Raw genomic sequence first — 72,089 nt, 5'->3', positions numbered from 1 at the left:
AAACGTTCTGGACATAATAATAATAATGATGGTATTTTTTAAGCACTACTATGTGCCAAGCACTGTTCTAAGTGCTGGGGCATGGGGGGGGGGGAATACAAGGTAATCAGGTTGTCCCACCCAATTTACAGATGAGGGAAGTAAGGCACAGAGAAAGAAGTAAGGCACAGAGAAGTTAAGTGACTTACCCAAAGTCACACAGCTAAGTGGTGGAGCCGGGATTAGAACACTTGCCCTCTGACTCCCAAGCCCATGTTCTTTCCATTGAGCTACACTGCTTCTCATGCCACTCTGCTCCTCAAAAAACTCCAGTGATTGCCCATCCACTTCTGAATCAAACAAAAACTCCTCACCATTGGCTTTAAAGCACTCCACCCCCTTGCCCCCTCATACCTCACCTCACTTCTCTCCTCTACAACCCAGTCTACACACTTCGATCCTGTAGTGCTAACCTCATCATCCCTCGATCTCACCTATCTCCCCACCTATCCCACAACCTGCCTCTGGTCTGGAGCACCCTCTCTCCTCAAATCTGAAAGACAATAACTCTCTACCCCTCCAAAGCCTTAATGAAGATACATCTCCTCCAAGAGGTCTTCCCATACTAAACCCCACCTTTTCTCATCTCAAACTCCTTTTTGCATAGCCTTGGCTTGCTCCCTTTGCTCTTCCCCACTCCCGCCCCCACAGCACTTATGTACATATCTGTAATTTTCTTTATTATTATTACTGCTAATCATATTTATTGAGCACTTGCTGTGTGCAAAGCACTGTATTGGGAGAGTACAATATAACATCAAACACACTCCATGCTCACAATGAACTGTCTCCCCACCTCTAGTCTGTAAGCTCATTTTGGGCAGGGGATGTGTCTGTTTATTGTATTGTAATCTACTAAGCACCTAGTACAGTGCTCTGCACTCAGTAAGCACTCAATAAACATGATTGAATGAATGAATAAATGAATAACAGTCATATACTAGCCATTCCATTACCTTTCATCCCTCCCTTTGTCAGCAACTGGTTGTCATGACATGGGTCCTTGGCTTTGTGGAGTCCCTTGTCCATTTGATACCTACCCTGCCATTGTCCCTCTATGGACATTATGTTGTGGATGACTTCTTGTTGAAAAACCTGCCTTGGTTCAAATCACCTCTTTCATCACAAACTTCATTAGGATTGAACTCTTCATGACCTCCTTCCTCTATGGTGTGCTACCCATGCTCCTCAGCCTGATTTCCTGTGGTTGTATTAGCCAGGAGGTGTTTAGGTTTCATTCAGCCAAGGGGAGATGTAAGGCCTTCGGTACCTCTGGGTCCCATTTTGTAGTAGTGGTTCTATTCTATGGCTCCATCACTGTATTCTACATCCAGTCATGAAACCATTATTTCCCCAGGTTGAACAAGTTCCTCACCGTCTTCTATGTTCATTCATTCAATAGTATTTATTGAGCACTTACTATGTGCAGAGCACTGTACTAAGCTCTTGGAATGCACAATTCGGCAACAGTTAGAGACAATCCCTGCCCAATGACAGGCTCACAGTCTAAATGGGGGAGACAGACAGCAAAGCAAAACAGAACAAAGCAAAAACAAGACATCATGAAGAGAAATACAATCAAGGAGACATATTCCTTATTAACAGAATAAATAGGGTAATAATATATACAAATGAGCACAGTGCTGAGGGGAGGGGAAGGGGGAAGAGCAGGCAGTGAGGGGAGGGGAGGAGAGAGGGAGCAAAGGGAAAGGGGGAGCTCAGTCAGGGAAGACCTCCTGGAGGAGGTGAGCTCTCAGTAGGGCTCTGAAGAGGGGAAGAGAGTTAGTTTGGCAGATGTGAGGAGGGAGGGCTTTCCAGGATAGCAGTAGGACGTGGACCAGGGGTCGACTGCGGGGGACAGTGAGGAGGTGAGTGGCAGAGGAGCAGAGTGTATGGGGTGGGCAGTAGAAAGAGAGAAGTGAGATGAGGTAGGAGGGGCAAGGTGATGGAGAGCTTTGAAGCCAAGAGTTTTTGTTTCGTGCGAAGTTTGATAGGCAACCAATACTGTGGTTACCCCCAACTCCAGCCCCTTAATCTGCACCCTGAGTAACAAGGATGTGAAAGAAGCCCTGAGCAGGCTCCTGTGAGGAAGATGGGAAACTGATATGATCCTCTGGGCAACTTTCTTGTCTATCATTAGTATTTATTGAGCACCCAATGACTGTACAGCAGTTTACAGTAAGCTTAGGAAAGTAGAACAGCAGCAAACACACATTCCCTGTCCTCATGGAGTTTAGAATCTCACTGGGGAAACAGAGAGCAATTATTGAAAGTTCATGGGAACAAGAGGAAAAAGGATTAAATAAGGAGCAGGTTCATTCTGTCAGGTGAGAATATCAGAATAAATCAGAATATAATAATGTTGGTATTTAAGAGCTTACTATGTGCAGAGCACTGTTCTAAGCGCTGGGGTAGATACAGGGTAATCAGGTTGTCCCAAGTGAGACCCACAGTCTTAATCCTCATTTTACAGATGAGGGAACTGAGGCACAGAGAGGTTAAGTGACTTGCCCAAGGTCACACAGCTGACAAGTGGCAGAGGCGGGAATATGCAATTGTAAGGGCAAGTGAATAGTCACAGATAGTAAGTGCTGAGGATGGAAGACACTAGGACATAAGGAGCTACTGCTAGAAAGTTCCATAATCCTTTGTGATGCCTTAGAACCCAGTAGATTTTAGATCTTTGACAAACTTGTTTTGCCCAAGTTCCTACACTTATCACAGAAAACAAATAAATCAACCAATCAATCGATTGTATTTACTGAGTGTTTACTGCCAAGCGCTTGGGAAAATACACTGTACCAGAGTTGGTAAACATGTTCCCTGCATACAGTGAGGGAGATACAGACTTAAATATAAATTAATAAATCTCATATGGGTACATAAGTTTTGTGGGACTAAGGGAGGGGTGAATAAAAGGTGCAAATTCAAGTGCAAAGGTAACACAGAAGGGAGTGGGAGAAGAGGAAATGAGGGCTTAGTCAGGGAAGGCCTCTAAGAGATGTGCTTTTAATAAGACTATGATGGCAAGAAGCATAATAGTATGTCAGACATGAAGTGGGTGGGCGTTCCAAGCAAGAGGCAGGATTAACTATATGAACAAAGTAATAATTTATACTATTTATACTTATGTACACAAGTGCTGTGGGGCACGGAAGGGAATAGAGCAGAAAGAGGGAGTCTGAGTGATGGGGAGGGGAGGAGGAGCAGAGGAAAAGGGGGGCTCAGTCTGGGAAGGCCTCCTGGAGGAGGCAAGCTTTCAGTAGGGCTTTGAAGGGGGGAGGTGTGCTAGTTTGGCAGATTTGAGGAGGGAGGGCATTACAGGCCAGAGGTAGGATGTGGGCCAGGGGTCGATTGCGGGACAGGCGAGAACAAGGCACAGTGAGGAGGTTAGCACCAGAGGAGTGGAGTGCTTTGTTTGGTCTGTAGAAGGAAAGAAGGGAGGTGAGGTAGGAAGGGGCAAGGTGATGGAGAGCTTTGAAGCTAATTGTAAGGAGTTTTTGCCTGACATGGAGGTTGATAGGCAACCGCTGGAGATTTTTGAGGAGGGGGTTGACATGGCCAGAATGTTTCTGTAGAAACGCTTTTGTACAGATATGTACATAAGTGCTGCGGAGCTGAGAGAAGGGTGATAAAATCCAAATGCCAGGATGACACAGAAGCGAGTGGGACAAGAGGAAATGGGGCTTAGTCAGGGAAGGTTTGGAGGTGATGTGCCCTCAATAAGACTTTGAAGGGGGGGACAGTGTTTGCCTTTTGGATATGAAGAGGGAGGTCATTTCAGGCCAGAGGCAGGAAATGGGTGAGAAGTTAGCAGCGGTTTCTAAGGAGTGGGGAAACATGGACTGAATATTTCTGTAGTAAAATGATCAGGACAGCAAAGTGAAGTGTGGACTGGAGTGGGGAGAGACAAGAGGCAGGCAGGTTAGTAAGGAGGCTGATACAGTAATCAAGATGGGACTGGATAAATGCTTAGATTAGCATGGTTAAAAGTTTGAATGGAGAGGAAAGGGTGGATTTTAGCGATGCTGTGGGGGCTGAACTGACATTATTATTTAGTGACAGATCGAATATGTGGATAGAATGAGGGAGATCAGTCGAGGATAATGCCAAGGTTGTGGACTTATGATACAGGAAGGATGTGGTATTGTCTACAGTGGTGAGAAAGTCGGGGGAGGATAAAGTTTGGGTGAGAAGATAAGGAGTTCTGTTCTGGACATGTTAAATTTGAGGTGGCTGTGGAACATTCAAGTAAAGATGTCCTGAAGGCAGGAGAAAATGAGAGATTGCAAAGAAGGAGAAAGATTGAGGCTGGATATGTAGATTTGGGAATCATCCTCACAGAGATGGTAGTTGAAGCAATGGTAGTGAATGAGTTCTCCAAGGGAGTGGGTGTGGATGGAAAATTGAAGGAGACAATCAGGTTCTTGGTCTTGTTAGATGTGGTCTTGGGATATGTGAGTCTGGCAATTGGGCTAAATATTGCAAGATACTGGGGGGATTGCTCCTATCATCCCATAAAGTTGGCACCTCTGGTACACAGGGTGAATAGCCCTGATTTAAGTACTAGGGGTCCAACTACAAGAATGATCACTAAATCCTGTCTGTATCACCTTCACAACATCACTAAAATCCACTCTTTCCTCTCCGTCCAAACTACTTCTATGTTAATACTCATCCTATCTCACCTGGATTATTACATCAGCCTCCTTGCTGACCACGCAGCCTCCTGTCTCTCCCCACTCCAGTCCAGTCCACTCCAGTTCAGGTCACTTTGCTTCCTGGATCATTTTTCTACAAAAACATTCAGGACATGTTTCCCCACTCCTCAGAAAACTCTAGCAGTTGCCCTTCCACCTCTGCATTTAAAAAAAAAATCCTCACCACTAGCTTTAAAACATTCAATCATCTAGCCCCCTCATACCTCACCTAGCTCCTCTCCTTCTACAACCCTGCCTGCACACTTCATTCCTCTAATCCTAACCTTCTCACTGTGCCTTGATCTTGTCTATCTGGTTGCTGACCCCTCTCCCATAACCTGACTCTGGCCTGGATTGCCCTCCTTCCTCAAATCTGACAGACAATTACACTCCCCATCTTTAAAGCCTTAATGAAGGCACATCTCCTCTAAGAGGCCTTCCATAATTAAGCCTCCCTTTCTTCTTCTCCCACTTCCTTCTGCATCATCCTGACTTGCTCCCTTGAGTCTTCCCCCCCACACACTCCTACAGCACTTAAGTACATATCTGTAATTTTATTTATTTATATTAGTGTCTGCCTTCCCCCAACCTCGATTGTAAGCTCCATGTGGGAAGGGAATGTGTCTGTTTATTGTTGATTATATTCTCCCAAGTACTTAGTACAACGTTGGGCACACAGTAGGTGCTCAATAAATATGATTAAATGAATGAATGATACATTCTCTTTGGAGATTTGAAGACTGATTCAGTCACATGTACACCATTGGCTCTCTAGACACAATCTAGCTCCCTCCATTCTCTGCTCTTCTCTAACTGAATTTCCAGAATCTTCTTTTTGGAAGGAATTCAAGAATAGGTTAGAGCCTGATGGGACTGAGACACTTTAGGGGCAATCTTGCCTGAGGCTCAGACAAGAGTAAGATGGGATAATAATACTACTGAGTTGAGAATTGTCAGAGTTGGCTTAATCCCTAGTTAATCAAATACCAGGAAAGAGACTTGAAGTCCCCTCATAGCAATCTCCAATCAACAGACCAGTCAATCCTGAGAGAATGAATTTTTCAGAGTTTGATCTCAAAATCTGCGCTCTGCCTCTGCCCCCAAACAACCCTGGCCTGCAAATTTCTCCCTCCATCACTCAGTACACACCACAGAGTTGAAGAGTCAGTGACACATCTGATAGATGCTGATCTGGACACTAGAGGCTTTCTGGAGTTTTGTAAGTTGCCTACAAAAGCATTGAGTTGGGTACTCAATTTTGGATGGATGTTCTGCTCTAAATGTCCTGAGCAGGATAGGGATAAGATAAATCAACCAAAACACTGAGGGTGACTCTCTCTTGCTTGGTCTCTCCGGACCACCAGGGCCAGAGAAAGTTTTAATCATAATAATTATGGTACTTGTTAAGCCCTTACTATGTGCCAAGCACTGTTTCAAGTACTGGAGTAGATACAAGCAAACTGGGTTGGACACAGTCTCTGTCTTACATGGGGCTCATACATTTGATCCCTATTTTACAGATGAGGTAACTGAGGCCCAGAGAAGTTGAGTGACCTGCCCAAGATCACATAGCAGACATGAGGTGGAGCCAAATTAGAACCCAGTTTCTTCTGATCCCCAGTCCCAGACTGTATCCACTAAGCCTTATTATCTGTCTTTTGGCTTTATTGGGCAGCATGGCCATCATCATGGTGTCCTACTGTAACTACAGACTTGTAATGCTCCATCCGTTTGAAACTAGATTGATTTCAAAGTGAGCTGCATTAGCAGTTTGGGGAGGATATCCACTACATAACTATTTGCTTTACAAATAACAATGATCATCATCATCACCATCATAGCTGTTATTTATTTAGTAATAATTATGGTACTTGTTATATGCTTACTATATGCACTATGTGCACTTACAGTGTTCTAAGCACTGGGGTGGATACAAGCAAACTGGGGTGGACACAGTTCCTTGTCCCAAAGTTGGGGTTACAGTCTCAATCCCCATTTTACAAATGAGGTAACTGAGTCACAGAGAAATGAAATGACTTGCCCAAGGTCTCATAACAGACAAGCGACAGAGCCAGGATTAGAACCCTTGATTTTCTGATTCCCAGGCCCATGGTCTACCCACTATACCATGCTGCTTCTCAAAAAACGTTCAGTCTATGTTCACCCACTCCTCATAATAATTATGGTATTTGTTATGTGCTTACTATGTTCCAGGTACCATACTAAATGCTGGGGTGGATACAAGCAAATTGGGTTGGACATAGTCCCTGTTCCATATGGGGCTCCAAATCTTAATCCCCATTTTGCAGATGAGATAAGTGAGGCACAGAGTATTTAAATGACTTGCCCAAGGTCACACAGCAGACAAGTGGCAGGGCTAGGATTAGAACGCAGGTTCTCCTGACTCCCAAGTCCATGATTCCCAAGTCCATTAGGCCACACACGTGCCAAATCCCCATGCTAGTTTAGATACAAAATATTAATAGGAGTTGCAGCTTCTAACTCCCACACTGGGCTTACAGAAGGGAAAACATAGAGCTTCTCATTTTACCATTAAAGAAACTGAGGCCATTTTGCTGATTCACATTCCTGTGCTCTTTCTACTAGGCCTCATTGCTATTGCTAGATTTCTTTAACTTCCTGCCATTTCTCCCTTAATTTCCCTGGTTTTGTTTTTTTTTTTTTTACTCAGACTCTAATTGCTTTGAAATACCAGGTGCACAAGACAGGATTTCTGTTTACTTTTTGTGCTTTATGGATAGAGTAAATACTTTGGTAATATGAGGCAGAAGTCTGCTATGGAGGGACTAAAATAGGATCCTATCATCTGTACATTTCTTTATTAATTGACTTAACTGGTTAACTGAATCAATTCTTTGATTCCTTTTCTATGTGTAGTTCTGATGAATATGTCAAAAATACTTGAATTTTAGAAGACACTAGATAGATATCATAACATCATTATCATCCACCTCACTCCTCTACTGGAGTGAATTATTCTCAGGGACAAACCTTTCAGAGCACAAGAAGTTGAAAAAGAGGGATAATATCAATGGTTTTAGCAGAAATTTGGGTAAACCCATGGATGTGTAGCCACAATGGGTGACAAATTAAGAAACAAACGTGATAGGTGGTGGGATGCCAAAGCAGAAGAGAACCAGGTCTATGCAGACTGCTACAAAATCAAAAACTTCTGCACTTTCCTAGACATGTTATATGAGCCTGTACATGTCATCATCCTATCCCTGAAGAGTGAAGATGACTCCAGTTTTCATCATATGCAAGAAGGAAATTCATTCAATAGTGTTTATTGAGTGCTTACTAAGTGCTTGGAATGTACAATTCGGCAACAGATAGAGACAATCCCTGTCCATTGACGGGCTTACAGTCTAACCGGGGGAAACAGACGGATAAAAACAATAGCAATAAAAAAAAATCAAGGGGATGTACATCTCATTAATAAAATAAATAGGGTAATAAAAATATATACAAATGAGCAAATGAGCACAGTGCTGAGGGGAGGGGAAGGGAGAGGGGAAGGAGCAGAGGAAAAGGGGGGAAAGGGGACTTAGATGAGGGGAGGTGAAGGGGGAGCAGCAAGGCAGCAGAGGGAGCAGAAGGAAAAGGGGAAGCTCAGTCTGGGAAGGCCTCTTGGAGGACGTGAGCTCTCAGAAGGGTTTTGAAGAGGGGAAGAGAGTTAGCTTGGTGGAGGTGAGGAGGGAGGGCATTCCAGGACAACGGGAGGGCGTGGGCCAGGGGTTGACGGCGAGATAGGCGCCAGGGGTTGACAGCGAGATAGGCGAGAACGGGGGACAGAGAGGAAGTGGGCAGCAGAGGAGCGGAGCATACGGGGTGGGCAGTAGAAAGAGAGAAGGGAGGAGAGGTAGGAGGGGGCAAGGTGATGGAGAGACTTGAAGCCCAGAGTGAGAAGTTTTTGTTTCGTGCGGAGGTTGATAGGCAACCACTGGAGGTTTTTAAGAAGGGGAGTGACATGCCCAGAGCGTTTCTGCAGGATGATGAGCCAAGCAGCGGAATGAAGCGGACTGGAGCAGGGAGAGACAGGAGGAAGGGAGATCAGAGAGAAGGCTGACACAATAATCCAGCCAGGATATTATGACAGCCTGTACCAGTAAGATAGCCTTTTGGATGGAGAGGAAAGGGCAGATCTTGGCAATACTTTAAAGATGAGACCGGCAGGCATTGGGGATGGATTGGATGTGTGGGGTGAATGAGAGAGCTGAGTCAAGAATGTCACCAAGGTTGCGGGCTTGAGAGATGGGAAGGATGGTCGTACCATCCACAGTGAGAGGGAAGTCAGGAAGAGGACAGGGCGTGGGAGGTAAGATAAGGAGCTCAGTTTTGGACATGTTGAGTTTTAGGTGGCGGGCAGAGACCAGGTAGAGACATCCTGGAGGCAGGAGGAGATACGAGCTTGAAGGGAGGGGGAGAGGGCAGGGGCAGAGATGTAGATTTATGTATCATCTGCATAGAGATGATAGTTGAAGCTGTGAGAGCGAATGAGTTCACCAAGGGATTGAGTGTACATGGAGAACAGAAGAAGGCCAAGAACTGACCCTTGAGGAACTCCTAAAGTTAGAGGATGGGAGGGGGAGGGGGAGCCTGCAAGGAGACCGAGAATGAGCAGCCAGAAAGATAAGAGGAGAACCAGGAGAGGACGGAGTCCGTGAAGCCAAGGTGAGATAAGGTGTGGAGGAGAAAGGGATGGTCTACAGTGTCAAAGGCAGCCAAGAGGTCAAGGAAGATTAGGATAGAGTAGGAGCCATTGGATTTGGCAAGAAGGAGGTCATGGGTGACCTTTGAGAGAGCAGTCTCGGTAGAGTGGAGGGGACAGAAGCCAGATTCTAGGGGGTCCAGTAGAGAATGGGAGTTAAGGTATTCTAGGCAGCAAGTGTAGACGACTCGTTCTAGGAGCTTGGAAAGGAAGGGTAGTAGGGAGATAGGGCGATAACTGGAAGGGGAAGTGGGGTCGAGAGAGGGTTTTTTTAGGATGGGGGAGACATGGGCGTGTTTGAAGGCAGAGGGGAAGAAGCCATTGGAGAGTGAGCAGTTAAAGATAGACGTTAAGGAGGGGAGGAGGGAAGGGGCGATGATTTTTATAAGGTGAGCGGGAATGGGGCCCGGAGCACAGGTGGAGGGGGTGGCACTTGCAAGGAGGGAGGAGATCTCCTCTGAGGATACTGCAGGGACAGATGGGAAAGTAGGGGAGAGGGTTGCAGGAGGAGGCAGAAGGAGGAGGGGTGACTTTGCAGAGCTCAGACCTGATTGTGTTAATTTTTGTGATGAAGTAGGTGGCCATAACTTGGGGGTGAGGGATGGGGGAGAGGGAGGAACAGGGGGCCTTAGGAGAGAATTAAATTCTTATGTGATGAACAGACAAGGTGCTGCCAAACTTATAAAGCCTCTCGATATATGAATGCTTGGAACCTGTACTCACTGTCAGAGAAGTCACCGCAGTAGTCAGAGCTATGAAAAATGGAAAAGCACTTGGACCTAGTGGCTTATCTGTTGAGATCTTCAAACATGAAGGAGACAACACTTGCATAAACTTTTCCTCATATGGACAATTCAGAAGATACCACAGGATCTCAAAGACACCATTATTTTCATCCTAATTTTCAAGATGAATGGAGAAAGATCACATCGTGACTATTATTGAAGTGCTAGCAAGATACTAGCCAGAGTCCTCCTGGATCAGCTACAAAGAATATTGTTGATTGGATGCTCCTCGGGACACCATGTGGCTTTAGATCATATATTGCTACAGTGGACATGATCTTTGCTACATATTACATAAAGGCAAGGAGCAGTGGACAGCACTATCACCTCTAGACAACTTTCATAGACCTTACCAAGGCTTTTGATATGATCTGTGTATCTGAACTCTGGAGACTTAATAAATTTGGCTTGCCTTAAAAGTTCACCAAGATTCTGTGGCTGCTTAACGATAGCATGACTGGCCAGATCAGAGACGAGGATGCCATTTGAGCCATTCCCCAATGTCAGTTGAGTTGTCATAAATTTCATGTCACAATTTTAAGAAGGGGAGTGACATGCCCAGAGCGTTTCTGCAGGATGATGAGCCAAGCAGCGGAATGAAGCGGACTGGAGCAGGGAGAGACAGGAGGAAGGGAGATCAGAGAGAAGGCTGACACAATAATCCAGCCAGGATATTATGACAGCCTGTACCAGTAAGATAGCCGTTTGGATGGAGAGGAAAGGGCAGATCTTGGCAATACTTTAAAGATGAGACCGGCAGGATGTTTGACTAAGCTAGATGTGGATGTCAGTGCCTGTGGAAGAAGATGACTATGCTATGGCTAAAAAGGGACAAAAGACTGAAAAGAAACTCAATGATGTATCCTGTCAACATATCTGTACATGCTGACTGCAGATGTGGCTACACACTCAGAAAAGGAGTTTTGACCAAAAAGTGGTCTTCATAACATTCCCTAATATTTGCAGACTAGCTTATGCACCCAAAAAGTACGTTTGGCAACTGAACCTGTTGGTTACACTTGCTTAATATTTGGTGCACCTAGGCAGAGTTGGCAACATCTGAAGCTTAACAGAAACAGTGTCAGTCAGTGTCTGAGAAAGATAAAATAAGTAGAGATAAAACTACTATTTGACACTTGGGTATCCAAAACACTCATTAACTAGTACAGCATATATAGAGTGCAGATGAAATGAGACTTTTGGAATGACTCTGTCACCTGAAGTCCCATACCTGTAGTTTTCCCAACTTCAGATCAACACCTTTCCCTTTGCCTGGTCAGATAAGAGTCTGGTGAGGAGGAATGCATACTTATGAGTGTGTAAGGGAAATAAAAATAATAATAATTATGGTATTTGTTAAGCACGGTTCTAAGCATTGGGTAGATACAAGTTAATCAGGTCAGACACAATCCCTGACCCACATGGGGCTCAAAGTTTAAGAGGGAAAACAAGTTTTGAATCCCTATTTTACAGGTGAGGAAACTGAGGCACAAAGAAATTAAGTGACTTTCCCAAGGTCACACAGAAGACAAGTGAACAAGCTGGGATTAGAACCTAGGACTTCTGATTCCCAGGCCTGAGCTTGTTTCACTAGGCCATGCTGCTTCTGAAATGGAGCCTCGCTGAACTTTGGACTGAGTGGGTGTCTAAAGAAGAGGTTCGGTCTTCACAATTATCCTACTGGGGTGAGAAGTGGTCTAGGCATGATCACTGATGTGAACATTTTCAAGAGTTTAGGAATCCAGGGATTCTTCATGAACTAGAGATTGGGGCACCAATGACCACAGCAGACACTGTGCCAGACCAGAGATGGACCAGACTGTACAAGAAAAAGCCTGACCCAGGGATGGCAGATCTGATGAATCTAGAACACAGAGAGGACCATGTCACTTGGATAGTAACTACAGGTAGATGAAGATAACTGTTAAGTGTTTACTATGTGCCAGGCACCGTAATAAGTACTGGGGTGGGTACAAGCAAATTGGGTTGGACATAGTCCCAGTCCCAAAAGTGGGCTCACAGTCTCAACCCCCATTTACAGATGAGGTCACTGAGGTACAGAGAAGTTAAGTGACTAAGATAAGAGATAGTGGACATTGCACTGCAGAGATTTGGGGGTGATCGAGTGTCTTGGAAACTGTGAGCCCATTGTGGGCAGGGATTGTCTCTATTGCTACATTGCAATTTCCAAGTGCTTAGTACAGTGCTTTGCACACATTAAGCGCTCAATAAATACAATTGAATGAATGAATAAATATAAATGAATAAATGTATTCATTTTTAGCATTATGTTCTGTTTCGGGAAATGTTGGAAACGTGTCCTAATTGGGGACATCTGTTTGGTTAAGGTTTGTTTGTTTAGGAATGGCACCTCCGCATGTCCTCCTTGAGGTGGACACTGCAGACAGTATGTGTCTAGTGACAAGCTGTTCTCCACTTAAGAAAAAGGATAGGTAGGGATGACAGTCACTCCAGCTAATCTCACGTTGAGGATGGGGAAAAAGAAGCCAGGAGATTCCTTCCTAAATGCCCCTCCTTAAGGAAGTTTAATTAATGTCTTGTATGGCCTCAATTTGTAAGCAATCAGAAGGAAGAATTGGGAGGGAAGTAAGAGGGTCAGGTTGTTAGTGAATAAGACATTTGGCCATTTTGAAGTGAGAGGTTGGAGCCATGTTCCTGGGAGAGCAGGACACAGAGAAGACATCAAAGTGTGGCCCTGGAAGGAATCAGGGCACAGGAGGGGAATGGAGATGATGCTTGGTGGTCATTGAATACCCTGAAGTTTTGGGGTCCAGAGATAGGACTTCCATGGAGCAAGACTCCTGCCCCTGATAGGGAGAAAGGACCCGAAGTATGTGAGTTCCAGGACACAAAATTAGGAAGTACAGAGGATCCTAGGGGAGAGGGAGGAAGGGATATATTATTATTATTATTATTATTATGTGGGATATAATTAGTTCTTGAAATTCTTAAACCTAGAGTACAGTGTCTGACACATAGTAAGCACTTAAATACCATAATTATTATCTAGAGAAAGATGGACTGAACCAGAATTATGTTCGATTGTTACCTGATTATGAATATTTACAAAAAGACTACTAAGCATCATTGAGATCTCTGATCTTGGTGTCTGCCTGTTCTGTGGACTGGAGGAGCCCTGCGTCTGCGGTGTGGGCTGGAGAAGTTCTGGGTCTTGTGGACCTAGAAAGTCCCAGAAATGAGCACTTTTCCATGAGCTTCCTGTAACCAGCCCTTGGAGGAGGATGGTACGCCAGGCTCCAAATGATCCTCCTTGCCCTTGGACAGTATACTGGGTTTAAGAGGGAGGAGGTGATAGTAGTAGGGGTGCAGGAAACTGAAGAGGAGAGAGCTGGTAGTTTCACCCATGGAAGCAAATGAATTCTCCAAGAGAGGGAGTTTAGATAGAGAAGAGGACATAGAACTGAGCCTCAAGGGACCCCCACAGTTAGGGGGTGTGTGACAGAAGAGGAGCCAGCAAAAGTAACTAAATAGGAGAGGCCAGAGAGACAAGAGGAGAACCAGAAGAGGACAGTTTCAGGGAATCAATCAATAAATAGTATTTATCGAGTGCTTACTCTGCAGACACTAATGCTAGGAAAAGTCCAGGAAAAATGTGGAAGAGGCAGACCAGCAGCTAGAAGGATAGAGACCATAACAACAATAATGGAAGACCCATTAGAAAGGTTGCAGATTATGGTAGAGGAGAGGACTACGAATATGATTCGCTATTAATCGGAAATGACTCGACAACACAATAAAAATGATAATAATAATAGTAACTCTGCAGAAAGAGCACTGTACTAAGAGCTTGGGAGAGTACAATACAGTAGAATTAATAGTCACATTCCCTGCTCATAACGAATATATAGTCTAGAGGGATAGATGGAAATTAACAGGAATGAGTAATTTATAAAATATAATTTTAAAATATGAGCATAAGTGTTAAGGGATTGGGGGTGGGGTGAATATCAAATATCAAATGGGAAGCAGCATGGCATAGTGAAGAGAGCACAAGACTGGGAATCAGAAGGTCATGGGTTACAATCCAGGCTCTGCCACTTTTCTGCTCTGTGACCTTGGGCAAGTACTTCACTTCTCTGTGCCTCAGTTATCTCATCTGTAAAATGAGGGTCTAGACTGTGAACACCACATGGGACAGGGACTGTGTCCAACTCGATTTTATTGCATTCACCCCAGCGCTTGGTACAGTGCCTGGCACATAGTAAATGCTTAACAAATGCCATCATTACTATTATTATTATGTCCAAAGGTCACAGATCCAAGTGCATAGATGACACAGAAGGGAGAGAGAGTCTGGGGAAAGATGGCTTTATCAGGGAAGCTCTCCTAGAAGAAATGTGACCTTTACAATACTTTTAAGGTGGAGAAAGTGGTGGTCTGGTGTATATGGAGGGGGAGGGAGTTTCAGGCTGGGGGAGAACATGGGAAAGGGGTCGGCTGTAAGAGTGAGTAGGAGTGAGTAAACTGGTACTAGAGAAGTGAAGTGTACAGGTTGGGCTGTAGTAGGAGATTAGTGAGGTGAGGTGGAGTGGAGTAAGCTGATTGAATGCTTTAAAAGCCTATGTTAAGGGTTTCTGTTTGATGGGGTAGTGGATTGGCAGCCAATGGAGGTTCTTAAGGAGTAGGGTGACATGGACTGAACATTTTTGTTGATAAATAATCCATGCAGCAGAGTGAAGTAGAGAAGTGGAGAAGCAGCGTGGCTCAGTGGAAAGAGTACGGGCTTTGGAGTCAGGGTTCATGAGTTCAAATCCCAGCTCTGCCACTTGTCGGCTGTGTGACTGTGGGCAAGTCACTTCACTTCTCTGTGCCTCAGTTCCCTCATCTGTAAAATGGGGATTAAGACTGTGAGCCCCACGTGGGACAACCTGATTCCCCTGTGTCTACCCCAGCGCTTAGAACAGTGCTCGGCACATAGTAAGCGCTTAACAAATACCAACATTAAGTATGTATTGGAGTGGGGAGAGACAGGAGGTCAGAAAGTCAGTGAGAAAGCAGATGCAGTAGTCAAGGCAGGAAAAGACAAGTGTTTGGATCATCAATGTAGCAGTTTGGATGGAGAGGAAAGGGCAGATTCTACCACTGTTGTGAAGGTAGAAAAGATAGGATTTGGTGTCAGATTGAATATGTGGGTGGAATGAGACAGATGAGTTGAGGACTATGCCAAGGACTATGGCTTGTGAGACAGGAAGGATAGTGCTGTTGACTATAGTGATGAGACAGACATAGGGAGGACAAGGTTTGCGTGGGAAAATAAGGAGTTCAGTTTTGGCTATGTTGAATTTGAGGTGTTGGCAGACGAACCAAGTAGCTATGTCTAGAAGGCAGGAAGAAATGAGTGATGGCAGGGAAGGAGAGAGGTCAGGGTTGGAGATCTAGATTTGGGAATCATCTGGATCGAGATGGTAATTGAAGCCATGGGAGTGAAAGAGTTCTCCAAAGGAGTGGGTGTAGAGGGAGAAAAGAAGGGTACTTAGAATTGGGCCTTGAAGGACTCCTACTGTCAGAGGGTGGGAGGCAGAGGAGGAGCCAGCAAAAGAAACTGAGAAGGAGCAGTCAGAGAGATAGGAGGAGAACCAAAAGAGGTCAGTATTGGTGAATCCAAGGTTGGATAAAATTTCAAGGAGAAAGGGGTGGTCTACATTGTCAAATGAGACTGAGAGGTCTAGAAGGATTAGGATGGAGTAGAGGCCATCAGGTTTGGTGAGCAGAAGGTCATTGGTTACCTTAGAGAGGGCTGTTTCTGTGCAGTGAAGGGGGCTGAAACCAGAACGGAGGAGATCTAGGAGAGAAGTGGAGACACCAGATATAAAAAACTCTCTCAGGAGAGAAATGATAAGACATTGATAAGGTGATAACTGGAGGGAGCTGTGGGTTCAAGGAAGGCTTTTTTAGGATGGGGAGACATGCTTGAAAGCAGTGGGGAAGAAGCCACTGGAGAGTCAACAGTTGAAGATGGCAATCAAGGAGAGGAGAAAGGAGCGGGTGAGTGTTTCAAAGAAGTATGAAGGTATGAGGCCAGAAAAAACAGGTGAAAGAGGCAGATTTAGAGAGAAGGCGAGAGATTTCATCTTGAGTTACTGCAGAGAATATAGGGAGAGTATAAGAGGATGGGGGGATTGGAGATTTTAGGGAGATCGTGCCTGATGATTTCAATTTTGTTGATGAAGTATAAAACCAGACCATTAGGAGAAAGAGATGGTGAGGGCTGAAGGATAGGAGGTTTTGTGAAGGGAGTTATATGCCTGGAACAATTGACAGGGGCAGGGGCTATGGGAGTGAATTAGTAAGGAGAAGTATTGCTTTTGGGCAGTGGAGAGGACTGAATTGAAGCAGATAAGAATGAATTTAAAATAGACAAGGTCAGAGAGATGTCTGGATTTCCTTCAACAGCGCTCTGCAGCTCGAGCACAGGAGTGGAGGAAGGGTACCGTGGCGGTGATCTAGGGCTGGTGGTTAGTGGTACGAGACTGGCAGAGGGACAGGGGAGTATGAGAGTTCAGTTCAATGGGGAAGGTGCTGTTGAGTGTGTTGCTTTGTGCATCAGGAGAAGGTAGTTTAGGTATGGAGACCAAACTGGATAGGATGGCTGTAGAATTCTGGAGGGGGTCAAAAGAATGGAGGTCTCTGTGGGGGAAAAGGACAGATTTGTGGAGGGGGAGGGCATGGGTAGAAGCAGCATGGTGTAGTGGATAGAGTCCGGGCCTGGGGGTCAGAAGGTCCTGGGTTATAATCCCGATCTGCCACTTGCCTACTGTGTGGTCTTGAGCAAGTCACTTCACTTCTCTGTGCCTCAGCTACTTCCTCTGTAAAATAGGGATTGAGACTGTGAGCCCCACGTGGGACAGGGACCTTATCCAACTGTATTTGCTGGTATTCACCCCAGTGCTTTGTACAGTGCCTGGCATATAGTAAGTATTTAACAAATTCCACAAGTATTATTATTATTATTTGTAAGAGAGAAGGTGAGATGGTAGTGGTCAGATAGAAGAATTTCAGAATTGGTGAGGGTAGAGATTGTACAGTGACTTGAAATTATAAAATCAAGTCAGTGTACCCAAGTCCTTGAGTGTATGAGATGGGGTGGAGTAGGAGGAGACTGGAGTAAAAGAGAGAGAGGAGATAGACAGTGTAAGGATCATCAGGGACAACCACATGAATACTGAAGCCCCCAGAGATCAATGTAGTGTCCACTGTTCTAAGAGCTGGGGTAGATACAAGGTAGTCAGATTGGACACAGTCCCTATCCCACAAGGAGGTCCCAGTCTTAATCCTCATTTTACAGTGGCTACTGCAAGCAGATACCAAGATCCGAACTAACATCTTTTCTTGAATTCATTCATTCATTCAATCGTATTTATTGAGTGCTTACTTTGTGCAGAACACTGTATTAAGCATGTGGGAGAGTACCATACAATTAAATTACAGATATGTACAATAAAATCACATCATCCTCAGCAGCAGGAAGTGGCAAGTGGCATGTCATTCATGACCTTGGAGAGGACAGTTTCCATGGAGTGGCAGAGGGGTGGAATCCAGATTGCAGGAAACAGAGGTGAGAATGGGAGGAGATGAAGTAGAGGCTTTGGAGAGTGAGTAGTTGAAGACTATGGTCAGAGAGGGAAGAAAGGAGTTATATGTTTTAATTGGGTATGATGGGATGAGTTCAGAGGCACAGGTGGAGTCAGTAGGTTTTAAGAGGAGACAGGAGATCGCTTAAGGTACTGCTGGGAAGAATGGGAGAGTTGCAGAAGGTGCATTAAGAGGGTAGAACTGGAGAGGTGCAAGGGAAAGTTAACAAAGATCACCTCAGTGGCTTCAATTTTATCAATGAAATAGGTGGCAAGGTCACTGGGGCAAGGGATGGGGAGGCAAGGGGAACAAGAGATTTGAAGGGGGAGTTAAAAGTCTAAAACAGTTGGAGCTTACAGTGGGCATAGGCATAAATAAGGGTGGAGAAGTACTGTTGTTTGGCTGAGGACAGGGCAAAATTATCGCAGGTGAGATGAATTAGTTATTGATGAGGATGGCTTGATGTCTGGATTTCCTCCAGCAGTGCTCCACTGTTTTAGCATAGGAGCAGAGTAAAATTACTGTGGAGGTGATACAGGACTGCTGGTTGGTGGTATTGATTGAGGGATAGGAGAGTGAGGGAGTTGAGTTCAATGGACAGAGCAGAATTGAGGGTATGACTATGTGCAGCAAGAGAAGGTAAGTTGACAATGAAGATCAAATGCAGCAAGATGACTTTGGAAACCTGGAGGGTGGAAGAGGGATTGGAATTCTTGGTTGGGTAAGAGGATTGTTTTTCTGGAAGGTGTTATGTGGGAGAGAAGACAGGTGAAGAGGTTATGGGCATACACTTGGTGAAGTTAGAAGCTGTCCGGTATCTAGAGATGACAGTATTGAGAGTGCATCCAAGTTGGCGACTTAATGAGGCGGGGTGAAGCAAGAGGTTGATGGAGCTGAGGAGTGAGAAGAAGTGGACAGCGGGAAGGTCATTGTGCATACCATTGTGGACATTGAAGTCCCCCAAAATAAGTGTAGGGATGGAGAAAGAGAGAAGGAATGTGAGAAAGGGATCGAAGTTGTTTAGAAATTTGGAAATGAGGCCTGGAGGTGGGGATAGATGATGTTGACTTAGTATCTCAAATGAGTGTAAAAATAATAATAATAATAATAATGGTGGTATTTGTTAAGTGCTCACTATGTGCCAAGCTATATACTAAGCACTCACATAGGTAAACAGATAGGACAATCTCTGCCCTACATGGGGCTCACAGTCCAAGAGGGAGAACAAGAAAATGTGTGGAACATCTCAGGATCTTTGGGCTCCTTATCTTGAATGAATCTACTGAACAGACAAAAAAATGCAGAGGCACTATGTATATGATACCATTCTCATTCTCTTCCTCCACTTTAGAGTTGAAATTTTGGGTTTCAATGGGGGCTGAGGGAGCTCAAATCACCAGTACTCAATTCAGACCAAGAGAATGGAGATTTTTTGGATTGAGATGTTTTGACTGAATTTTGTAATATGACATAAAGCAAAAACTTCTCTATATCTGATTATCCCATGATTCGACATCAAATGTCAGGTCTGCACAGCTGTATCATGCAAAAGTATAGTATATTAGAACGGGTAATACTTTACAATTTTGTACCATTGATTGATGTATTCTATCTGTGTTTCATTCAAGGCCAAAAAGATGCATCTTTCAGTCCTTGGGAAAAATCAGGCTCTTCAGTGCTTTTAAAAATGGTATTTATTAGGTGCTTACTATGTGTCATGCATTTTAGTAGAGAGATGATAATTTAATCAGACATAGTCCCTGATCCACATAGCTCGCAATCTAAGATGTATGAAAAACAAATATCAAATCCCTATCTTTCAGCTGAAGAAACTGAGGTCCAGCGAGGGTAAGTGACTTACCCAAGATGTTGCAGCAGGAGAATGGTGCAGCTGAGATTAGAACACTGTTTTGTTGACTCGACTCTATTAATTCCCCCATCCCTAATTATTTTACTATCCATTCATTCAATTGTATTTATTAAGCACTTACCGTGTGCAGAGCAGTGTACTAAGTGCTTGGGAAAGTACAATACAACAATAAAGAGTGACAATTTCTGACAAAAACGAGCTCACAGTCTTGGCGGGGGCGGGGATAGTGGGAGGACAAGGGATACAGACATCAATACAGATAAAGAGACATCGATATAAATGAGTCAAATTACAGATACATACATAAGTGCTGCGAGCTCACAGTCTTGGCGGGGGTGGGGATAGTGGGGGGACAAGGGATACAGACATCAATACAAATAGACATCAATATAAATGAGTCAAATTACAGATACATACATAAGTGCTGTGGGGTGGGGGCGGGGGAGGGAAGAGAAAAGGGAGCAGGTCAGGGCGATGCAGAATGGAGTGGGAGTTGAGAAAAAGTGGGCCTTAGTCTGGGAAGGCCTCATAGCGGAGTTGTGCCTTCAGTCAGGCTTTGAAGGCGAGCAGCATAATTGGCAGATTTGAGGAGGGAGGACATTCCAGGCCAGAGGTAGGACGTGGGCTAGGTTCGGTGACAAGACAGGCCAGATGGAGGCACGTGAGAAGGTTAGCATGGAGAAGCAGCGTGGCTCAGTGGAAAGAGCACGGGCTTTGGAGTCAGGGCTCATGAGTTCGAATCCCAGCTCTGCCACTTGTCGGCTGTGTGACTGTGGGCAAGTCACTTAACTTCTCTGGGCCTCAGTTCCCTCATCTGTAAAATGGGGATTAAGACTGTGAGCCCCACGTGGGACAACCTGATTCCCCTATGTCTACCCCAGCGCTTAGAACAGTGCTCGGCACATAGTAAGCGCTTAACAAATACCAACATTATTATTATTATTATTATTATTATTATTATTATTAGAAGAAGCGTGGCTCAGTGGAAAATGCCCGGGCTTGGGAGTCAGAGGTCATGGGTTCAAATTCCAGCTCTTCCACTTGGCAGCTGTGTGACTGTGGGCAAGTCACTTAACTTCTTTGTGCCTCAGTTACCTCATCTGTAAAATGGGGATTAAAACTGTGAGCCCCACGTGGGACAACTTGATTACCCTGTATCTCCCCCAGTGCTTAGAACAGTGCTCTGCACAGAGTAAGTGCTTAACAAATACCAACATTATTATTATTATTATGAGAGGAGTGAAGTGTGCAAGCGGAGTCGTAGAAGGAGAGAAGCGAGGTGAGGTAGGAGGGGGCAAGGTGTTGGAATGCTTTAAAGCCACTATCTGTCTGCCCCTGTAGAGGATAAACCCCCTATGAACAAGGATCACATCTACCAACCTTTTTGCATTGTATTCTCGCAAGCACTTACTACACTGCTCTGCAAGCAGTAAGTACTTAAAAAATACTATTGATTGATTGATTGACTCCTAGACCCTAGCTATTTTCAGATTTCCGAGTTATCTCTGAGTTTGGATATTCATTTTTCAAAAGGTATTGATGACATTAATGGAAATTGACTTTAAAATGGGCACTTGTGTATCAGTCGGTGTGCATGTCCACATTTCTGCCTATTGTGTAGCTTCAAAATCATTTTGATTTTCACTTCTGACTCCAAACTCACTCAGCTCTGAGAATCCTCGCAAAGTGGCTTCATGTCCATTTCCTGCCAATTTCCACCCTGACCTTTCCCCCACTGGCTTCTGCAGTTCCTCATCTCACTCCACTCAAATAATCAAATTACCCACCTACAGGCCACCCACTAAAAACCCTGTTTCTCCAAAGCCCTTTACAGACAGTAGTCCTAGTTAGACCCATCAGGAATGGAAAATAGATTGAGATTCCAGGGAATAAATTCCAGATTTTAGTTCAGGATGCATAGCTAAGCCCCATAAGATGCTCTATTTTAGAGGCAAATTTGGATGAATTCATGGACATGAAGTTTATATTACAATACTGGGGGAGAGGGGCAGGCAAGGCTGTAGATAGAATTATTAGGGATATTCTGTTGCCATTTTTGGAGATGGAATACTGGACTTGCTAGACCCAGTTCTGACCCAATAAGAGCAATTTTTTTAATATTCTTAAATCCATAGATGAAAACTCCAACAGAGTGCTTCACTTCACATGAAGTCAAATCCAAATCTCCTCACAGTTGGCTTCAAGGCTCTTGACTAATTCTCCCCATCTTAATGATTTAGCTCTCTTTGCTCCACTACTCCTCATTTTACAGTTTTCCCTCATACCAAGCTCACCTTCTAACGGTATCTCACTCTCAACTCTCCATCCTCCAACTCCTCAATCCTTTTATTCCCCCAGCCTGGGTCTCCTTCTCCCCATTTTTACTGGACCACAGCTCTCCCCATTTTTTCAAAACTTCTAAAAAATACATTATCCAGGAAGCCCACCTCAGCATCCTACCCAGATCAACACAACACACACACTTAGTACTTAATAGACTTTATTCTTCTCCTCTGCACTTATGCATGTATATATATTTATCTGCATATTCAATCATTTATTCTTCTAAGTCATTGACACATTTATGCTACTAGTTGTTCACTTTTTCTTCTTCCTGCTCTTCCTGTTTTAACTGACAAAAATATGGCCTTTTACCCATGAGATTGCAGAGCCCTTGAAAGCAAAGAACATTCACTTGTATTGAATTATCCCCAGGCCCTTTACCTGCTAGGCTGTAATTTATTTTATTATCCATCTACCCCCACCTAGCTTGTAGGCTCCTTAAGGGCAGGGATCATGACACTGACTCTACTATACTCTCACAAACACTTAGTACAGTATTTTGCATGCAATAAAGGCTCATTAAATACCATTGATTACCAGAGATGGATTTTTAAGGGATGCCTGGTCAGGAAGGGCTGAGGTGGAAGAAAGGGGAGCAAGGAGCAGGAGAAGGAAATCCCACAGGATTTAAGAGAATCTCCTTGTTCAAGAATAAGGCTCAATCAATAATCCATGGTATTTATTGTGCTCTTACTTCAGGAGAACACTGTTGTAAGCACTCAAAAGAATACAATAATCAGATCTGTTCCCTGCCCTTAATGAGCTTAAAGCCTAGAGGGGGAGATAGACAATAATATGAGTAAATATTAAATTTATAATTATTTAAAGATACGTAGATAAGGAGATGATTCCTCTTCTATACCCAACCAATCTCGTAGTCACACTGGCTCATTTTCTTCAAGGAGAATAGAAATCTCAGCTCTCACTACATCAGTCTTTCCACAACAACCCATTTCTTTCTCTCCCAGAAAAGAATGCTGGCAATGAGGAACGACAGTCTCGGAGAACATTTCACCCTCATGGGCTTCTCTGATCAGCCACAGCTGGAAGTGATTCTATTTGTGGTTGTCTTGACCTCCTATCTCCTGACCCTGGTGGGCAACACCATCATCATTGTGGTGTCACGTCTGGAGCCCAGGGTCCACACCCCCCTGTACTTCTTGCTCTCTCATCTCTCCTTAGTGGACCTCTGATTCACCACCAGCATTGTCCCCCAATTATTATGGAACCTGTGGGGGCCATCTAAGGCCATCACTGTTGTGGGCTGTGCCATCCAGCTCTATGTCTCCCTTGCTCTGGGCTCAGCTGAATGCGTCCTCCTCCCTATCATGGCTTTTGACCACTACACTGCTGTCTGTCGGCCCCTCCACTACAGGTCCATCAAGCACCCACGGTTCTGCCATGCTCTGGCAGCTGTAGCATGGACCAGTGGTCTGGGCAACAGTGTGATTCAGAGTACCATTACTCTCTGGCTTCCCCACTGTGGGGACCGGTACCTTGCCCACTTTATCTATGAAGTGCCTGTTCTGATCAAGCTGGCATGTGTGGACACAAAAGCCAATGAGATCCAGCTCTTCATGGCCACTCTGGTCCTGCTCCTTCTGCCCATGAGCCTGATCATGCTATCCTATGGGTTCATTGCCCGGGCCGTGCTGAGAATCAAGTCATCCCAGGCTGGCAGAAAGCCCTGGGCACTTGCGGGTCCCACTTGCTGGTGGTGACTCTCTTCTTCGGTATGGGCTTGATCATCTACATCCAGCCCAACAGCTCTTTCTCCAAGACTTCAAGCAAATTCCTGACACTCTTTTACATGGTGGTTACCCTCACACTCAACCTAATCATCTACACCCTGAGGAACAAGGACATGCTGGGGGCAGTGAGGAGGCTGTTGTGGAAAGACTGCCGTTCAACGAAAACTTGAAATCAAGAATCAAGTACTGGTGATGTTCGGTCAGGGACTGAAATGAGCATAGGGGTCAATCCTCCCCTCCACCCTCACCCCCACCCACCAAATCTGAGTTCAACTGATGCAGAATTCAGCTGATTCAACTGGCCAAAAATCAAACTAGACTCTGAACAGTAAACTCCTTGTCAGCAGAGATCATTATATTCTCCCAAGTGCTTAGTTTAGTTCTCTGCAAACCATAAGAACTGAATAAATATTATTTATTGATTGATTGTCCCTTCAAGGGGTCATAAACTCAATGAGTTTTATTCTATCTATCCAGATTTACACTGGCAGAATCCTTCTGTAACACGGGAGTTATGTTCTTTAAGAATCTCATCTTGAGGGAAAATCTCATAATAATCACTGATTCAATGGGAATGAATGGGTTAGAGCTTCCAAGATTTGGAGATATTATTGTGATTGGAATTTTTAGATACAAGTCCCCTTATTCTTCAGACCACCAATAATAGAATGCTTTGCATTCTTGCCATTCATTGTCATTTTACTGCATTAAATACTGTAAAGTCCAAATACACAAAGTACTTCACAGTACAGTAGAGTAAGACTGAGTTGAAGGGTGGCAAGTGTAACAGCAACTTGTCTAGTGAATACAGTACAGACCTGGGAGTCAGGAAGACCTGCATTCTAATCCCAGTTCTGACACTTGTCTTCTGTGTGACCTTGGGCAAATCACTTAACTTCTCTGTGCCTCAATTACCTCATATGGGAAATGGGGATTAAGACAGTGAGGCCCATGTGGTACATGGACAATAATGATAAAAATAATGATGGCATTTGTTAAGCATTTACTATCTGCCAAGCACTGTTCTAAGTGCTGGGGTGGTTACAAGGTAATCAGGTTGTCCCACATGGGGCTCACAGTCCTCCCATTCTCTCCTGGACCCCCTCCAATCTGGCTTCCGTACCCTCCACTCTACAGAGACTGCTCTCTCTAAGGTCACCCATGACCTCCTTCTTGCCAAATCCAATGGCTCCTAATCCATTCTGATCCTCCATGACCTCTCTGCTGCCTTTGACACTGTCGACCATCCCCTCCTCCTCCATACCTTATCTCACCTTGGCTTCACGGACTCCGACCTCTGCTGGTTCTCCTCTTACCTCTCTGGCCGGTCATTCTCGGTCTCCTTCGCTGGCGCCTTCTCCCCCTCCCATCCTTTAACTGTTGGAGTTCCTCAAGGGTCAGTTCTTGGACCTCTTCTGTTCTCCATTTACACTCACTCCCTCGGTGAACTCATTCGCTCTCACGGCTTTGACTACCATCTCTACGCAGATGACACAAGCAGCGTGGCTCAGAGGAAAGAGCCTGGGCTTCGGAGTCAGAGGTCATGAGTTCGACTCCCGGCTCTGCCGCTTGTCAGCTGTGTGTGACTGTGGGCAAGTCACTTCACTTCTCTGTGCCTCAGTTACCTCATCTGTAAAATGGGGATTAACTGTGAGCCTCACGTGGGACAACCTGATTACCCTGGATCTACCCCAGTGCTTAGAACAGTGCTCTGCACACAGTAAGCGCTTAACAAATACCAACATTATTAGATCTACATCTCTGCCCCTGTCCTCTCCCCCTCCCGTCAGGCTCGCATCTCCTCCTGCCTCCAGGACGTCTCCACCTGGATGTCGGCCCGCCACCTAAAACTCAACATGAGCAAGACTGAGCTCCTCATCTTCCCTCCCAAACCCAGTCGTCTCCCAGACTTCTCTATCACCGTGGATGGCACGACCATCCTTCCCATCTCTCAGGCCCGCAATCTCGGTGTCATCCTTGACTCGTCTCTCTCGTTCACCCCACACATCCTATCCGTTACCAAGACCTGCCGGATTCACCTTTACAATATCGCCAAGATCCGCCCTTTCCTCTCCACCCAAACGGCTACCTTACTGCTACAGGCTCTCGTTATATCCCGGCTAGACTACTGTGTCAGCCTTCTCTCTGACCTCCCTTCCTCCTCTCTCGCCCCACTCCAGTCTATTCTTCACTCCGCTGCCCGGCTCATCTTCCTGCAGAAACGATCTGGGCATGTCACTCCCCTTCTTAAACAACTCCAGTGGTTGCCTATCAACTTCCGCTCCAAACAAAAACTCCTCACTCTAGGCTTCAAGGTTCTACATCACCTTGCCCCTTCCTACCTCTCCTCCCTTTTCTCTATCTACCGCCCACCCCGCACGCTCCACTCCTCTGCCGCCCACCTCCTCACCGTCCCTCGGTCTCGCCTATCCCGCCGTCGACCCCTGGGCCACGTCCTCCCGCGGTCCTGGAACGCCCTCCCTCCTCACCTCTGCCAAACTGATTCTCTTCCCCTCTTCAAAACCCTACTTAAAACTCACCTCCTCCAAGAGGCCTTCCCAGACTGAGCTCCTCTTCTTCCTCTACTCCCTCTACCACACCCCCTTCACCTCTCCGTAGCTAAACCCTCTTTTCCCCCTTTCCCTCTGCTCCTCCCCCTCTCCTTTCCCATCCCCTCAGCACTGTACTCGTCCGCTCAACTGTATATGTTTCCATTACCCTATTTATTTTGTTAATGAATTGTACATTGCCTTGATTCTATTTAGTTGCCATTGTTTTTACAAGATGTTCTTCCCCTTGACTCTATTTATTGCCATTGTTCTTATCTGTCCGTCTCCCCCAATTAGACTGTAAGCCCGTCAAACGGCAGGGACTGTCTCTATCTGTTGTCGACTTGTTCATTCCAAGCGCTTAGTACAGTGCTCTGCACATAGTAAGCGCTCAATAAATACTATTGAATAATCCCCATTTTCCAGATGAGGTAACTGAGGCACAGAGAAATTAAGTGGGTTGCCCAAAGTCACACAGCTGACAAGTGGTTGAGTCAGGATTAGAACCCGTGACCTCTGACTCCCAAGGCCATGCTTTTTTCCACTGAGTCATGCTGTCCAACATGGGAAGGAACAGGCCTTCTTAGACTAAGCTCCCCTTTTCCTCAGCTCCCCTTCTCCTCTGCGTCACCCCAACTCGCTCTCTTTGCTCCACGCCCTCTTCCTGCCCCACATTACTTGTGTATATTTGTATGCAACTATAATTCTATGTATTTATATTGATGCCTGTTTACTTATTTTGATGTCTGTCTCCCCCCTTCTGGACTATAAGCCCAGTGTGGGTAAAGATTGTCTCTCTTTATTGCTCAATTGTACTTTCCAAGCACTTGGTACCGTGCCCTGCATAAAATTAACACTCAATAAATACGATCGAATGAATGGATGAATGATTAACTTGTATCTACCCCAGTATTCAATACAGTGCCTGACACATAGTAAATGCTTAACAAATACCATTAAAAAAACAGCATCCTGCCTTGACCAACACCCTATATAAGCATACAGTCATTTCTTCCATCACCAAATTTTCTTACCCATGTTGTAAATTGTGTTATTCCAGAATAACTCAGGTTGCAAGTTCATGAAGGACAGGGTTTGTGCCTATCCAACTCTATTGTATGATACTCTCCTTAATGCTTAGTTCAGTGCTCTGCACGCAGTATGTGCTCAATAAATGCCATTGAGTGGGTGATTTGATTAGTTGACTGAAGTTGTAGACAGAGTGCTCTCTGACTCTTCCACTACCTAATATCTAAATCATGTAAAGGAAATGCATATTATAGCTAAACTGGGTGCACATATATTATCTCACCCAAGTTAAATGGACCTAAAATAAGCAATCCATTTGTCCAGTTTCACAATAATTCCAACAATCAGTGCTTTCTATTGAAGCTAAGTATGGCTCTAAATCCATTTGTTTCTGGTTTGATGTCAAAAATGTGCTGCACAGACAGTTTGGAAGTACATCTACTATGTAATTCTGTGAAAAATAATAATAATAATAACAATAACATATACTTAGCCTTTATTATGTGCCAAACACAGTGCTAAATTCTGGGTAGATACAAGATAATCAAATTGGACACAGTTTCTGCCCCACACAGAGCTCATGTCATCCCTGTTCACCCTGCCCCCTAACCCCACGTTGATCCTGCTAAACTCTCGTCTCAAATTCATTGGGAGTAGTCACTGGAAGATGAATCTCAATAGCTGATCTCTCTTCCTGCTGAGGAGGGATCGCTCACCATCGTCACTTCTGCTAAAATAAAAGCTCTGAATCCAGACTCTGTTCATGTGCAAAATATGGCTACTTAAATATTTTACAGAAATTCCAGCTAGTCTGGATTATTATATGCTATCATTCTGCAAATGGTTAAATTCATATTTTTTTTTGTGTGAAACCCCTGAAAGTGCTAGTTGTTCGGATAAGTGCCAGCAGAGAAAAGGAAAGGGTAGTAGTAATTAAATATTATTCTTAAAACGTTTCAGTCTTTTCATTTTCTGTGTCTTATTTACAGGTGACTCAATAAATGTCATCATATTTCAACAAAGCAAACTGGCTTTAACTGACCAAAGTGCCTAAAAATAGACTAAAAATTCTGATGAATTTCTAGACCAGTCATATTTACTTAGCAATTGCTAGAGACCATGTTTATTGATCATATTAAATACTTTATAATGCATTTGATCAAAATTCATCCAACACAAATACTTGTGAGTCAGGAACTATGGATGTGCCTAGATCTGAGATTACAGAAAGGAAATCCAGCATGAAGGATTTATAAATGTTTAGTGTCTTGTTCCAAGCCAGTTACACTCTCTTTTCCATGCCAGCCACGTTCCTGCTTGGGCACAGAGCAGAAGAAATGAGAAGAGGGGCATGGGTGTAGACCATTGTGAAGTACACACAAAGGTTTTATATATATGGGACTGAGTACTGCCAAAGTGACTACAGTGTCATAAGCCATGACCTGATAGAAAATTGCTTTGGTAACCTCTATGGTTCTGCCCACTTTGGCCAGCTAAACTGTGGTTTGTTTCCAACCCCATTACTACTAGAAAACCTCTCTAATAGAATTCACTCAATAGGGAAGCATCAACTGTAATGGATTATCATTTATGTAAGTAATCTTTTTTATGGCATTTGTTAAGTGCTTACTATGTGCTAGACACTGTACTAAGTGCTGGGGTATATACAAGATAATCAGGTCAGACCCAGTTCCTGTCCCACATAGGGTTCACAGACTCAATTCTCATTTTATAAATGAGGGAACTGAGGCCCAGAGAAGTGAAGTGACTAGTTCAAGGTCACATAGCACAAAAGTGGCAGAAGTGGGATCTGCCTGTGTAGCCCTCTGAGTGTAGCTAGGAAGGTGTAGTCAACTAGGATTGATATTTTAAAAAGTATTTTATATATTGACAAAACTTCAGAAAGTGTCACCTTTGGATGTGAATATGCCATTGATTGAAATCCCCAAGATGTTTAATTAATGTATTTTTATTATTGTAATAATTGTATTATTATAATTGTATTCATTATACTATTATTGTAATAATAATAATAATAATGGTATTTATTAAGCGCTTACTATGTGACAAGCACTGTTCTAAGAGCTGGGATAGATACAAGGTAATCAGGTGGTCCCATGTGGGGCTCACAGTCTGAATCCCCATTTTACAGATGAGGTTAACTGAGGCACAGAGAAGTAAAGTGACTTGCCCAAAAGGTCACACAGCAGACAAGTCAGAGAGCCAGGAATAGAACCCACATCTTCTGACTCACAAGCCCAGGCTCTTGCCACTAGGTCACACTGCTTCTCTATCAAAATTGATATACTGAATATGATATATGATATATTCAGTATCATCATCATCATCATTCAACAGCATCAATATCATGCACTGAGCACAGGTGCTGTACTAAACTCCACATTCAGAGGTTAGAGAAGCAGCATGGCTTACTGATAGAGCACTGGCCTGGGAGTCAGAATTACCTGGGTTCTAATTCCGGCTCCCCTCCTTGTCTGCTGTGTGACCTTGGGAAAGTCATTTAACTTCTCTGTGCCTCAGTTCCCTTATCCATAAAATGGGGATAAAGATTGTGAGCCCTGTGTTGGACATGGACTGTGTCCAGCCCAACTAGCTTGTATCTACCCCAGTGCCTAGCATATTATAAGCACTGTAAACACTGTAAGTACAATACCTTAAAAAAGATCAAAATACCGAACAGACCCTCTTCTTTTCCTATGGCTTATGTTTAACTAGGGAAAGACCCCACTCAAGCCAGGTAGCCCCATGCTTCTTCCTTAACCCTATCTCTACCCCAAGAAAATCACAAGAAAATAATTATATGTGAGCAACTACCCACTCTGTTCTTCTGGGGACTCAGAGGTAAGGGCAGGGCCAGGTTCAAAACTCTCTCCCGCTACCTAGAGAATCCACTTGGGGCAGCTCCTTAGTGACTCATGATAATTGTCCCAGTGCCTCCCCCTGGCCTAAAGCTTCTGCACGTAAAACATCTTACAATATCTCCCGAGTCTACCAATGTATTAACCTTCAGGGAATCCAGGCTACAGAAAGAAAAATAACATAAATGAATTGTGTTTGTTAAGCACTTACTATGTGCCGGGCAACTATACTAATCACTGGGGTAGACATAAGGTAATCGAGTTGGACACAGTACTTGTCCAACATATGGCTCACAGTCTTAATCCACATTTTACAGATAAGGAAACTGAGGCACTGAGACGTTAAGTGTCTTGCCCAAGGTCACACAGCACACAAGTAGTGGAACTGAGATTAGAATCCAGATCCTTCTGACTCCCAGACCCAGACTCTATCCACTAGATAACACTGCTTCCTTTTACTCTCCTTCCACTAACCAGGACTCTTTGTAGAAGAACCTTTGAGAACAACCAAGAGAGTCTGATGGCCCTGTCCCCCCCAGTTGCCTTTCACAGTAGGTTTCTTGGAAGAGAGGGAAAGGGTATATGGATGGATTTTTAATAATGATGATATGTGAGTCAGGCTAATCTGGTTGGACACTGTCCCTGCCCTACATGGGGCTCACAGTCTCAATCCTCATTTTATAGATGAGATATCTGAGGCCCGGGGAAGTGAAGTGATTGCCCAAGGTCACACAGCTGATAAGTGGCAGAGCTGGAATTAGAACCAAGGTCACTCTGACTCTCAGGCCCGTACTCTATTGTTACATCCCAGTAGAGTCAATTAGGGGTGGGGACGGTTCATGACTCAACTTTACCGATGGAATAAACCACTATATTCTGTATCACAGTTGGGAAACATTTACTAATATACAGGAAGAACATTAATAGTAAAGGATCCTGCTTCTGTTAAGCCCTCAACTCAGGGGCATTGAGAATTTCCAACCAGAGGATGATCAGATTCATTTGGTGTTCGGGTCCTTAATGGGCAGTCCTGGCACAGTTGTCCACCTGTCAGTCAAGAAGTCCCTCGGGCCTGGGCCGTCCCGGCCTTCCCTTCGGAGGACAGTGAGCAGCCAATTACAGGCCAAGTCCAGCATGGGCATCTCATTGGAAGGTCCCCTCTGTCCAGGCTGTCTCCATTGTCCTCTCCGATAACAGAGAGTAGCAGCAACAGGCATTTCCCTCCAGGCTTTATACTACGCTTGTTGACCATTCTTCCGTGTAAATGGCTCTTACCTACTAATTACAGTACCAGTGCCTACTTCTCTTAGAAGAAATCTTGCTCAGACACCTGCAGATGTGTCAACATTTAGGTCTTTGTGGACCCTGCGATTACAGGAAGCAATATACCGAAGGGCATTAAATTTAACATGGTGTTTAGCTAAGGTGCCAACTGCACACTTCATTTATCCAATAGGCCATTCTCCTTCCTTAGTCAGTCAGTCTTACTTATTTAGCGCTTACTGTGTGCAGAGCACTGTATTAAGTGCTTGGGAGAGTACATTATAACTATATTACGCACACATTCCCTGCCAACACTGAGTTTACTGTCTAGAGGGGGAGACAGACAATAATATAAATGAATAAAATAACAGATATGTATATAACCTCTGGGGATCTGGAAGGGGAGATGAATAAAGGGAGCAAGTCAAGGCGATGCAGAAGGAAATGGGAGAAGAGGAAAGGAGGGCTTAGTCAGGGAAGGCCTCTTGGAGGAGATGTGCCTTCAATAAGGCTTTGAAGGAGGAGAGAGTAATTGTTTGTTGGATATGAGGAGGGAGGGTGTTCCAGGCCAGAGGCAAGATGAAGGTGAGTGGTCAGCAGTGAGATAGACGAGATGGAGGTACAGTGAGAAGGATAGCACTTCAAAAGCAAAGTGTATAGGCTGGGTTAGAGTAGGAGAATAGTAAGGTGAGGTAGGAAGGGGCAGTGCAACTGACCAGTTTAAAGCAATTGGATGGGCAACCACTGGAAGTTCTTGAGGAGTGAGGAAATGTGACCTGAATAATAACAATAATAATAATAATTATGGCATTTGTTAAGCATTTACTATGTGCCAGGCACTGAACTAAGCACTGGGTTGGATACAAGCCCCTCAAGAAGCTCACAGTCTTCATCCCCTTGTACCAATGAGGGAACTGAGGCACAGAGAAGTGGTGTGACCTCCCCAAGGTCACAAAGAAAACAAGTGGTGGATTATGTTTTTGTAGAAAAATGATCCGGGCAGCAGAATGAAGTGTGAAATGGAGTGTGAGGTGGCAGGGAGGTCAGCAAGGAGGCTGATATAGTAATCAAGGCAAGATAGGATAAATGATTAGATTAATGTGGCAGCTGTTTAGATGGAGAGGAAAGAGTGGCCCTTTAGAGAACCACTGGTGCAGGGACAAAATACAGGACAGAGAATTGTTGGTATCACCCCTTCCTCTGACCCTCAAAGTAATCGGGGATTTCAGTTTTAATAAATCTTCAAGAAAAAAGAAGCCATTCCCACAGTCCTTTTACTGCTACAGTATTTCCAACTTTTATCACTTAGGAAGAGCTTCTGGAGGACTTTCCTCAATCCATCCTGATGAAATGTTTTTGTCACCCTTTCAGATAGAAAGAGGAAGTTCAGAGAGCAATTTCTGACTAAGCCTTCATGGAGATAGACCTTAATAGTGATCCTAACCCTAACCTACCCCTAACTCCAATCCTGACCATAAAGCAAAGTCCATTCCATGCCTCCCCTAATAAAAAAAGGATTCTCCTCACTTCTCATAGAGTTAGGGTTGGTTGTCACAAGATCCATTTTCTTCTGTGCTCTTGCTCTGAGGGAATCTTCCACATCAAAGGAAGAAGGATAAGCTCTAATGTATGCTTGCGCCTCTCCTCAGACTCTTAAATCCCATGATCCAATAACTCCCCATAATTCAAAGTTTAAATTCCGAATGCAAATGCAGTATGGGATTGTCCCAGCAACGTCCAGCGGTCATTATCTTGTTCAGATGGATGTGAATGGAGATTCCCCTTGCTCTTCTCTCCAAACTGTGAGTCAGAGGTTAACCTGGAGACAGTGGTGGGGGTGGGGGTTGAGGACTGTGGGGCAAGTTCTGTGGGAGAATGGGAGGACTGTACAACTGGAACCCCAGCGAACAGAAAATGGGCCTCATTATGGAAGGTAAATGCTGGATAAATTAATTTCAATGTTGGGTCCAGCTCCCTTGCAGCCTGGCCCCTATTCCCGCTAGCTCTTTGGCTGCCGATCGCCCACTCATCTACGCTGGGACCGCCTCTCCTGGGAGCTGAGCCTTGGGACTGCCCGGCTCCTTGGAGCCATCGCCACGTGGGTTCGGGATCTCTGCTCCCTTGGGGGTGAGTTTTGGACCACCGGTCCCCTTGTTTCCCACTGAATCAGCCGCCACATGGACTTGGGATCTCCTCTCCCTTGCAGCGGAGCCTTGGACAGCCCGGCCCCTATTCCCAGCAAGCCCTAGCCTGCCGACCGCCGACTCATCTGCGCCACTACCGCCTCTCCCGAGGACCCGCGTCCGACTGAACCTCTCTGCACACCCGCTCAAGAACTCTGACACTAAGGATCTCCCCTCCCGCCCCCCTGCACCCGCAGAATCCCCAGCCACCAGCTCCCATTGTGCTCCCCTGGTCGTCTCTGGGGACATTGCGCTCCCCTGCTCAGGCCCGGGGACATTGCGCTCCCCTGCTCGGCCCTGGGGACATTGCGCTCTCCTGCTCGGCCCTGGGGACATTGCGCTCCCTTGCTCGGGCTCGGGGACATTGCGCTCCCCTGCTCGGGCCAGGGGACATTGTGCTCCCTAACCGCCCTCCACCCACTCTGCCGAAGGGGCCATTTTGGGAAGCCCCCATTCCCTCTTCCCCCGTGAGGTGATTGATCTCCCCCGCCCCGGGCGATGATGTCCTTGTTTTCACTGTGTTACCTTATCTTAGCCGCCGCCTATGCCCGCAGCCCACTCCGGACATGCTCAGGGCTCCCGCCGCCGCCTCGGAGACATTTGGACATGACCCCCAGGACTCTCCTTGCTGCTGGCCTTTTGACTTTGATTTTGATCAGGTCGACACTTAGTCAAGTCGACCCCCGACCCTGGTCATCACCCGCTTATTAATACTACTTTCTTGTATCATATTGTATCATGTTACTATATTACCGATTTCGCATTTTATCGTTAATTGTTCTCAGTGCTGCCACTTCCTCTCTGGCCTCAACATGTCCTTCCAACCCCCCTTCTCCCATCTGCCCCTCCCAATCCTCTCCTTCCCCTTCCCCATTCTCGCCCAGCTCTTTCCCCCCTCTCCTCTGCCTCCTGCCCTCCTCCCCTTCCCCACCCTAGAACCCCACTTTGCCAGCTCCACCCCTCTTCCCCCTCCCCCTACGCTCCTCCCCACCAAACAACCTCCTCCCACCCTCCCCCCTTCCCTCTTCCCCACCCACGACCCATCCCTGTCCTCCTGTCCCACCACCACCGCTCCTCCCCCTCTTCCCGTCCAGGGCCCCGCCACCTTGTTCCCATCCAAACCCTCCCCTTCCCCCTCTTTCCCCCCTCTCCCCCTCTTGCACCCACAGCTACTTTCAAGTGTGGCCTCTGGAACCCCGGCTCCATTACAGGTAAACTACCTTTCACCCTTGACCTTTTTCTTTCCGGCACTCTCCTGCTCCTCGCCCTTACTTAAACCTGGCTCTCTCCTGAAGACAGGGTCTCCGCCGCTGCTCTCTCCAGCGGAGGCCTCTCCTTCTCCCACTCCCCCAGACTCACCGGAAAGGGAGGAGGTGTAGGCTTCCTCCTCTCACCCCGCTGCCGCTTCCACATTATCCCTCCTCCCCCTTCCCTCTCCTTCCCCTCCTCTGAAGCCCATATCATTCGCCTCTACCACCCCCTCCAGACACTTGTAGCTGTCATCTATCGTCTTCTTCAACCACCTAGACCCCTTTCTCACCTTCCTTCTCTCCTTCTCTCTGCCCACTCTGATCCTCGGAGACTTCAACATCCACATGGATGTACCCGGTGACTCCTCTGCTGCCCTCCTGCTATCGCTCCTTGACTCTGCCGACCTCCTGTTCCACCACACCTCGCCCACTCACCGACTCGGTCACACCCTCGATCTCGTCATCTCCCACCGCTGCACCATCTCCTCCCTCACCAACTCTGAAATCCCTCTCTCAGACCATAACCTTCTCACCTGCCTTATCTCTCACACTCTCTCCCCCTACAAATCTATACTACCCCCCCACAGAGATCTCCACTCTGTTGATCCTATCCATCTCTCCAAAAGCATCTCTCCCCACCTTGCCCCCCGTCCTCTCTTCCCACTCTCGATGATCAGGTCACTGCTCTCAACTCCATCCTCTCAACTCTCTCGCCCCCCTTTCCCTCCGCCGCTCTCGCTTCACTAACCCACAGCCCTGGGTCACCGCCTCTGTTCGCCTCCTACGTTCCTATGCTGGAGCTGCGGAGCGCTGCTGGCGAAGATCCAAGCACCAAGCCGACCTTATCCATTTCAAATTTACCCTTTCAGGCCTTAACTCTGCCCTCTCCTCAGCCAGGCAAAACTTCTTTTCTTCCCTCATTGACACCCATGCCAGTCACCCCACCAATTGTTCCGGACCTTTAATTCTCTCCTTAGGCGCCCTGTTCCTCCCCCTCCCCCATCCCTCACCCCCAGTGATCTGGCCTCCTACTTCATGACGAAAATTAACACGATCAGGTCTGAGCTCCCCAAAGTCCCCCTCCCCCTTCTGCGTCCCCCCGCCCAACCCTCTCCCCTACTTTTCCATCCTTCCCTGCAGTATCCTCAGAGGAGATCTCCCTCTTCGCAAGTGCCACCCCCTCCACCTGTGCTTCGGACCCCATTCCTGCCCACCTTATAAAAACATCACCCCTGCCCTTCTCCCCTCCTTAACTTCTATCTTTAACCGCTTACTCTCCAATGGCTTCTTCCCCTCTGCCTTTAAACATGCCCATGTCCCCCCATCCTGAAAAAACCCTCTCTTGACCCCATTTCCCTTTCCAGTTATCGCCCTATCTCCCTACTGCCCTTCCTTTCCAAGCTCCTAGGATGAGTCGTCTACACTCGCTGCCTTGAATTCCTTAACTCCCATTCTCTCCTGGACCCCCTCGAATCTGGCTTCCGTCCCCTCCACTCTACCGAGACTGCTCTCTCTAAGGTCACCCATGACCTCCTTCTTGCCAAATCAAATGGCTCATACTCTATCCTAATCCTCCTTGACCTCTCAGCTGCCTTTGATACTGTTGACCATCCCCTTCTCCTCCAAACCTTATCTCACCTTGGCTTCACGGACTCCATCCTCTCCTGGTTCTCCTCTTATCTTTCTGGCCGCTCATTCTTGGTCTCCTTGCAGGCTCCCCCTCCCCCTCCCATCCTCTAACTTTAGGAGTTCCTCAAGGGTCAGTTCTTGGCCCTCTTCTGTTCTCCATCTACACTCACTCCCTTGGTGAACTCATTCGCTCTCACGGCTTCAACTATCATCTCTATGCAGATGATACATCTCTGCCCCTGTCCTCTCCCCCTACCTTCAGGCTTGTATCTCCTCCTGCCTCCAAGACGTCTCTACCTGGATGTCTGCCCGCCACCTAAAACTCAACATGTCCAAACCTGAGCTCCTCATCTTCCCTCCCAAGCCCTGTCCTCTTCCTGACTTCCCTATCACTGTGGATGGTACCACCATCCTTCCCGTCTCTCAGGCCCACAACCTCGGTGTGATCTTTGACTTGGCTCTCTCGTTCACCCCACACATCCAATCCATCACTAAAACCTGCCGGTCTATCATCAAGATCCGCCCTTTCCTCTCCATCCAAACGGCTATTTTACTGCTACAGGCTCTCATGATATCCCGGCTGGATTATTGTGTCAACCTTCTCTCTGATCTCCCCTCCTCCTCTCTCTCCCCGCTCCAGTCTATTCTTCACTCTGATGCCCGCTCATCTTCCCACAGAAACGCTCTGGGCATGTCACTCCCCTTCTTAAAAACCTCCAGTGGTTGCCTATCAACCTCCGCACAAAACAGAAACTTCTCACTCTAGGCTTCAAGGCTCTCCATCACCTTGTCCCCTCCTACCTCTCCTCCCTTCTCGCTTTCTACTGCCCACCCCGTACGCTCAGATCCTCTGCCCACCACCTCCTCACTGTCCCCCCGTTCTTGCCTATCCCGCTGTCGACCCCTGGGCCACGTCCTCCTGTGGTCCTGGAATGCCCTCCCTCCTCACCTCCGCCAAACCAATTCTCTTCCCCTCTTCAAAACCCTACTTAAAGCTCACCTCCTCCAAGAGGCCTTCCCAGATTGAGCTCCCCCTTTCCCTCTGCTCCCTCTGCTCCCCCTCTACCCCCCCTTCACCTCTCCTCAGCTAAGCCCTCTTTTCCCCCCTTTCCCTCTCTTCCTTCCCCTCTCCCTTCTCCTCCCTTCAGCATTGTACTCGTCCGATCAGCTTTATATATTTTTATTACCCTATTTATTTTGTTAATGAGATGTACATCACCTTGATTCTATTTATTTGCTGTTGTTTTAATGAGCTGTTCATCCCCTTGATTATATTTATTGCTATTGTTTTTGTCTGTTTCCCTCAATTAGACTGTAAGTCCGTCAAAGGACAGGGACTGTCTCTGTTACCGATTTGTACATTCCAAGCGCTTAGTACAGTGCTCTGCACATAGTAAGCGCTCAATAAATACTATTGACTGACTGAATGAATGAATGAATAAATAAATCTTGTTGAATTACACTGGGCATCTCACTTAATCCCTGGATCTCCTGTCTCTGACTATAGATTGTTCTAAGTGCTAAACGTCTAGTCCCAAATGATGTCCTTTACCAGAAGGCTGCATCTCCAGGCCTACTTCATTCTTTCCTTAGGGATCAGCCAATGAATCAATCGATCATATTTATGGAGCACTTACTGTACGCAAAGCACATAACTAAGCACTTGGGAGAGTATAATAGAATTGGTAGACAGATTCCCTGACCACAATGAGCTTTCTGTCTAGAGGACAAGGTGATGGTCCAGAGGGATGTTGCAGAAGGTCCCCCTATATCAGTTTGGCATGATTTTCCCATCTTTCCATTGGGTACCAGTAACAGTGAGCAAGACGAAGGTTAGGATCCCAAAACACTTATTGAGCTCACCCTTTGGTATGATGATGTTGGTATTTGTTGAGTGCTTTCTATGTGCCAAGCATTGTTCTAAGTGCTGGGGTAGATACAAGGGAAACAGGTTGTCCCCCGTGTGACTCAGAGTCTTAATCCCCATTTACAGATGAGGTAACTGAGGCACAGAGAAGGTAAGTGATTTGCCCAAAGTCATACAGCTAAGTGGCAGAGCCCGGATTAGAACCCACGATCTCTGACTCCCAAGCCCTGGCTTTTTCCACTAAGCCATGCTGCTTCTTTTTGGTGGGCTTATCCTTCCAAATTAATCCAAGACAAGTGATTCCCACCATTCCTCCGTCCCCTAACCACTGCTGCCTTCCTGCAGGATGTGATATACATTGAAGGGACACTCGTGTGATGTCTGTAAGTTCATTAGACCCAAACCAGGAAGCAATCATGGAAATGAGGAGGGAAGGAGGAATCAGAATAGGGTGAGTTTGTGGCATCCAGGTTTGTTAATTCTCTGTCCTAGTTATTCCACACTGAAGTGAAGGAAGCTCCTTGGAAACTGCAGTAACTCTTTCAAGCTATTAAGGGCCATTAGAGAATCAGCCTCCTAGTGACAAAAAAAATACTGCCGTTTTTTGGGGGTGGGAGGCAGAGGAGGAGCCCACAGAGGAGACTGAGTATTAACAGTCAGAGAGATAAGAGGAGAACCAGGAGAGGACAGTGCCCGTGAAGCCAAATTTGGATAACATTTCCAGGAGAAGGGGATGGTCGAGAGTGTCGAGGGGAATTAGGCTGGAGTACAGGCTGTAAGATTTGTCAAGAAGGAGATCATTTGTTTACCTTTGAGACGGTGGTTTCTGTGAAGTGAAGGGGGCGGAAGCCAGATTGGAGGGGACCAAGGAGAGAATTGGAAGAAAGGAATCTGAGACAGCGGGTGTAGACAAGTCATTCAAGGAGTTTGGAGAGGAACTGTAAGAGGGAGACGGGGCAATAGCTGGAGGGAGCTGTGGGGTCAAGGGAGGAGTTTTTTAAGGATAGGGGAGACATGGACTGTTTGAAAGCAGTGGGAAAGAAGACATCGCAGAGTGAACAGTAGATGATGCCTGTTAGGGAGGAAAGAAGAGAGGGGTCAAAAGTTTTGATAAGGTGTGAAGGAATGGGGTCCAGATGTCAAGTGGAGGGATGCATTGTGTGAAGGAATGGGGTCCAGATGTCAAGTGGAGGGGTGCATTTTGATCCCACTTTACATATTTACAGACGAGGTAACTGAGGCACATAGAAAGTTAAGTGACTTGCCCTAGGTCATACAGCAGACAGATGTTGGAGCTGGATTAGAACCCAGGGTCCTTCTGACTCCCAGGCCCATGCTCTATCCACTTGGCCACACTGCTTCTTGACATTCAAGATTCACTCAGTAGTGAAAAATTAGGCTTAATGAATTCTTGTCTGATTTCTCTATTAGTGAAATACCTTGAGTTTTTATCGGGAAGGTTTAGCCAAGTAAAGTTGATTTTTATTTTTTAGGTCTTGATATTAACAGGAACTCAGAAATCCAACTGTGTTGTAACAATACCATATGTTAAAACCGCCATTCATCAAGATGTCTAATAGGTCATTTGGGTCACTGTTATTATCATTTTTTTTTCCATTTACACTACCATCATCATCATCATCATCATCATCGTTGTTGCCATCAACATTAGCATTATGCTTTGAGCACAGATACTTTACTAAGGCCAAACCTAGCACAGCTCCTTTCTTTGACTAATGGTGAATTTGGGGAAAACCCCCAGCCAGGCCACAGCAGTCCCATGCTTTTCCCTTAATCCCCATTTCCACCCTCAAGAAATTCACAAGAAAATGACTATATAGATGGGCATCATAATGTGCTACTCAGCACTATGTTCCTTTATGGTTTCAGAGGTCAGGGAATGGGTTTGGGATCTAAACCCTTACCTCATCAGCCCTCTACCTGGAGACTCCATTCAGGACACCTCAGCTACTCATGATAATTGGCTTACTGGGTCCCCCAGGCCTTTAGCTTCTGCAGATCCAACATGTGACAGTACTTACCCTACCTACCTCAAGGTATTGACCTTGAGGGAATCAAAGCTCCATCTAGCAATACTCTTCTTCTACCTGAGCATAGCTCTTTGTTGAAGAACCCCCAAGAGGAACACAGAGATTGTGATGGCCTTGATCATCCCAGTTTCCCATCACACCAGGTTTCTGAACCAAGATGAGAAGGGTGGAGGGTCTTTAGAGGTCCAACACTGAAGAGACAGAAATGGCACAGAGAATTGTAGATTTCAGTTTTTCACTGGATGATTGACTTGATTGGAGCTTCTCCAGTTTTTGCGGATCTCCAAGGAAGAGAAATCCATCTCCCAGACCAGTGATTCCTACAGTGCTTCCTAATCCTACTACCTAGAAGATTTTCTGGTGATGTTACTTCAATCAATCCTGCTGAAAATTGTATCTGATCCTTTCAGATAGAGAGAAAAGCCTCTGAGAACAATTCCTGGCTCAGTCTGAATGAAGAGAAACCAGTCCTTCCCCTGACTATAACGCAAAGTCAGTTCCATCCCTCCTCATCTATCCAAGGATTCCCCCCACTTCTTGGAGAGTTAGAAATGGCTGTCACAAGATACCGTTTGCTTTGTATTCTTGGCTCTGAGTGAATATTACATCAGGAAGAGGGAGACATTCTAATGTAAGATTGATTCTCTCACTGTTCTTCACAATCTTACAATCCAATCACTACCCATGATTCAAAGCTGAAACTCTAATTGCAAAGGTGGTATGGAGCTGTCCCAGCAACTCCAGCTATCATTATCTTGCCCACATGGATGTGAATGGAGATTCCTCTTGCTCTTGCTCCAAAATGTCTGTCAGGGGCTAACTTGGGAAACAGGGGGAGGTTCTGTGGGTGGATGAGGGAAAAATAGAACCAAACTTCAGCCAACAGGATAAGGGTCACATTAAGGGAAGGTTATGCTGGGTAAATGGCTTGGAGTATTGGATCCAGGTCTTTCGGTATTACCTTGGTCATCTCACTTAATCTCTGGGCCTCCCTTTCCCTGGTTGTGTATTGTTCTAAGTGCTAAACTTCTGATCCTATATGAAAATAGAAGATTCAGGGTAGGATGGACAAGATGCATTAGAGATTTAGGAAAACAGCCTTAGGGAAACAGCCTCCACTGTTGTTTGGATCAGTCTCTCCCAGACATGTTCCTAGAGGATCCTGGGAAAGAGTAGGATCCACTCCAGCAAAGTCGTGCCTCACCCTTCATTAGGATGGACTTCAGGATGTTTCTGTCCTTTAAAAGACACCAGTTCAAGGATCCTCCTTATGTGTCTGTTAGCCCAACCTCTCTTACCTCAACTCTTAGACTGTGTATTTCTCGAGAGCCAAGGATCATGTCTAATTTTCACCTGTGCATGTTTTTCCAATCAGTTAGTACAATGCTCTTGCATAAGGTACTTGCTTAATCATTCAATTAACTATTGAGTACTTACTGTGTTTAGAACAGTGTAGAGAAACAGCATGGCCTAGTGGAAAGAGCACTAGCCTGGGAGTCAGAATCTAGGTTCTAATCCTGGCTCTGCCACCTGCCTGCTGTGTGACCTAAGGCAACTCACTTCACTACTTTGTGCCTCGGTTCCCTCATCTGCAAAATGCAAAAAAATCTGCAAAACCTATTCTCCCTTCTATTTAGACTGTGAGCCCCATGTGGGACCTGATTATTATATGACTACCTCATATCTAATCCAGTGCTTAGCACATATAGTAAGCACCTAACAAATACCACAATTATTATCATTGCTTGTGGAAGCAGCATCGTCTACTGAATACAGCATGGGCCTGGAGGCAGAACCAGAATGGTCCCATGGATAGAGCATGGACCTGGAGTCAGAAGGACTTGGGTTCTAATCCTGGCTCTGCCAGTTGTCTGCTGTGTGACCTTGGGGAAGCCACTTAACTTCTCTGTGCCTTGGTTACCTCATCTGTGCCCAACCCGATTTGCTTGTATTCACCCCAGGGTTTAGAACAATGCCTGGCACATACCAAGTGCTGAACAAATGGCACAATTATTATTGCAATTATTCACTGTATTAAAAGCACTTGGGAGAGTACAATACAATAGAGTAAGTAGATACAGTTCTTACTTCCAAGGCTCTTATAGTCTAAACGGGGAGACAGACATTAAAATAAATTATAGATGGATATGTACAAAAGTACTGTTGGTTGGGATGAAAATCAGAGTGCTTAAGAGGAACAAACCTAAGTGCCTAAGTGCTGCAGAAGGGATGGCAAATAGGGGATATAAGGGCTTAGTCAAGGAGGACTTCTTAGGGGAGATGTGATTTTGGTAAGACTTTAAATTGTGGAGACTGATGGGCTACCATATATGAAGGGGGAGGCAATTCCAGGCCAGAGTGAGGATATGGGCAAGAGTTTCCCTAGAGAAGGCAAGGTTGAGATATAGTAAATGGCATTAGAGGAGTGAAGTGTGCAGTTTAGGTTGTAATAGGACATGAGTGAGGTAAGGAAGGAGGAGAAGAGCTGATTAAGTCCCTTAAAGAAGATAGTAAAGAGTTTCTGTTTGATGCAGAAATGAAGGGCAACATTTGGATGTTTTTGAGGAGAGAGATGTGGTCTAATCATTTTTTGAGAAAAAATGATCAAGCAGCAGAGTGAAGTGTGAACTGGAGAGAGGAGAGACAGGAGTCAGGGAGGTCAAAGTGGAAGTTGACTCAATAGTCCAGGTGGGAAGTGATAAGTGTTTGAGCCAGCAAGGTAGCAATTTGGTTGGAGAGGAAGGAATAGATTCTAGAAATGTTGTGAAAGTAGAACCAATAGGATTTGGTTATATCTGAATATGCAGTTTGAATGAGAGACACGAAGCATGGATAATGCTGAGGTTATAAGTTTGTGATACAGGGAGGATAGTGGAATTGTCTAAAGTTATGGGAAAGTCTCAGGGAAGACAGGGTTTTGTGAGAAGGTGGAGAATTCTGTTTTGAACATGTTAAGTTTTAGGTATTGGTAGGCCATCCAAGAAGAGATGCCCTGAAGGCACTAGGAAATGCAAGACTATAGAGGAGAGTGATCTGGACAGGAGATCCAGATTTGGACATCATCTGCCTAGAGATAGTAGTTGAAGCCATGAGAGCAAATGAGTTCCTGAGGGACCTGGTAGAGATGAAAATAGAAGGGGATCCAGAACTGAGCCATAATGGACTCCCACAGTTAAGGGGTGGGAGGCAGAGGAGAAGCTGGTGAAAGATGCTGAGAAAGAGTGGCCAGAGACGTAGTAGGAAAACCAGGAAAGAACAATGTCTGTGATCAATTCTACCACAACTACTATTATAAAATAAATCAAGTCCCAAATCCTCCTTTGGTTCTCCCCTCTCCAAAGACTGACCATCCAGAATCAATCGATCAATCAATGGTATTCATTGAGTGTTTAGTATGTGCAGAGCACTATACTAAATGCTTAGGAGAGTACAATGCAACAGTATTAGTAGACACGTTCCCTGTCCTAACAAGCTTCTCTCTCTAGACAGACATTAATATGAATAAATAAGTAATTTGAAGATGTAGCCATAAATTCTTTGGAGTTGGGGGTGGGGTGAATATCAAATATCCAAAGGTCACAGATCAACGTGTGTAGATGACACAACAGGAAGAGTGAGGCAAGAAAAAGAGGATTTAATCGAGGAAGGCCACTTGGAGAAGATGTAACCTTCCTAACATTTTGAAGATGGAGAGCATGCAGTTCTGGCATACATGGAGGGGGAGGGATTGTGCCGAATTGTACATTCCAAGCGATTAGTACAGTGCAGAGCACCTAGTAAGCACTCAATAAATACTACTGAATTGAATGAATGAATGAATGAGGGAGTTTCAGGTTAGAGGAAGGACATGGAAAAGGAGTTGGCAACAAGATAGATGAGATCAAGATGCAATGAGTCAGGTGGTGCTAGAGGAGCAGAATATGCGGGCCGGGTAGTAGTTGGAGATTTGTGAGGTAAAGTAGGGAGGAGTAAGGTGATTGAGTACTTTAAAGCCTAAGGTAAGGGGCTTCTGTTTGATGCAGAGTTCCTTGAGGAACAGCAGAGTGAAATATGGATTGGGGTGGTGAGAGGAGGCTGGGAGGTCAGTGAGGAGGCAGATACCACAGTCAAGGTGGGATAGGAAGTTCTTGGATCAGCATGGTAGCAGTTTGGATGGAGAGGAAAGGGCAGATTTTGGCAATATTGTGAAGGTAGAACCGACAGGATTTGGTGACAGATTGAATATGTGGGTGGAATGAGAGAGATGAGTCGAGGACAAAGCCAAAATTGTGAGCTTATGAGATAGGGAGGATAGTGGTGTTGTCTACAGTAATGGGAAAAGCAGGGGTAGGACAGGGTTTGGGTGGGAAGATAACGAGTTCAGTTTTGGACATGTTTAATTCAAGTTTCAGCAAGACTTTCAAGTAGATATGTCTTGAAGGCAGAAGGAAATGTGAAATTGCAGGGTAAGAATCAGTAAGTAGCCTGGCTTAGTGGATAAAGCACAGGCCTGGGAGTCAGAAGAACCTGGATTCTAATCCAGTTCCACCAAGTCTGCTATGTGGCCTTGGGTAAGTCACTTTCCACCACATCTGCTGTGTGGCCTTGGGTAAGTCACTTAACTTCTCTGTGCATCAGTTTTAGACTGTGAACTCATTGTGGGCAGGGATTGTCTCTATTGGCGTATTGTACTTTCCAAGTGCTTAGTACAGTGCTCTGCACACAGTAAGTGCTCAATAAATATGATTGAATGAATGAATGATTAAAATGGGGATTACGACTGTTAACTACATGTGGGATAGGGACTGTGTCCAACCTGATTAACTTGTATCTACCCCAGTGCTGAGAACAGTGCTTGGCACATAGTAAGCACTTAACAAACACCATAATGGTTATTATTATCATTATGTCCGTACTGGAGACGTAGATTTGGGAACCAACTGCATAGAGATGGTAATTGAAGCCAGAACCCCTTCCTAATAATAACTGTGGCATTTGTTCAGTGCTTACTATGTGCCAAGCACTTTATGAAGTGCTGGGATAGATATAAAATAATCTAGTTGAATACAGTCTCTGTCCCACATGGGACTCAAAGACTAAGTAGAAAGGAGAAGAGATATTTAATCAATTTTACATTTATCATTTTATAGATGAGGATTCTGAGGGCCAGAACAAGTTAAATGATTTGCTTATCACCCAGCTGGCAGATGGCCGGCCTGGGATTAGGACCCAGGTTCTATGACTCCCAGGCAAGGCAAGATTCTTTCCTTCTGACATGTAATATCAATCCCACCCGTTGAGAAGTCTGCTCCCCTCAGGGACCCGGTCCTGGACACAATTAGGGCCCAAGTGTGAATGGCCCCCTATAACAGACACAACACACAATAGTGCAGGTTCCATCACTCCCCGAAAAGTCACATATTTCATGTGACTGGTCACACCCTGGCCAAGCTAACAAACTTAGCTCACTAGCATCAGAGGGACTGGCAATGAACAACAAGAAGCATTAACACTTCCCATACTTCCCGGTGCTACCAACCGCGAAGGGGCTGGGTAAGCAATGAAGCCGAACAATTAGTCCTGGAATGAGAAAACTGCAGTGGATCTTGTCACACAATCCTTTTTCATCCCAAATATGGCCAACGGAAGAGAAGAGAATGAGGAAGTAGTAAGGTATATCTGGGGAGGGGAGTCTCCACAAACTTTTTGTAGCAGATTGGAACTATGTCACACCAAGGTAGCAAAGCACCTCTACCTAGACTCAGGAATGCCTATTCTGTCAAACTCTGTTTGGTGCTGAGTGACCAGTTGGACCTCCTCACTGGAGCTAGGAAAAGTAAGTATTCCCTCTTGATAACTTGATCCCTGGGTGGCTGTGAAAATTAGCTTGTGCTGGGATACTTTGAAGGCAGCCCCAGGTGATTGTGAAAGATAACCCATGTTGGGATGGTTTGAATTGTAGCCATTTGAGGTTATTTGAAATATAGCCAGTTTGGAATTATTTGAAGGAACCCCTAATGGGGTGGTTTGAAAGGTAGTCCAAGGAAGTACCAAGTTTTATCAGCTGCCAGAAGTTGGATACCATGCTGACTAGTGTGCTCATTGCTAATTAGTCTAGGAATAGTTTAGCCCTCTGTAGATTACATCTCGCAAGTCCTTGTATTATGATCTTAATAATCGTGCCTTTATCACACATAACCTTCAAGTCTGTAAATCCATTTCCCACCCTTAAATCTGAAAGCTCATGACTTACCCGGAGGCTGGTTCTGCCTGGTGACACCCCATTGAACTTAGACTTTGCAGAGGGCATGATAGAATTTCCAAAATTGACCTCTACAGGTGGGGATATTAGGTGACAGCAGCCCTGCACCATACTGTCTGCTCAACCATACCCTCACCTATTATTAAAATTCAGTATCACTGCATCATTTTCAATTTCCCTCCTTCTTATCCTATGTGCAATACACAGTGTCTCTAATTATCTTCTATCTACCCCAGTGTGTCTCTCATTGCTAGGTACTTAGTAAACACTTAACAAGCATCACAATTATCATTATAAAGTATTATTATTTTAGAAAAAATGATTCTGGTGCTGGCCATCCCACAGAAAAGGGATTATGTCAGATAACCTAATAATGTCCCTTACCAGAAGGAGGCATCTGCCATTGTTTCCCTCCTCTCTCCCCAGGCTCACTCTATCCCTCCCTGAGGTGCCTAGCAGCAGATCCTCCTATCTGAGTTGGCATGATTTTCCCATGTTCCCATTGGTAACTAGTGACATTGAGCAAGGCAGGGTTATGATTCCAAAATATTTACTGAGCTCATACTTTGGTGGGCTTGTTCTTCCAAGTTAATCTAACCCTAGTGGCTCCTACCACTCCTCCCCGTGACCACTGCTACTTCCCTGCAAGATTGAAGGGAGGACTTGTGTGATGCCTGTAAATTTGTTAGACTTGGGTAAGGAACTAGCCATTGAACTGTGGAGGGGAGGAGGAGTCAGAGTAGGGTGAGTCTGGGATGTCATTTCCTCAATGAACTGAAAAAGACCCCTGGGAAACTGCAGTAAGCCTTTCAGGTCATTTAAGGGCCATTAGAGAATTAGCATCCTACTGGCAGAAGAGAAAGATATGGTAAGTTCCAAGTAGGTGAAACCAAGGGAGAATCAGTCTCCTGGTTCTTTTATTTTTAAAAAATGAAAATTAATACCATCGGTTGCTTCTTCTATAATTCTGAGATATCTCATCAAGTCCTCATATTTGTGAGAAGTGAGGTCTAAAATTCTAAAATGTGTGGTGATTTACTTACTTCTGCTTTATGCAGCCTCTCATAGACTAATGTCCACTGATCCTAACAAATACCAACATTATTATTATTATTATCCTGGGAAGAATTAGGCCCAAGAGCACCTTTCAAAATATTTTGGTGAGACAAATCAAAAATTATTACAAATATAACTATTCGTCCTTCTTCAATCATTCCCTTAATAATAATGAGTAATTAATAACAATAATCATCATATCTGTTAAGGGCTTACTATGTCCCAAGCACTGTTCTAAGTGCTGGGGTAGATACAAGGTAATCAAGTTGTCCCACGTGGAGCTCACAATCTTAATCCCCATTTTACAGATGAGGCAACTGAGGCACAGAGAAGTTAAGTGACTTCTCAAGATCCTCCCTTTCCTCTCCACCCAAATGGCTACCTTACTGCTACAGGCTCTTGTTATATCCCGGCTAGATTTCTGTGTCAGCCTTCTCTCTGATCTCCCTTCCTCCTCTCTCGCCCCACTCCAGTCTATTCTACACTCCGCTGCCCGGCTCATTTTCCTGCAGAAACGCTCTGGTCATGTCATTCCCCTTCTTAAACACCTCCACTGGTTGCCTATCAACCTCCACTCCAAACAAAAACTCCTCACTCTAGGCTTCAAGGCTCTCCATTACCTTGCCCCTTCCTACCTCTCCTCCCTTCTCTCTTTCTACTGCCCACCCTGCACGCTCCGCTCCTCCGCCGCCCACCTGCTCACCGTCCCTCGGTCTCGCCTATCCCGCCGTCGACCCCTGGGCCACGTCCTCCCGCGGTCCTGGAATTCCCTCCCTCCTCACCTCCACCAGGCTAATTCTCTTCCCCTCTTCAAAACCCTACTTAAAACTCACCTCCTCGAAGAGGCCTTCCCAATCTGAGCTCCCCTTCTCCCTCTACTCCCTCTACCACCCCCCCCCACCTCTCCGCAGCTTAACCCTCTTTTCCCCCCATCTCCTTCTGCTCCTCTCCCTCTCCCTTCCCATCCCCTCAGCACTGTAGTCGTCTGTTCAACTGTATATATTTACATTACCCTATTTATTTTGCTAATGAAATGTACATCGCCTTGATTCTATTTAGTTGTCATTGTTTTTATGAGATGTTCTTCCCCTCGACTCTATTTATTGCCATTGTTCTTGTCTGTCTGTCTCCCCCGATTAGACTGTAAGCCCGTCAAACGGCAGGGACTGTCTCTATCTGTTGCCGACTTGTTCATTCCAAGCTCTTAGTACAGTGCTCTGCACATAGTAAGCGCTCAAAAAATACTATTGAATGAATGAAAGTGACTTGCTCAAAGTGACACAGCTGACAAGTAGCAGAGCCAGAATTAGAACCCATGACCTCCGACTCCCAAGCCCGGGGTTTTTCCACTAAGCCATGCTGCTTCTCTATAGGCAAAGGATGATGTCACTGTTCCTTCCAGCAGTATGTTGTCTTCTGTTCAGTCCAGAATTCTGGGTGGAACGGGCCATGTTAAAAGTAGGAGGAGTAATAATATTTATTAGACAAAGGGTCCAGGTTCTGAAACAAGCACTGGGAAAGAAATTCATGGAAGAGATATAGACACGGTCCCTCACCCTGAAAAGCTCACAATCTAAAAATAAGGAGGGAAGGGAGGGTTTTCATGGCAGACAATTTATAAAGAAAGGCAAACAAAAAAAGACAAAGATGATGACAATCAATCAATCAACTGCATGCAGAGCACTGTACCAAGCACTTGAGAGGATACAATACAACAAAATTAGCAGCCACGTTTCCTGTCCATAATGAGTTTATCATCTGGAGGGTGAGACAGACATTATTAAAAATAAATGTAGAAAGGTCACACACCAGTTCCTTTTCCAATTCTAGTTAAGGATGTTGATTAAAACTCACCTCCTCCTAGAGGCCTTCCCAATCTGAGCTCCCCTTCTCCCTCTACTCCCTCTACCGCCCCCCCACCTCTCCGCAGCTTAACCCTCTTTTCCCCCCATTTCCCTCTGCTCCTTCCCCTCTCCCTTCCCATCCCCTCAGCACGGTACTCTTCTGCTCAACTGTATATATTTTCATTACCCTATTTATTTTGTTAATGAAATGTACATCGCCTTGATTCTATTTAGCTGTCATTGTTTTTACGAGATGCTCTTCCCCTTGACTCTATTTATTGCCATTGTTCTCGTCTGTCCGTCTCCCCCGATTAGACTGTAAGCCCGTCAAACGGCAGGGACTGTCTCTATCTGTTGCCGACTTGTTCATTCCAAGCGCTTAGTACAGTGTTCTGCACATAGTAAGCGCTCAATAAATACTATTGAATGAATGAATGAATTCTCAGGGTTTTATTGTTCATTTGTCTTCACGACCTTCAGTTTGGATGTTTCTGACCATTCCAATATGTAATCTCCTATCACACCTCAGCTTGTTTTACTCCTTTCAACTGAAACTATTCACTAAGCTTCTTTTCCAATAACTCAATCAATCATATTTTTGAGTGTTTACTGTGTGCAGAGCACTGTATTAAGCGCTTGGGAAAGTACACAGTAACAGAGTTGCTAGTCACATTCTCTGACCACAGCTGAGAAACAGCAAGGCCTAGTGGATAGAGTATGGCCCTGGGAGTCAGAAGGACCTGAGTTCTAATTTCAACTCTGCCAGTATCCACTATATGACCTTGGGCAACTCACTTCTCTTTCATCAGTTATTTCGTCTGTAAAATGAGGATAATATTATCACCCAAATGTGGGACATAGACTGTGTCCAACCTGCTTAGTTTGTATCTATCCTAGTGCTTAGTACAGTACATGGCACATAGTAAGCACTGAACAAAAAAACGTTCTAAATGAGTTTACAGTCTAGAGGGAGAGACATAGAACCATATCTGTAATTTATATTAATGTATATGTATTGTGGGACTGAGGGAGGAGTGAATAACGTGTTCAAATCAAAGTTCAAGGGCAACACAGAAGGGAGTGGGAGAAGAGGAAATAAAGGCCTGGTCGGAGAAGGCCTCTTGGTGGAGATGGGTCTTCGATAAATGTTTGAAGACGGAGAGAATGACAGTTTGTAGAATATGGAGAGGGAGGACTTTCTAGAACAGATTCAGGACATGGTTGAGTTGGACAAGATTGAGATACAGTGAGTAGGTTGGCATTATTCATTCACTCATTCAGTCATATTTATTGAGCATTTACTGTGTGCAAAGCACTGTACTAAGTGCTTGGAAAGTACAATTCAGCAATAGAGGAGTGAAGTGTGTGGGCTGGGTTATTGTGGGAAATCAGGAAGGTAAGGTAAGAGGGGGCAAGGGGATTGAATGCTTTAAAGGCAATGTTCAAGGAGTTTCTCTTTGATGTGGAGATATGGGCAACCATTGGAAATTCTTGAGGAGTGGGGAAATGTGAATTGAAAGCTTTTGTAGAGAAATGTAGAAAATGTAGAAAAACATTCTGTAGAAACATGGAAGGAGCAGGAGGATTTCAGGTTCCTCACAGGTCAGATCAAGAGTCACAGAAGTCACAGTGGTGACCTTCTCAACATTCCTTCTGGGTTCTTTCCAGAATGGAGCAGGGATCAGTGGGAAACCTGATGTCATGGGGATGCCGCAGTAGTCCTTGGTGCCTTCAGCAAGGTAGGACCCAGGGGTTGAATGCAAGTGAAGCGATGGATGGATGATCTGATTCAGCATAACACTGCTTGTGTTCTTGTATGAAATCTTGTGTGATTCCAATACCAAACTTACCTCGACCATGGGCTCCTCTTCCCTCAGTGTCACACACATACACTCACTGACACAAGCACATGCATTCTAACACCAACTCTTGAACAATTCCCCTGGATAGGATTGTTTATTTTGCTTTTCTGAGGAAGGTACTGAACAAAAAGAAGAGATTGGGAGAAGAAAAAACCCACTGACATCTGGAAAATGGGAATATGAATTTAATCCATCCTGGGATTTCACTATAAATGTGTTGGGTTTGGGGTTAGAATCTTGCTGATTCCGTGAATCCTGTAGGCTCCCCCCTTTCCACTCCTTCTGATGATTGTGGTATTTCTTAACTGCTTACTATGTGCCAAGTACTAACCTAATCACCCATGTCTCATTTTCTCTTGGCAGTGATGGATGATGGAAGTGACCAACGACAGCTCTGGAGGAGATTTCATCTTGATGGGCTTCTCTGACCAGCCCCAACTAGAGATGGTCCTATTTGTGCTTATCTTGATTTCCTACCTCCTAACTCTTCTAGGCAATGCAACCATTGTTGTAGTGTTCCACCTGGACCCCCACCTCCACACACCCATGTACTTCTTCCTCTCTCATCTCTCCTTTGTTGACCTCTGTTTCACCACCAGTGTCATCCCCCAATTATTATGGAACCTCTGGGGACCATATAAGACCATCACTGTTATAGGCTGTGCAGTCCAACTTTCCATTGCCCTGTCCCTGGGCTCAACTGAGTGTGTCCTCCTCACCATCATGGCCGTTGACCGCTATGCTGCCGTCTGTCGGCCCCTGCACTTCATGACCATCATGCACCCACCGCTCTGCCAAGGTCTGGCAGCCGTGGCGTGGCTGAGTGGGATGGGAAACAGTGCAATCCAGAGCACCATCACCCTCCGTCTGCCCCGATGTGGCAACCGGCGTATACCTAACTTTGGTTGTGAGGTGCCCACCATGATCAAACTGGCATGTGTGGATATCCAAGCCAATGAGGTCGTGCTTTTCATTGCCACCTTGATCCTGGTTCTTCTGCCCATTGTCCTGATTGTGGTCTCCTACGGGTTCATCGCCAGAGCAGTACTAAGGATCAAGTCATCCCAGGCCTGGGGGAAAGCCCTGGGGACCTGTGGGTCCCAACTGCTGGTGGTGACTCTTTTCTTTGGTATGATCTCGGGCATCTACATCCAGTCCAACAGATCCTTCTCCAAGAGTTCAGGAAAGTTCCTGACCCTCTTCTATGCTGTGATCACCCCCACACTCAACCGACTCATCTATACCCTAAGGAACAAGGACATGAAAGAAGCACTCAGAAGGCTTTTGGGAAAAGACCAAAGTTGAGGAAGCACCTAAAATCTTGAATCAAAATTTTCTAGTGTCCTAAGGAAGGACCATGAAAGTTTTTAAGCCTTAAATCCAGGACAAAAGAGCCCAGTAGTAACTTTAGGAGTGCCTGGACCCCAGTCATCTTCACCAGTCAGCTTCCAAGTTCTTCATATTTTTCATTCTTCAACTGAAAGTTTGGGGGCATCCTATTCTTTGCCCCCCATGTCCCTGCACCTTTCCTGTTGCCACTGCTCTATGGTTGAAGCCCAGGAATCTCCCCAGGATCCCTGATCCTGAGGTCATCAGGAACTAACCTTCCATTACCCTTCCATTACCCTCCCAGGGCTGGCCTCAAGAAGCCCACAGAAAAAGCTGGGAGAGCTACAGTAGTTAATATATTCTTAATAGCATAACAACCAAAACAACTCCAGGGAAGCAGCATGGTTTATTGGAAAAAGCATGAGCCTGGGAGTCAGAGGACCTGGGTATAATCCCAGTTCCTCCATTTGTCTGCTAGGTGACCTTGGGCAAGTCACTTACCTTCTCTGTGCCTCAGTTTATCTCATCTGTAAAATGGGGATTAAGAATGGAAGCCCCATGGGGGACCGAGATTCTGACCAACTTGATGATCTCGCATCTACCCCAGCACTTACCTCAGTGACTGGAACTTAGCAAGCACTTAACAAATGCCATTAAAAAGATTCCAGGTTGAACTGCTTTTCCTTTTATCTAGTACTATTTCTGTCCTCCCCCATTACCTTCCCTCCCTGAACCAAGACCCTGTGTATTTCCCTGTAGGTATTATAGGCCTCACATTCTTCTCCCTCTCAGGGACAGGACCCTCACTACTCTACACTCTTAGACACTGGACCCTCCAGGAATCCACTATGAACCCTCCCTGTGCCCTGATTGTACCTAAGGTCCACAGCCCAAGCTCTCCCCATGTCCTGTTCTCCCAAGCCTACAGCTCGCTTCTCCTTACCGCATTATGGCTGAAGGTCCCCATCTTCCTCCCATGAACTTTCTGTTTCCTCCCCAGTCCTTCTCTCTGATTGTTTTTCCAACTTTTTAGGGAAGGACACCAAGGAGTTGCTTTCCTGACTTCCTCCTCCCTGTCCCAAGCATGGGGACCAGTGGAAGTGGTCAACACATAGGCTCAACAGACTATTATAGCAAAATGAATTTCCAGCCCAAGATCAAATGAAAAACCACCAGGGGGCCAAACACGCAATGATTCTAAAGCGCTATATCCAGAATTTACACTTAATGTGTCCCCTAATCAGGGTATAACAGAATCTTTGCTAATACATTTTTTCATCTTCACTACAATCACAGTAAGCTTTGGCCAGGTTATTACACATCAACATTCTGTAAAAATGTAAATATCTACATGAAAATCTCGAAATCCTTCGTATAGATAAATCCAGAAGATAGGCCAAATAAACACAAGAAAAGGGAGGCAGCATAATCCTGTGGAAAGTATCCAGGAATGGGAATCAGGAAGACCTAGGTTCAAAATCCCAGCTCTGCCTCTGGCCTACTGTGAGATCTTGGACAAGTCACAACCTCTCAGTGCCTCCATTTCTTCATCCGTAAAATGAGGATAAACTAGATTGTGAATCCTGTGTGGGACAGGGACTGTGATGGACCTCATACCCGTGTGCTTAGCACACAGTAAGCATTCAATAAATGCTACTGTGATTAATATTTTAGTGAAATACTATCCATAGGGACAACAATTACTTATATTTTGTGTCTTATTTATTGGTGATTCAATGAATGTACTAAAATTTTGATATAGTGGAAGAATCAGTTCACCACTTGTATAATCAAAGAATCCTTAGCCAGTGAATTAAAAATAATTGGAATTTTGCCAGTTTGTTCATTCAAGATAATTCCACTAGTAGCTAAAGAGACTAAAGATGTTTCCGAATAATTTGACCCAAATGATTATTAAGCCACTGGGGATTTGTCACACATTGCCTTCTGAGAGGTTACAACCATGACAGATGGAGAGGTCCTGGGGCTGCGAGATCATGTCTTGGTTATATAGTTCTCTAAATAATAATAATGATGATGGTATTTGTTAAGCGCTTACTATGTGCCAAGCACTGTTCTAAACTCTAGGGTAGTTGCAAGGCAATCAGGTTGTCCCACATGGGGCTCACAATCTTAATCCCCATTTTACAGATGAGATAACTGAGGCCCAGAGAAGTGAAGTGACTTGCCCAAAGTCACACAGCTGACAAGAGGCAGAGCCGGGAATAGAACCCACGATTTCTGACTCCCAAGCCAGTGTTCTTGCCACTAAGCCAAGCTATTCTACTCCACTTTTCATTTCCCCTTGCCCAGCTGCAGACTGCAACATTTACACTCTACATCCCTGTCATCCCATAAAACGTCATGCCCTCCAGTCAAACACGTTATAGTTTTGGCATAAATAAGGTAATCATTCATTCATTCATTCAATAGTATTTATTGAGCGCTTACTATGTGCAGAGCACTGTACTAAGCGCTTGGGATGAACAAGTCAGCAACAGATAGAGACAGTCCCTGCCGTTTGACGGGCTTACAGTCTAATCGGGGGAGACGGACAGACAAGAACAATGGCACTAAACAGCGTCAAGGGGAAGAACATCTCGTAAAAACAATGGCAACTAAATAGAATCAAGGCGATGTACAATTCATTAACAAAATAAATAGGGTAACGAAAATATATACAGTTGAGCGGACGAGTACAGTGCTGTGGGGATGGGAAGGGAGAGGTGGAGGAGCAGAGGGAAAAGGGGAAAATGAGGCTTTAGCTGCGGAGAGGTAAAGGGGGGATGGCAGAGGGAGTAGAGGGGGAAGAGGAGCTCAGTCTGGGAACGCCTCTTGGAGGAGGTGATTTTTAAGTAAGGTTTTGAAGAGGGAAAGAGAATCAGTTTGGCGGAGGTGAGGAGGGAGGGCGTTCCAGGACCGCGGGAGGACGTGGCCCAGGGGTCGACGGCGGGATAGGCGAGACCGAGGGACGGTGAGGAGGTGGGCGGCAGAGGAGCGGAGCGTGCGGGGTGGGCGGTAGAAAGAGAGAAGGGAGGAGAGGTAGGAAGGGGCAAGGTGATGGAGAGCCTTGAAGCCTAGAGTGAGGAGTTTTTGTTTGGAGCGGAGGTCGATAGGCAACCACTGGAGTTGTTTAAGAAGGGGAGTGACATGCCCAGATCGTTTCTGCAGGAAGATGAGCCGGACAGCGGAGTGAAGAATAGACCGGTCTGGCACAGTCCCTGTCTCACAGAAGCCTAACAGTCTAAGAGGCAGGAAGGGCTAGTATTTTATGTCCATTTCACAGATGAGGAAACTGGAGCCCAGAGTGGTTGCAATTTACTCATGGGCTCGAACCTGGCTTTCCTGATTCCCAATCCCATGTCCTGTCTGGTAAGCCACGTTCTCTTCCAGTTGAGCCCTCTTTACTTCATTCTGGTTCTCCAAGCTCTGCAACCTCAGTATATCAGCTTCTTCCTGCTACTTTGAAGATGGTTTCAAAAAGTTGAACTCAGAGGAGGCACAGGGGTCTACAGCGTGAGGTCCCCCATGCCCTGCTCTTGCAGGCTCACAGTTTGCTTCTCCTCACCTTAAGGAGTGGTCAGCCAACAAAAAAGGAGATGCACCTGCAGCAGAGAGGTGTCCTCCGGTTATGTTAAAATTTGTCCTACATAGTTGCACTAGAGCTGTTGCAGAGACTGCGGAAAGGAAGTCTTCCATCTGCCCCATGGAAGTCCTTTCTGGTCATGGAGCATAGTTTTCCCTGACTGGCAAAACTGGTTTTGCATTCTGTAGGACAGGAGTGTGAACTACAATGGGCATTGTCCTTAATGTGGAGCTTGCCAGGATTGCAGTCCCCATGGTACTGGAAAACTGAATAACCTGATCATGGATTAACAAATGCCAAATTCAATATAATCAGTTAAGACTGATATCAAAATAATCTCCTGGTTATGGGAGAGGCATCTAAAAGTGTCCCACCTTCTGTACTGACATACTATAGACTGACTCATCTACTTACTAAGATGGTTAATCAGTTTACTTTCATTCATTCAATCGTATTTATTGAGGATTTACAGTGTACAGAGCACTGTCCTAAGCACTTGGGAAAGTAAAATACAACAATAAGCAGACACATTCCCTGCCCACAACGAGTTTACTGTCTAGAGAATATCATTGCTGACACCAGCTTTATTATCTTCATATCAATTGCATCATTATTGCCTTGATGAGAAGCAAATATTCTACTAAATTCCTCCTCCCCCGCAAATCAAATCGGAAATAGCCTTGAACTGAACTGAAGGTGAAATTTGGGAACCCTCCAATCTCCCCTACCAACTATGTCATGACAACTCTTAAGGACTCTAAATGTTATTCTCTGCCCCCCTCAGCCCCAACCTATAGATAATTATCAAGTAATCAGCAGGGTGTGGGTGTCTCAGTATGACATGGAAATCTCACAAAGAGAAGGGCCAGGTTCAGTAGTATTCCCCACTCCCTTGTCTTCCTGGAGAGCTCCACCCTGGAAATTTAGCAATTCAGGTTAATTGCTTCCATAGCACCCAGAGATTCGAAAGCCTCTGCAGAATTCACAATCCACACCCTCTCTATGGTACCACCAAAGCACCACTCTTCAGGGAATTCAGCCAAAATTTCCTTCAACCTAGCATGGTTCCTTTGAACCAGAGTTCTGGAGAGAAGCACTGACAATTTGCCTTTTCATATTATCCCAGTTTCCATTTCATAGTCTTCTGAGCAAAGAGACAAAGGGCAGAGAAGAGAATCCTGAAGAGTGTAGCAACCCAGGGAGAGAGGCCAGGGGACAAAATTAAAACTTTACTTAGATATCATCTGCTCTCTACCCAGGAAAGGACCATTTCTGATTCTTATCAAGAAATCGATCAATCAATATAATTTCTTAATAATATTAATTGAGGTGTTTGTTAAGAGTTTATTATGTGCCAGGCACTGTACTAAGTGCTGGGGTGGGGACAAAAAAATGGGTTGGACCCAGTCCCTGTCTCACATGGGACTCACAGTCTTAAGCCCCATTTTAGAGGTGAGGTAACTGAGGCACAGAGAAGTGAAGTGACTTTCCTGTAGGTCACACACCAGACAAATGGCGAAGTCGGAATTAGAACCCATGACCTACTGACTCCCAGGCCCGTGCTCTATCCATTATGCCATGATGCTTCGCTGTGTTTACTATGTGCAGAGCACTGTACTAAGCAGAGCACTATACTAAGCACTTGGGAGAATACAATACAACAAAATTAGAGGACGTATCCCCTGCCCATACCAAGGTTATAGATTGATCTCCAGGGGCAGAGATTTCAACTCTCACTTTTTTGACCTTTCCAGCACCTCCCACCCTGTCCAAATGTACCTGTTTCTGAAGGTCTTACCCCCACTCATCCTATTCTCATCTCACCTGAAGTTTTCAGCAGTGAGTGGAGATTCCGAGACTAATTCATGATTTGGCCTTGATTGGACAGACAGAATCAGGAAATATGCACTTTTCCTCTGGGAACCTGCATGACCTAGTCGAAAGAGCATAAATCGTGGCTCTGGGAACCTGCATGGTCTAGTTAAGAGCACAAATCGTAGGCTCTGGGAACCTGTATGGTCTAGTCAAAAGAGCACAAATCATAGGCTCTGGGTTCTAATTCCACCTCCTTGAGGTCTGCTGTGTGACTTCAAGTCATTTAATTTCTCTGTGCCTCAGTTTCCTCCTCTGAAAAATGAGGATTGAATCCTACTCCCTCCTGCTTAGTTCCTGTGAACATGGGTTCACAGTCTGTGTCCAGCTGATTATCTTGTCTCTACCCCAGCGCTTAGTACAGTATGTATGCCTGCTCGTGTATGTGTGTGTGTGTAATGAATTTGTTAAGTGCTTACTATATGCCAGGCACTGTGCTAAGCACTGGGTAGACACAAATAACCAGGTTGGACAGAGTCCATTTCCACTTGGGGCTTACAGTCTTAATCAGCATTTTACAGATGAGGTAAATAATAATAATGTCTGTATTTGTTAAGTGCTTACTATATGCCAAATACTGTTCTAAGCACTGGGGTAGATACAAGATAATCAGGCTGTCCCACATAGGGCTCACAGTCTTCATACCTATTTACCAGATGAGGTAACTGAGGCACAGAGAAGTTAAGTGACTTGACCAAGGTCACACAGCAGACAAGTGGCAGAGCTAGGATTAGAACACAGGTCCTGTGACTCCTAGGCCCAAGCTCTTCCCACTAGGCCACGCTGCTTCTCCAGTACAACACTTGGCACCGAGTATGTGCTTAACAAAAAATTACAATTGTTAAGAGAAAAATACTCCTGTTGGGTAGGAATCTAGAAATCTCCTATTATGGTCTCATTTCACAGAGAGTTGGCGGTGGTTGGTTGCAAGGTTCAAACGTTTCTTATTCCTTTTGCTGAGAGAAACTCCCACATCAGTAAAGGATCAATATCAACCAATTTTCCTCTTTACACCATTCCAACATCTATACTATTCAAAGATGAAATTCAAAGATGAAATTCAAAGCTGAAGCAGGTGAGCCTTGCTCAGCCACCTCCACCCACTAATATTTGCCAAAATTGAGATGGCTAAAGCTTTCTTTGGTTTTCTTCTCCAAAAATTGAGGCGAGATTTATCAGGAAAAGAAGGAAGGGATTTGTGTAGAGACCAGACTCTGACCCTGTTGTTGGGTAGGGATCATCTCTATTTGTTGCAGAATTGTACTTTCCAAGCGCTTAGTACAGTGCTCTGTACATAACAAGCACTCAATTAATACGATTGAATGAAAGACGAACAGAAGGCACATTCAGAGCCCAGGATATAGACATAGAGACACAGTGTGACTCTAGTTGGTAAGTAAAGGCCAGTGATGAGTTTGTCTGCCACCAGCTCCACTAGGAATCCACTGTGCTGTCTTGAGACAACTAATAACTTATTGAGAAGCAGCATGGCATAAGTGGATAGAGCACTTACCCATGAGTCAGAAGTTCATGGGTTCTAATCCCGGATCTGCCGTTTGTCTGCTATGTGATCTTGGGCAAGACACTTCACTTCTCTGAGCCTCCGTTCCCTCATCTGTAAAACAGGGATTGAGACTGTGAGCCCCACGAGGGACAGGGATTGTCTCCAACCCAATTGGCTTGTATTCATTCCTGAGCTTCACACAGTGCCTGGCATATAGTAAATGCTTAACAAATACCATTATTGTTATTGTTATCTGGCTCCCACTTCATTTTCTGTGAAATGCTTCAAGCAATTAAAGCATTCAGTAGACCTGAAGTTCAATGGAAGTGTAAACAAAGGCTGAATATCAGGGCTCAGCACAGGTTTAGGAGGTGTGCAAGCAAATTCACTTTACTGTATAAACCACTGTTTCTGAGAAAGACTCAAGCATGGATAGGGGAGTATCTGGAAATCAGAAGTGATAATAGGTAAGCAGGATAATCATATCAGACACAGTCCCTGTCTCACATGGGACTAACAATCTTATGGGGAGGGAAAACAGATATTTAATTCTCATTTTACAGATGAAGAAACCGTGTCACAGAAAAGTTAATGATTTGCACAAAGTTATTGAGCAGGCAAGTGTCAGAACCAGAAAAGGCAGATTCTCCCCATCCATTGCCCATATCTGTGGAATGGTGGTAACACTGGGAGTTTTTTCCCTATACGCAGAAAAAAGCAGATCCCAAATACACTGTCACTATAACCCCTCCCAGAGGATTTTAGGAGGGTCCAACAAGGTCCTGGGTGCTCCTGAAGTGACTTTTAAGGCTACTTTGGCTGGGACCTTAGGCTGAGAACTCTTGATAACATCACAGTGAGTCAATGAGCAGACAAGTGGTAGTGCTGGGATAGAAGCCAAGTCCTTCTGGATTCCAGGCCCGTGTTTTATCCACTAAGCCACACGACTTCTCTGCTGAAACCATCATTCCCATCCCCTTATGAAAGTGGCCTACATATCAAATATAGTGGCATCCTGAAGTGGTTCTTTTTTGGAGGGCCCTCGGGAAATGACTCTTGAAAGAAGAGTAGGTGGGATAGTCTAGGAGAGGAAGGTGGTTGGAGGAGAGGAAGCTCCTTTACTACTAGGTGGCCACTTTAATTAGCTAAAAGCCAAGGAGCCACTCTCCTACCTGTTTCCAGAGGACTTCGTGGCTTAGAGGCATTTAGAAGGGAAATGTGAGGATTGCTGTCGGGCCGAATCTAGCTAGCCCAGTGCACCTGGCTAATTTTCCAATACTCCAGAGAAAAAGAGTTGGAAGCAGTTGTTCCATCACACCACAGTTCCTCCGGTTCCACTGTCACCTTTCCTCTTTTCCTATTTCATTCATTCATTCAGTCATATTTGTCAAGCTCTTAATGCATGCTAAGCACTGTACTAAGCACTTGAGAGAGTACAATACAACTGTAAACATACACATTTTTATGCACTGTGTGTCATTGTTAAATGCTTACTATGTACCAGGCACAGAATTAAGCACTGGGGTGGATACAAGCAAATTGGGTTGGACACAATCCTTGTCCTTCATGGGGCTCAAGCCTCGATCACCATTTTATAGAGGGGGTTGCGGAGGCACAGATAAGTTAAGTGACTTTCCCAAGGTCACACAGCAGACAAGCGGCAGAGCCAGAATTAGAACCCAGGCCAGTACTCTATCCATTACACCATGCTGCTTGTGAGGAGTTTTTGTTTTATGTGGAGCTGGATGGACAACCACTATAATTTTTTGAGGAGTGGGGAGACATGTCCTAAATGTTTTTGAAGAAAAATGATCCAGGCAGCAGAGTGAAGTATGGACTGGAGTGGGGAGAGACAGAAAACTGGGCGGTCAGCAAGGAGGCTGATGTAGTAATCCAGGTGGAATAGGATGAGTGATTGTATTAACATGGTGGGAGACTAGATGGAGAGGAAAGGGCGACGTTTAGCAATGTTGTGAAGGTGGGACCAGCAGGATTTAGTGATGGATTGAATATGTAGATTGAATGAGAGAGAAGAGTCAAGGATAATAGGCTCGTGAGATAGGAAGGATGTTGGTGCTGTCTACAGTGATGGGAAAGTTAGGGGGAAGACAGGGTTTGGGGGAGGAGGGAAGAGAATGAATTATGTTTTTCACATATTAGGCTTCAGGTGACAGGAGAACCACCATGTAGAGATGTCTTGAAAGTAAAAGGAAATACGAGATTGCAGAGAGGGAGAAAGATCGGGGCTGGAGAAGTAGATTTGGGTATCAACGCCTCAGAAGTGATAGTTGAAGCCCTTGGAGAATAAGTTGTCCAAGGCTGTGGGGTGTAGGTGTAGATGGAGAATAGAAGAGGATCAAGAACTGAGCCCTGAGGGACCCCCGCAGTTACGGGTTGGGAGGCAGAGGAGGAACCCACGAATGAGACTGAAAATGAACAGCCAGAGAGGTAAGAGAAGAACCAGGAGAGGACAGTGTCAGTGACGGCAAGGTTGGATAATATATTCACTTACACATCAATCTATAACTTGTTTTGAGGTCTGCTCCAGACCTTAAGCTCCTTATGAACAGTGATTGTGTCTACCTATTTTATTGCATTTTATTCTCCCAATTGTTTAGTGCAGTGGTCTGCACATAGTGAGTGCTCAACAAATATCATAGATTGATTGATTGACCCTATAAATGCCAATATTCTTTCTGTCCATGCACGGATGTCTCTAGAATGTGGGAATTGACTCTCTTCACCAAGTATCCCCACCTTTGACTCTTTATCCATTGCCAAATTGATCTGAATTTTATTTTTGACTTTTCTGCTTCCAATACTAGCTCAAGCTTCAGCCAGAAACTTCACTGTACCCAAATCCACTATACTGGGGTTCTCCCCATTTTTAAAGCCTTACTAAAATCCCACATCCTCAAGAGGCCTTCCCCAACTAATTCCCCACACCCGAGTCAAGTCAGTTCACTACCCATCCTACTAAGTTTGTATTTTAATCCTTTTGTCAGCACTCATGTATATATATATATATATGTATATGTCAAAATGATTTATATGCCCATTCAATTATTTATTCCTTATTTCATCCTGTTAAGAATTGTGGTATTTGATATATCTGCCCTATCTAGGCTCACAGCCTAAGAGGAACAGATAACAGGTATCTTATACGCATTTAACAGAGGAGGAAACTGAGGATGAGAGAATCAATCACCCCTTGTGGGCAGGGATTGTCTCTATTTATTGCTGAATTGTACTTCCCAAGTGCTTAGTACAGTGCTCTGCACACAGTAAGTGCTCAATAAGTACAATTGAATGAATCAATAATAATAATGTTGGTATTTGTTAAGCGCTTACTATGTGCCGAGCACTGTTCTAATTGCTGGGGTAATAATAATGTTGGTATTTGTTAAGTGCTTACTATCTGCAGAGCACTGTTCTAAGCGCTAGGATAGAAACAAGGTAGTCAGGTTGCCCCACATGAGGCTCACAGTTAATCCCCATTTTACAGTTGAGGTCACTGAGGCCCAGAGAAGTGAAGTGACTTGCCCACAGTCACACAGCTGACAAGTGGCGGAGCTGGGATATGAACCCATGACTTCTGACTCCCAGGCCCGGGCTCTTTCCACTGAGCCACGCTGCTTCTCTTCATTTATTGAGCACCTTCTGTGTGAAGAGCACTGTAATAAGTACTTGGGAGAGTCCAATATAGCAGAGGTGGTGGACACGTTCCCCACCTACAGTGAACTTGGAGTCCTTGGTGGGAGACTGTACTAGACAACTGACCACCCTGTGTCCGTTCTATCTCCTTCCAATATTGTAGTAGACAACCTGTCTCCGTTTTATCTCCTTCCTGTGGGAGATCAATCATTTAAGTTTGGGCAGCGACCTGTCAATTATGTTACCTTATAAGGACCACTCCTAAGAACTGGTTCTGATTGGAGGCTGGAGTACAGGCAACGCAAGGGGATTGGTTAGGATTTGGGGCACGCGCTGGAAGAGTTGCGGTCAAGGAATGCGGAAGTACTTGAAAATAAAGGTCCCAGGGTCGGAGGGCTCGGGGCTGTTTGTCACTCATACACCCTTGGGGTGAATGGGTGGGCAGCCATTTTCCACCCTTTACCTGCTCTCTCGGCTCGCCCTCTTGAGGCTGTTCATTCCTATACCAAGGTCTCAAAACCCTCTCATGAGATTGCCACGTGGCTCGGTGGAAAGAGCACGCACGGGCTTGGGAGTTAGAGGACATGGGTTCGAATCCCCACTCTGCCACTTGTCAGCTGTGTGACTGTGGGCAAGTCACTTAACTTCTCTGTGCCTCAGCTACCTCATCTGTAAAATGGGGATTAAGACTGTGAGCCTCACGTGGGACAACCTGATTACCCTGTATTTGACCCAGCGCTTAGAACAGTGCTCTGCACATAGTAAGCGCTTAACAAATGCCAATATTTATTGCGAGATCAGAGTCATTTCTCTGATAAATTCCGTAACAATTTTGGCAACCTCGAAGGGACCCTTGTGCTCAGGACTGGACAGACCAACTCGAGAATCTGAGGAACCAGGTGCCCAAGCACTCTCAAAGGAAAACAGTAAGTAAGGCCGCATTTAGGGTCCGGACACCCCTTCCTTGAGATCTCTCGAGTCTAATTTGGAGCACCTGTGGGTTAAGCGGGTAAGCGAGTAGGAGCCCCTCTGTGTTTCACAGAGAGCGGTCTCTCTGTGTAGTTCCCGCAGAGAAGGGATTTATCCGGGTTTGGAGAAGGGAATCACTCTAGGAGACATCCTAGGGGGCTCTGGGAGACTTCCCAAAGGATCTTTCTGGTACAGTGAAGGATGGGGTCTGGTCAGCTAGAGATGCCCCTGTATTTCAAAAGTTCTCCAATACTAGGATCAAGGTCATCTTCCATTAAAGAAAAAAAGGAATGAAAAAAAAGCAATTGAGGTGGTGCCATGATTCTTAGACAAACTTACCTGATGGGCAGGGTCTCTATTTTTGGCCAGAAGGGGGTACTTTTGATCCTAAGGGTCTGCAGACTTTATGTGAAATTCTGATCTACTTAAGACCCGATGGGATGTGTTATTGGTATTGTTGGGTAAAATTGTCAAAGGTATTGCCGGGTCCCATGAAAACCCAAGATAAAAAACCCCTTATTAAATTAATTTGAACGTGCCAGAGAAGACAGATGATGAGAGTCCCTTGATAGACCTAAGTTGTGGTCAGTCTTCTGCAGTCCCGTCAGTCCCGATAAAACCCCCAGACTGCCTAGTCCTTAGACCTTCCTTATATCCACCTCTGCCTGTCTTCCCTCCCTTGCTACCACCAGTTTATGGTGCCCCTTCCACCCTCCTGGCAGATACCGCCCTTCTAGTCCCAATGCAAACTTCAGGCCACGTGTAAATGGCGGGGGGCACGGGGGAGAGGGGAATCACGCTAACTATTGGGAGTCTCCTTGGCAAACTGGACCTGCTGAGCCCAAGGAGCCAAGGCTCCCTGATGGTAGTTCCTGAAGTCCCAAGGGAAACCGTTGACCCCCTTTTGCTTACTTTGCCACCAGGCCTTTGGAGCTCTGGCCCAACAGACGTGAGTTTCCTCTGGGGAACTGAACCAGTTAAGATCAATACCCTGCTCCATAAATCTCATCCCTGTGTCTGTCAATATCTTATGTTCCCTGAGGGCCGTGCACGGTTGGATCCAATTATCTCTGAGTTCTTGGAAAACAAAATCCTCGTTGAGTGCAGTTCTGCCTGCAGTACTCCGGTGATGCCAGTACGTAAGTCAGGGAACCCCCCGATTTATCGTTTAGTATAGGATCTGCAGGCCATTAATGCTTATGTCACCCCTATTCATGCAGTGGTCCCGAGCCCGACCTCAGTAATTAGCGGAATTGGCTCACGGGCTCGGGCATTTACCTGTATTGATTTGACTGGGGTGTTCTTCACTATCTCCGTATCTCCTAAAAGCCAGTAACTTTTTGCCTTTACTTGGGATAACCATCAACTGACCTGGACATGATTGCTCCAGGAGTTCATGCATTCTCCTATTATCTTTTCCAAAGCCCTTTACAAGCCCTTTACCTGTCTGGTTTCCCAGTGGGGTGAGAATGTTTCAATATGCAGATGATATTTTGAATACTGGGGAATCTGAAGAATTGTGCAGGCAGGGCTCTCTGATGCTTCTGCAACATTTGTTTGCTATTGGCCTCAAGGATAGCCGTAAGAAGTTGCAGTGGTGTCAAAGGCAGGTTCATTCTCCGGGCAGGGGAGAGAGAGATTGCCCCTAGTCGTGCCAACCTTATCCAGGCCTTGCCCTGGACCACCACCAAGCATGAGCTTTGGGATTTCCTTGGAGTGGCAGGATTTTGCCAGGCTTGAATCTCTGATTTTGGACTGATAACTCGTTGGCTCTTTCAGCTCCTGAAGAAGGAGTCCCCTGACCCTCTTGATTGGTTCCCAGAGGCGGAGTCTGCCTTTCACAACCTATAAATCAGTTTAAATTCAGCCCCTGCTCTAGGGCTGCCGGACTACAAAAAAGCCCTTCTTACTCTATGTGCATGTGAAGATGGGAGTGGCCTCTGGCGTCCTCTGCCAAACACAGGGTCTGCACTGCCACCCAGTTACATATTATTCGGTCCAACTCCACCCAGTGATGCTGGGACAGATTCCCTGTATACGCTGTATTGCTGCAGTGGTCCTGCTTTTAGAAAAGGCGGAGGACATCCTTCTGGGCCACAAGGTTGTTCTGCACCATCTGCATGATGTAGTCCTTTTGCTATAGGGTGCTGGTACAAAGGCACTATCAGTTTCTCGTTTAATCCAATATGAGCTGGCCTTGCTTGAAAATCCCCAGGTTCAAGTGGAAAAGTGTGGAGTTTTGAACCCTGCCACACTCATGGGCCCAGATCTCCTGGCTAAGGTTGGAGAGGAACACAGTTGGGAGGAGGTTGTTCAAACAATGGTGGTGGCCCACTCTGATCTCCAGGATACTCCTTTGGAGATGGCAGATATGGATTTGTTCACCGATGGCTCGTCTTTTATGGACCAGGGGTAAAGCTACACTGGGACTGCGGTAGTCACTCATGACTCTGTTTTATGGGCCAGATCTCTCCCTTCCTCATGTAGTGCTCAGGCAGCTGAGCTCGAGGCTTTGATTCAGGTCTTTCACCTGGCTAAGGGACTGCGTGCTAATATTTACACGGATTCCAAGTATGGCTGTGGCATTTGTCATGTGACTGGTGCCTAGTGGCAGAGCCGAGGTTTCTTGACCTACGAAGGAAAGCCGGTAGTGAATGGTGAGCGAGTAGCCCGCCTTTTAGCTGCCATCAAACTTCCCACTGCTCTTGCTGTTATCCGTGTTAGAGCACACACCCGGGGAAAGGACTCCGTTAGTCTAGGAAACCATAAAGCTGACCAAGTATCTCTCTGGGCTATGTGACATACTTCCAAGCCTCCTCTGGAGACTCTCAACATGTGGTCACGATGCCTCAGCCCGGTTTTCTGATTACGGAGAAGGAACGATCTGAATGGCCCACTAAATATGAGGCTGTCGAGCATAATGGGTTTTTTTTGGGTTCTGAATGGCTGCCCTCTACTACCTGTAAGTGCCCTTAGAGTCGTTTGTCTACAGACTCACCAGAATACCCACTATGGAGTTGGGGCCCTGGCTGCCACAGTTTTATGTCACTGGTTTGCTCCTGGTATCCATCCTGTAGCCAAGCGAGTGGCGATGGCTTGTCCCATCTGCCAGAGCTTTAATGCTAACCAACCTCAGGTCCTTTCCCGGGGTGGCTGAGCCTGGGTTTACCACCCTTTTGAGGGGCTCCAGATAGATTTCATTACCCTTCCTAGGGCTGAAGGGTACCGTTATGTCCTGAACATCATTGACCACCGTACAGGTTGATTAGAGGCCTTCCCGGCCTGGCACGCAACTGCTGCATTCGTTGCTAAGGTGTTGTTATGGTAGGTTATTCCCCATTTTGGACCCCCATCCATCACTGATTCGGATCAGGGTTCCCATTTGACCGAGTCCATTTTGGACAAGGTCTATAGCTGTTTAGGTATCGAGAGGAGCCTGCACATTCCCTACCATCCCCAGATCTCAGGAAATGTTGAAAGGGTTTACTGGGAATCGAAAACTATGTTAGGGAAATTGTGTATGTAGATACATTTAAAATGGCCTCAGGTCCTCTCCATTGTGCTGTTATGATTGTGTTCCTGTCCTCGAGGGGACGTGAAGGTCTCTCCATATGAATTACTGTTTGGTCATCCCTCACCCGCTGGGGAGATCCCAAGACTGGATCAGTCTATCACTCTCATGGGAGGTGACGAAACCCTGGCAATGTACCTGGTCTCCCTGCAGCAGGAATTGAACACCCTCCAGCGGGACACCATCAGGTGCCAAATGGTGCCCTTAGACAGTAATTTACACCCCTTTGATGCTGGAAAGGCACCCGTTCTGGAAGCACTGCAATATCAGGCCAATGTGTGAAGGAAACGGAACAAGCTCCCAACCCACCTCCGTACCCCCAAAAGGACGCTAAATATAGTATCCTCAAATTGAGGACATAGATGTGGTAGATATTAAACTGATAAAAACAGGTACTCCACTTGGTCGTACCCAAAAGGCCGAGAAGCGATACCCACCGCGCCCACCTCCAAACGGCCTCTCCTTGTCGGCATCCTTTCACCTCATGGCCATTCCCAAGCCTGAAAACCCTGAACCTCCCCTGGATCTGGGGCCCCGGCCCAGACTTGTCTCGCTCCGCAGAAGCCCCGTTTGCCGCTGCTCCAGGGCTATTCCTCTCGCCCAGGCATAGGCCCTTGATTTGCCTTTGCTCTGCCCACACCTATCATTTGGGACCACCCCCCCCCGCCCCCACTAGGGGTGGCATGGAAGTGGGCAAATCTCTGGGGACCTGCTGGGGACGGGTCCACAGTTCGGCCCATCTGTCCTCCCTCCTCACCAGACCCCTGTGTTGAGCACCTTACGAGCCTTCGTCCCTTGTCCCTCCTTGGTGCAAGGTCACCTTCCAGGCTTCCCTGCCTTTCGTCCCTGAGCCCCAGAGGTAGGGGATTGCGGGCGTGCAGGGACGGACGGGAAAAGGGGACCCGGGCAAGGCAGGGTCCGGCCCCTTCCTCCGACTTCAGTGAAAGGACTCCGCGAAGTTTATAGCCTTTCCTTCTTCGCCCAAGGAAATGAATTCACTCTGGAGGGCTGCGACTATCACCTGCCGGACTCGGGATTGGTGGTTTCCGAACGAACGAGACTTCTGTGGAGAGAGAGAGAGAGAGAGCGACAGAGAGAGACCCCTTGTCAGGGATGGCTATGCAGTCGCTCACATTCACCCCCATATCCCACCCCAGTGAGTCCTTTCCCCTGGGAAACTGCTGTGTGTCGTGTGTGGGTGTGAGCACGCCTTTGGGGTGGTGATCTCTGGCAAGGACCCAAGAAATGGATTGGGGTTCCAGGCGGCGCCCTCTGCTGATGAACATTATCGTTGGAGAAAGTAGAATCCCTGAGAGCGGGACCCAGCAGGAGCCTGCCCTGCCCAGCAAGCTTCCCGACGGGACCCGTCCCCGTCTCTCCCGGAGACTCTCTCCAAGGATACGTGTAGGAGATCCACTGACTCGACCCGCCTGGTGGAGAGATGTCTTCCACCGCTGGGCCACCCCCTGTCTGAGGTTGACACGCTACTCCAGTGTGGCGGGCACCATGGCCCTTGCCCTGGTCCAGTTGGCAGTGGAGTGAGGGAGATGCTCTTCACAGTGTCTGGGATTCTAGGGGTGTAGTGGGTCCTAACGATTAGATTGGGATTTTGTGGGAATGCCCATTGCAGTCTTAAGTGATATTTGATTCCTCCTTGTTGATGGACGGATGGATGGAAGGATGGTTAATGCCCTTGGCTTATTACCCTCCCGGGGAGAGAAATCTAGCCTAGTCTTCCATAGGAGACTAGTTAGAATTCCTCAGCAAGTCGAGCTCCTGTCTCTGTCTCTTTAATAATAATAATAATTATTATTATTATTATGGTGTTTGTTAAGCACTTTCTATGTGCCAAACACTGTTGTAAGCGCTGGGGTAGATTCAAGGTAATCACGTTGTCCCACGTAGGGCTCACAGTCCTAATCCCCATTTTATAGATGAAGTACCTGAGGCATACAGACGTCAGGTGACATGCCCAAGGTCACACAGAAGACATGTGGGGGACCCGGGTTTGGAACCCATGTCCTCTGACTTGCATGCGTGTGCTCTTTCAACTAAGGCACGCTGCTTCTCGTAACCACGCTGCTTTTCTCTCTCTTTCTCTTTCTGCTCCACCCCTACCCTTCCACCCCTCACCAAGAAAGGCAGCCCTCCAATGTCCTGCGTTTTCCTTATGTCACCCTTAGGAAGGAGGAGACACACAGGATGTTGGTTGGCTCCTTGTGGGCATCACAGAGTCGCCATGTCCTCAACTTCTCCATGGCATCAAAGCGATCGTCACATTTTACTGGTAAATGGGTCCGGTCCAAGAGCTGAGCAGTCTTTCATTCATTCAATAGTATTTATTGAGCGCTTACTATGTGCAGAGCACTGTACTAAGCGCTTGGAATGAACAAGTCGGCAACAGATAGAGACAATCCCTGCCGTTTGACGGGCTTACAGTCTAATCGGGGGAGACGGACAGACGAGAACAATGGCAATAAATAGAGTCGAGGGGAAGAACATCTCATAAAAACAATGGCGACTAAATAGAATCGAGGCTATGTACAATTCATTAACAAAATAAATAGGGTAATGGAAATACATACAGTTGAGCGGACGAGTACAGTGCTGTGGGGATGGGAAGGGAGAGGTGGAGGAGCAGAGGGAAAGGGGGAAAAGAGGGTTTAGCTGCGGAGAGGTAAAAGGGGGTGTGGTAGAGGGAGTAGAGGGAGAAGAGGAGCTCAGTCTGGGAAGGCCTCTTGGAGGAGGTGAGTTTTAAGTAGGGTTTTGAAGAGGGGAAGGGAATCAGTTTGGCGGAGGTGAGGAGGGAGGGCGTTCCAGGACCTCGGGAGGACGTGGCCCAGGGGTCGACGGCGGGATAGGCGAGACCGAGGGACGGTGAGGAGGTGGGCGGCAGAGGAGCGGAGCGTGCGGGGTGGGCGGTAGAAAGAGAGAAGGGAGGAGAGGTAGAAAGGGGCAAGGTGATGGAGAGCCTTGAAGCCTAGAGTGAGGAGTTTTTGTTTGGAGCGGAGGTTGATAGGCAACCACTGGAGTTGTTTAAGAAGGGGAGTGACATGCCCAGATCGTTTCTGCAGGAAGATTAGCCGGGCAGCGGAGTGAAGAATAGACTGGAGCGGGGCGAGAGAGGAGGAAGGGAGGTCAGAGAGAAGGCTGACACAGTAGTCTAGCCGGGATATAACGAGAGCCTGTAGCAGTAAGGTAGCCGTTTGGGTGGAGAGGAAAGGGCAGATCTTGGCGATATTGTAAAGGTGAAACCGGCAGGTCTTGGTAACGGACCTTTCACAGCTAGGTCCCCTAGAAGGTCGCTTTCTACCATCAAGATGACAAGGATATTATTTAATTCCGAGGGAGAGCAGGGGTCAGAAAACGCATTTCACCAGAAAGTACAGCAGCAGCACAAGTCGCGTACTCTGCCCAGAAGGCATTTGGAACATGATGAAATAGAGGCGGCGACCATCGAATTATCACGGAGAAACAGCAGGGCCTAGAGGTTAAAAAGCATTGGCGTGGGAGTCCGAAGGACCTGGGTTTGAATCCCGGCGCTGCCACTTGCCACTTCCTGGGTGACTTTAACGTCTCTCGAGATCAGTTATCTCGTGTGTAAAATGAGCACTAAACCTATGTCCAACCTGATCACTTTGTGCCTACCCCAGCGTTTACAATCTAGTAAGCCTGGCACGCAGTACGAGTTTAACAAATACCATCCCAAGAGAGAAAAAGAGATGAGTTGAGGCGGAATCAAGTGTGGAATGGACAATCGAATCGACCTCTAAACCCAAGGGTTGAAGGATGGGTGGGTAGGCCCAAATCCCCAAGGGCTAAATGGGGCTCTATTTGGCTGTTGGATCCGTTAACGAGCCACAAAGGACTTGATAACGCTAACGAGGCACTCAACGGGATTCATTCACGAGGGGCTCACCCATTCCGTTCAATGAGATCATTGGCCAATCCATGGAAATTCAGTGAATGTGGAGATTACTGAGTGAGGAGTACTGGGCCAAGCGCTTGGGAGAGTTCAACATAGAGAGTGGGGAGTCACGTTACCTGCCCCTTTCTGTTGAAGTGAT

The 72,089-nt window shown here is 45.9% G+C and overlaps 1 protein-coding gene, 1 non-coding gene and 1 pseudogene across 2 annotated transcripts; 2 read left to right on the top strand and 1 right to left on the bottom strand.

The window, feature by feature from the left end:
• The first annotated feature begins 23,066 nt into the window (after positions 1-23,066).
• On the top strand, positions 23,067-24,004 carry LOC100087979 (annotated as a pseudogene).
• A 27,905-nt stretch (positions 24,005-51,909) lies between these two features.
• LOC100089015 (olfactory receptor 2G3-like) lies at positions 51,910-52,842 on the top strand. The gene has a single exon (XM_007656252.2). It carries the CDS (start codon positions 51,910-51,912, stop codon positions 52,840-52,842), a length of 933 nt encoding a protein of 310 aa, XP_007654442.2.
• Positions 52,843-68,255: 15,413 nt separating this feature from the next.
• LOC114808978 lies at positions 68,256-68,453 on the bottom strand. The gene has a single exon (XR_003756726.1). It is a non-coding gene; the product is annotated as a U2 spliceosomal RNA (small nuclear RNA).
• Between the last annotated feature and the right edge of the window lie 3,636 nt (positions 68,454-72,089).

This window comes from Ornithorhynchus anatinus, unplaced genomic scaffold (genome assembly GCF_004115215.2).
Source record: "Ornithorhynchus anatinus isolate Pmale09 unplaced genomic scaffold, mOrnAna1.pri.v4 scaffold_80_arrow_ctg1, whole genome shotgun sequence".
NCBI lineage: Eukaryota > Metazoa > Chordata > Mammalia > Monotremata > Ornithorhynchidae > Ornithorhynchus > Ornithorhynchus anatinus.
This window is presented reverse-complemented; position numbering and strand designations above follow the sequence as displayed.

What these genes read in the sequence shown, in the direction of transcription:
- LOC100089015 (XM_007656252.2), top strand. Translation starts at nt 51,910, where the DNA reads ATGGAAGTGACCAACGACAGCTCTGGAGGAGATTTCATCTTGATGGGC.